We start from the raw sequence: 72089 nt of genomic DNA, 5'->3' as shown, positions 1-72089 counted from the left end.
GAATATTAATTTATTTATGATATTTCGGTTACATTGTGATCAATGATATTTAAAATATTTCTTTTGGTAATATTTTGTAGGGATTAACTGATACCTAGACAGAGAAGAAATCATCCAAGTGAAGCATAACATTGTTATACTTACTATTTCATACATTTTTAGAAATCCCTCAAAAGAATGAAATTAGCTGACTTCGCTCTTCAAATACAGTACCTAGATTATCCCCTTTAGTAACTGGGGAATTACTAGAAATGCAAGCTCCCACATTCACTCCAACTGAATAAGAAATACGGGTGGTGGTCCCAGAAGTATTTCAACAAGCCGTCCAGGTAGTGTGGAAGGACACTGAAGTAGGACAGACACCAAATTATCTAAACTCTTATGGTTGTAATAAAAGTGACTATATTAATATAATTTTTTCTTATGTCGTCAAATAGATTGTGTCATGACTTGAATTGTCTTCACTGTTGACCTTGTTTCTCTGAATTTATGAGCTGAATTCCATAAAATCCCAGAAATTAACCACGAGCGAATGAAGTCACATCACCATTATAATCTCATTGTTGTAAATCATTGTTGAGTTAAGGCATTTTTAGGGACACAAAGAAAATCACTTTTTTCTACAGCGAGATTATTATGCAGATGGATAATGATAATTCATGCTCTAGTGCTGAATATTCTACTGATGTCATTCCAGTATATTTTGGCAGTTTAGAGAGAAAAGTCTTTTTTTAGAGGTGATAGTTCTGAAAATCCATCCAGCACGTTGTGTTAAGAACAGTGGCCATTTTGTCTTTTACTGGAATACATCCTCACTACGGTTTATTGTATTTCTTCACACACGCCTAATGGGTATTTTCAAGTTTAGGAAACTGCTTCCTTCTTCATAAGAAAATGAGTGCTCAGCCATCTTAAATATTTTTTTTTTACTAATTCTAAGTGAGTCTACTAAAACAACAGAATGAATCATGGGAGAAATGTGCCTACGCAGAAAAGAAAACGCTTACAATTCTTGTCAGTCAGATTTCTGTTTTAGAGGAAGCCCCTAATATATTAGTCTGGAGAGGATTTCTAATGTTTTCTGGAGGACTATTAGTAAATAAAATGCACAAGGAAATTTATTTAAAAAACCTCTTTCAGTACCTCTTAATGTCTAGAAAATACTCTCTCCTGTATATACTTGCCATTTATTGGTATAAATTACACTCGTTTGATTAATGATTTCTTTTATTTTTTTTCTCTATAGGCATACATAAATTTTTATCTATAAATACACAGAAGCACTAGAAACCACACTTTCTACACAGAGATTTACAGTAACATAATAAAACAAAAAGATTTTTTTTTTTTGCTGCAGAGGGGTTTCCCCAATGAAATCTTAAAATAAATATTCTATTTATTTCCAAGAAAAAGTTGTGTTGCCATTTTAGTACTACCTTATTTTTCTTTGCTACCACAGATATGGCTTTTCACAGATTTTGACTTTGTGGTTTTGTGGGAAGTAAATTTTTAACCACATATGTAAAGACAATTTCCTGTAAGTACATGCCTCTAGGCAACTATACACATGAATATTGACTAGTAACTCTATTTGAGAAGCCACAGCTCCTGTCGTCTCTAGTTCACCCATTTCCTCTTTGCAAAACTCTCTGAATAGTTCCAGCAAAATAATCCCAAGAATACATCAAATTCATGTGCTGAGCTCATATGTGGAGCATTAAGTCTGTGGGTTGCCAAAAGTTCATTCTAAGCAACGCTGATACACAACTTGCCAACATTTGCCATTTAATGCTTCAGTTAAGAAGTTATTTAGTTTTGAAAATGTTTCCAGATGTTCCGATTCACCTTAAAAAAAATTTAAAAAAAATCACATTTCAAAAAGTGAGTGACCTTGACTTGCACTTACCCAACCAAGTTATATTTTTATGTAACATGTTAAAAGGTCCCCTTTCATTTTGCTTCTCCGTCTTCTGAACTCGGGGTCCCCCCATTTTAAAGGTGCTGTGAGTAGGAAAAGGGGTCTTGCAGGCGCCTTGTGGGGAAGCTGCCACATCTGCTTTCAGTCTGTTGAGCTCCAGAGAGGATTCTGTGCTTCTGCTGTTCGTGAGAACGCTGCCTCATGCTGCCTCCCACCACCAGAGAAAGCAAAAGGCCACGGTGCTGAGCGACCTTTATCATTCCATATCATTCTCTTTGTAAACATATTTTTGGAATATATATTGTAGTCAGTGACATTACCTCTAGTGATTTTGCCAAGAGCTTATCCATCACACACTTTTGCATCATGACTTTTGCTTACTGCATGCAGTGGCTAGAAGGGTGGATTTTTTTTTTTACCAGTTTTTTATTTGATGTACTTAGGAAAAAAAAAAAAAAACACTATCCCTGCAGAATTTGAAAAGTGTATTTAGCTTATTTACACTTACTAGAAAAAAATTTACCCTCCCACTAAATTAGAGATTTTGTAAACCCATCACTAAGAAATCATTTATAAATAATCTGACATTATGGACTCCTAGAAAAAAGTTATGAATGTACGCAAAAGTAAACCTTAACATGTGACTCTTTTCTGTCACAAGCTGCCATATATGCTTACTGGAAAGAGTACTATAACTTATTAACATGGAGTGCACATTACTTCTGGAGTTACACCCCTCTAGAAACTGTTTTCCCTGGGTGGTCCTCCTCTGTGCTCTGTGGTGCCTGCGTTACTGGCTGTTGGAACTTTCTTAAGAATTCCGGGTTTGTCTGGGGTTATTCCTATTGTACCTTCCATGAAACCAGTCTAGATGCTTGACTGAACTAAAAAAAATTCCTTTCCCCTGAATTAAAAATTCTTAAGCAATTTGCCATGATGACTAATACTATGACAGGCCATAGATTTAAAATCACCATATTATTCACTGGTTCTCTTTCTACATTGTTGTGACCAATGAGGCAACAATCGTAAAGCCCTTGATAAAGAAACTGGCACAGAAATCATGTAAGCCTCTTATTATCACCAGCTATAGCACATTTTAATGGTCTGTTGTGGGCTGGTCAAAGTGAGTTGCCTGAGTGAGATTTATTTACATAGAAAAAGTAAAGTCAGTTATTTTAAAACAAGCTTTATTGAGACCAAAGAGACAGCACAGTGGTAGGTGTTTGCCTTGCACCTAGACGATCTGGGTTGGAACCAGGTTCAATCCCTAGCATCCCAGATGGTCCTCTGAGCCTGTCAGGAGTGATTTCTGAGTGCAGAGCCAGGAGTAACCTGTCAGGGCCACAGAGTGTGGCCCCAAACAACCACCCCCCCCAAAATAAACCAGAAAAACAAGCTTTATGTCTGTGTCAGTCATTTTATTAACATTTTTAAATAATGTTATTAATTTTATTTTTGTTTTTGGACCACATCCATCTGTATTCATGATTTACTTCCTGCTCAACACTCAGGGATCATTCCTTGTAGGCTCAGGGGAGTCAGAGATTGAGCCAGGTCACTCAAGAATAAGGCAAATACCCTACCCACTGTACTGTTTCTCCAACTGGTTTCAATCATTTCTGAAATATTATCTTCGCCTTAGTCACGGTAATTCCATATTTTGTGTTGCTAATGGACTATTTTCATTAGATATTTGCAGTGTGATTTCTTTTCTTCTCAGTGGACAGAAGTGAGAGTGAGTACAGAGCTTCAGGGGGCAGTAAAAAGGCTCCCCAGCTGGATGAGCCTTGTAGATGAACTTTGGTCTTTGTCCCCGTGTTCATGACCCTAAATCTCACCTAACTCAGTTCTTTTGTACAGAATTTTGACTATTGGATGAAAAGCTTTGTCAAAGAAATTGTAGCTGTGCCTGAAGGTAGCTTAAGAATGAAGATCTAGGGGCTGGGAGTGATAGCACAGTGGTAGGGCATTTGCCTTGCACACGGCTGACCATGGACCTACCTGGAAAGACCAAGATTCGATCCTGGTATCCCACATGGTCCCTTGAGCTTGCCAGGAGCGATTTCTGAGCACAGAGTCAGGAATAACCCTTGAGCACCCTACTATTATTCTGGCCTCAACAGTTTTTCTTTTTCTAAGTACTATGCATTTTTATTAATAAATTTCAATTGAATCATTGTGAAACACAGTTATGAATTAGTTCATAATTGAGTTTCAGTCATAAAATATTCCAGCACCCATCTCTTCACCAGTGGATATTTCTTGCCAGTTTTGCTTGGTTTCCTCAGCCCCTCCCTGCACCCCCAGCCTATCTCTATGGCAGACATTCTTCTCTCCCTTTTCCTTTTAAGCACTGTGATGTGCAATATTGTTACTAAAGGGGTGCCATGCTTATCATTTTATCTTCTTTCATTACCAAGTTCTTGTCTAGAGTGATCATTTCCAACTATCATTGTCATAGCGGTTTCTTCTCTGCCTAACTTGCACTGTGGCTAGTTTCCTACCATGTACTAGCTAGTCCTTCTGACATTTATCTCTATTGTCTTTGAATATTATTACCATACTATCTTTTTTAATAATATCCCACATCTGAATGAATCATTCTATGTCTATTCCTCTCCCTCTGACTCATTTCACTCAGCATAATACATATTCTCCCATTTCCATCCATGTTTAACTTTCTTTTCTTTTTTTTCCTGCCATACCCGGTGACGCTCAGGGGTTACTCCTGGCTATGCTCTCAGAAGTCACTCCTGGCTTGAGGGACCATAAGGAACACCAGGGGATCGAATCATGGTTTGTCCTAGGCTAGCTTGCAAGGCAGGCACCTTACCACTTGTGCCACCACTCCGGCCCCATGTTTAACTTTCTTTTTTTTTTTAATGCATAATTTTTTTTTATTTAAACACCTTGATTACATACATGATTGTGTTTGGGTTTCAGTCATAAAAGGAACACCACCCATCACCAGTGCAACATTCCCATCACCCAAGTCCCAAATCTCCCTCCTCCCCACCCAACCCCCGCCTGTACCCTAAACAGGCTCTACATTTCCCTCATACATTCTCAATATTAGGACAGTTCAAAATGTAGTTATTTCTCTAACTAAACTCATCACTCTTTGTGGTGAGCTTCCTGAGGTGAGCTGGAACTTCCAGCTCTTTTCTCTTTTGTGTCTGAAAATTATTATTACAAGGGTGTCTTTCATTTTTCTTAAAACCCATAGATGAGTGAGACCATTCTGCGTTTTTTCTCTCTCTCTCTGACTTATTTCACTCAGCATAATAGATTCCATGTACATCCATGTATAGGAAAATTTCATGACTTCATCTCTCCTGACAGCTGCATAATATTCCATTGTGTATATGTACCACAGTTTCTTTAGCCATTCGTCTGTTGAAGGGCATCTTGGTTGTTTCCAGAGTCTTGCTATGGTGAATAGAGCTGCAATGAATATAGGTGTAAGGAAGGGGTTTTTGTATTGTATTTTTGTGTTCCTAGGGTATATTCCTAGGAGTGGTATAGCTGGATCGTATGGGAGCTCGATTTCCAGTTTTTGGAGGAATCTCCATATCGCTTTCCATAAAGGTTGAACTAGACGGCATTCCCACCAGCAGTGGATAAGAGTTCCTTTCTCTCCACATCCCCGCCAACACTGTTTATTCTCATTCTTTGTGATGTGTGCCATTCTCTGGGGTGTGAGGTGGTATCTCATCGTTGTTTTGATTTGCATCTCCCTGATGATTAGTGATGTGGAACATTTTTTCATGTGTCTTTTGGCCATGCGTATTTCTTCTTTGTCAAAGTGTCTGTTCATTTCTTCTCCCCATTTTTTGATGGGGTTAGATGTTTTTTTCTTGTAAAGTTCTGTCAGTGCCTTGTATATTTTGGAGATTAGCCCCTTATCTGATGGGTATTGGGTGAATAGTTTCTCCCACTCAGTGGGTGGCTCTTGTATCCTGGGCACTATTTCCTTTGAGGTGCAGAAGCTTCTCAGCTTAATATATTCCCATCTGTTAATCTCTGCTTTCACTTGCTTGGAGAGTGCAGTTTCCTCCTTGAAGATGCCTGTAATGTCCTGGAGTGTTTTGCCTATGTGCTGTTCTATATATCTTATGGTTTTGGGGCTGATATCGAGGTCTTTAATCCATTTGGATTTTACCTTTGTACATGATGTTAGCTGGGGGTCTAAGTTTAATTTTTTGCAAGTGGCTATCCAATTGTGCAACACCAATTGTTGAAGAGGCTTTCCCTGCTCCATTTAGGATTTCCTGCTCCTTTATCAAAAATTAGATGGTTGTATCTCTGGGGAACATTTTCTGAGTATTCAAGCCTATTCCACTGATCTGAGGACCTATCCTTATTCCAATACCATGCTGTTTTGATAACTGTTGCTTTGTAGTACAGTTTAAAGTTGGGAAAAGTAATTCCTCCCATATTCTTTTTCCCAATGATTGCTTTAGCTATTCGAGGGTGTTTATTGTTCCAAATGAATTTCAAAAGTGTCTGATCCACTTCTTTGAAGAATGTCATGGGTATCTTTAGAGGGATGGCATTAAATCTGTATAATGCCTTGGGGAGTATTGACATTTTGATGATGTTAATCCTGCCAATCCATGAGCAGGGTATGTGTTTCCATTTCCGTGTGTCCTCTCTTATTTCTTGGAGCAGAGTTTTATAGTTTTCTTTGTATAGGTCCTTCACATATTTAGTCAAGTTGATTCCAAGATATTTGAGTTTGTGTGGTACTATTGTGAATGGGGTTGTTTTCTTAATGTCCATTTCATCCTTATTACTATTGGTATATAGAAAGGCCATTGATTTTTGTGTGTTAATTTTGTAGCCTGCCACCTTGCTATATGAGTCTATTGTTTCTAGAAGCTTTTTGATAGAGTCTTTAGGGTTTTCTAAGTAGAGTATCATGTCATCTGCAAACAGTGAGAGCTTGACTTCTTCCTTTCCTATCTGGATTCCCTTGATATCCTTTTCTTGCCTAATCGCTATAGCAAGTACTTCCAGTGCTATGTTGAATAGGAGTGGTGAGAGAGGACAGCCTTGTCTTGTGCCAGAATTTAGAGGGAAGGCTTTCAGTTTTTCTCCATTGAGGATAATATTTGCCACTGGCTTGTGGTAGATGGCCTTCACTATATTGAGGAAGGTTCCCTCCATTCCCATCTTGCTGAGAGTTTTGATCAAGAATGGGTGTTGGACCTTATCAAATGCTTTCTCTGCATCTATTGATATGATCATGTGGTTTTTATTTTTCTTGTTATTGATGTTGTGTATTATGTTGATAGATTTACGGATGTTAAACCAGCCTTGCATTCCTGGGATGAAACCTACTTGATCGTAGTGGATGATCTTCTTAACGAGGCATTGAATCCTATTTGCCAGGATTTTGTTGAGGATCTTTGCATCCGCATTCATCAGTGATATTGGTCTGTAATTTTCTTTTTTGGTAGCGTCTCTGTCTGGTTTAGGTATCAAGGTGATGTTGGCTTCATAAAAGCTATTTGGAAGTGTTTCTGTTTGTTCAATTTCATGAAAGAGTCTTGCCAAGATTGGCAGTAGTTCCTCTTGGAAAGTTTGATAGAATTCATTAGTGAATCCATCTGGACCTGGGCTTTTGTTTTTCGGCAGACATTTGATTACTGTTTTAATTTCATCAATGGTGATGGGGGTGTTTAGATATGCTACATCCTCTTCCTTCAACCGTGGAAGATTATAAGAGTCCAAGAATTTATCCATTTCTTCCAGGTTCTCATTTTTAGTGGCGTAGAGTTTTTCAAAGTAGTTTCTGATTACCCTTTGAATCTCTGTCATATCAGTAGTGATCTCTCCTTTTTCATTCCTGATACGAGTTATCAAGTTTCTCTCTCTCTCTTTCTTTGTTAGGTTTGCCAGTGGTCTATCAATCTTGTTTATTTTTTCAAAGAACCAACTTCTGCTTTGTTGATCTTTCGGATTGTTTTTTGAGTTTCCACTTCGTTGATTTCTGCTCTCAGCTTTGTTATTTCCTTCTGTCTTCCTATTCTTGGGTCCTTTTGTTGAGCATTTTCTAGTTCTATTAGCTGTGTCATTAAGCTACTCAGGTAAGCTCCTTCTTCCTTCCTGATGTGTGCTTGCAAAGCTATACATTTTCCTCTCAGTACTGATTTTGCTGTGTCCCATAGGTTCTGAGAGTTTGTGTCTTTATTGTCATTTGTTTCCAGGAACCTTTTTATTTCCTCCTTGATTTCATCTCGGACCCACTGGTTATTGAGCATGAGGCTGTTTAACTTCCAGGTGTTAAAGTGTTTCTTCTGAGTCCCTTTGGAGTTCACAAATAATTTCAGAGCCTTGTGGTCAGCGAAGGTAGTCTGCAAAATTTCTATTCTCTTGATCTTATGGAGGTATGTTTTATGTGCCAGCATGTAGTCTATCCTGGAGAATGTCCCATGTACATTGGAAAAGAATGTGTATCCAGGTTTCTGGGGATGGAGTGTCCTATATATATCCACTAGGCCTCTTTCTTCCATTTCTCTCCTCAGGTCTAGTATATTCTTGTTGGGTTTCAGTCTGGTTGACCTGTCCAGTGTTGACAAAGCCGTGTTAAGGTCCCCCACAATTATTGTGTTGTTGTTGATATTATTTTTCAGATTTGTCAACAGTTGTATTAAATATTTTGCTGGCCCCTCATTCGGTGCATATATGTTTAGGAAAGTGAATTCTTCCTGCTCTACGTACCCCTTGATTAATATAAAATGTCCGTCTTTGTCCCTTACAACCTTCCTGAGTATAAAGTTCGCATTATCTGATATTAGTATGGCCACTCCAGCTTTTTTATGGGTGTTGTTTGCTTGGATAACTTTTCTCCAGCCTTTTATTTTGAGTCTATGTTTGTTCTGACTATTCAGGTGCGTTTCTTGTAGGCAGCAGAAGGTTGGATTGAGTTTTTTGATCCATTTAGCCACTCTGTGTCTCTTAACTGGTGCATTTAGTCCATTGACGTTGAGAGAAAGAATTGTCCTGGGATTTAACGCCATCTTTATTTCAAAATTTGGTGTGTCTTTTGGGTAGTCTTGTCTTAGATTAGGTCTTTCAGTTTTTCTCTTAAGACTGGTTTTGTGTCTGTGAAGTTTCTGAGCTGTTTTTTGTCTGTGAAACCATGTATTCTTCCATCAAACCGGAAATTGAGTTTTGCTGGGTATAGTATTCTGGGTGAAGCATTCATTTCATTCAGTCTTGTCACAATATCCCACCACTGCTTTCTGGCATTGAGTGTTTCTGGTGACAGGTCTGCTGTAAATCTCAGGGAAGCTTGCTTGAACATGATTTCCCCTTTTGATCTTGCTGTTTTCAGAATTCTGTCTCTATCTGTGGGATTTGTCATTGTGACTAGGATGTGTCTTGGGGTGGTTTTTCTGGGGTCTCTTTTGGTTGGTACTCTTCGGGCATGCAGGATTTGATCACATATATTCTTTAGCTCTGGGAGTTTCTCTTTAATGATGTTCTTGACCATTGATTCTTCCTGGAAATTTTCTTCCTGGGTCTCTGGGACTCCAATGATTCTTAAGTTGTTTCTTTTGATCTTATCATAGACTTCTATTTTCGTCTGTTCCCATTCTTTGACTAATTTTTTCATTGTCTGCTCATTTGCTTTAAGTTTTTTGTCCAATCTCTCCTGCTGTATGGAATTGTTATGTATCTCATCTTCCACAGCACCAAGTCTATTCTCAGCTTCTGATACCCTGTCCCAGAGCTTATCCATTTTGTCATTCACTTCGTTTACTGACTTTTTCAGTCCTGTTAGTTGACATGTTATTTCAGTTTGGAGTTTTGTCATTTCTGCCTTCATATTTTCTTGGTTCTTATTAGTGTTCTGTTCAACTCGATCCATGGTTTCTTGGAGTCTGTTGAGCACCTTCCATATTGCTAGTCTAAAGTCCTTATCTGAGAGGTTGATTAGTTGTTCAGTCATTATCTGGTCCTCAGAATTGTCATCTTCATTCTCTATGTCTGATGCTGGCCTGCGTTGTTTCCCCATTGTCACACTTGTGGGTTTTTCTACGTGTTGTGGTGGTATTCATTGTCTATATGATGTAGGCAGTACACTCCTCTGGCTCCTCCCTTTCTGGATGGGCTGACTTGCCTCTAAGGGAGGGGAGTCCTCCGTGGATGAAGCCTCACACTGGATCAAATCTTAGGCCCGAGCATGCAACAGAGAAGACAGTCCAGAGAGAAATGTTTGCTTCTGTGATATAGCGCTGTTCTTAGTGTGATTTTTCCTTCTTGTTGCAATGGAGTTCTTTCCTTAGAAAGAGTGCACGGCCGCGTAGCGAAGCGGAGCAGCCGTGCTCCTCTGAGCCTCTTTTTGCCCCACTCGCAAGAGTTTCACGCAAGAGGACAGTAGACAGACATAGACAGATCACACTCACAGTCTTTCACAGCTGAGCCCCACTGGGCCGGTGTACTTTCGCGGATTTTCCCCGCCTGGTGTCACACACAGGGAGCCAGCTTTTGCAAAGGTTAGCCGGTTTTTATGCTCTGAAGTCCCTCCCTGAAAATGGCGTCTGGGCGAGCGAGGTTTCTGGAGGCTCTTTTTGCCTCACTCGCAAGAGTTTCACGCAAGAGGACAGTAGACAGACATAGACAGGTCACACTCACAGTCTTTCACAGCTGAGCCCCACTGGGCCGGTGTACTTTCGCGGATTTTCCCCGCCTGGTGTCACACACAGGGAGCCAGCTTTTGCAAAGGTTAGCCGGTTTTTATGCTCTCCATGTTTAACTTTCATAAGTTTAACTCCTCTCTTGGCTTCTCTTATGAATTCTGAGATATAGGGCAGGAGCGATAAAACAGCAGAGGGCATTTGCCTTGCATGCAGCTGACCCCTTCGCGGACCCGGGTTCAATTCCTGGCATCCCATATGGTCTCCTGAGCTTGCCAGGAACCATTTCTGAGTGCAGAGCCAGGAGTAACCCCCTGAGAATTCTGAGGTAGGCTTAGAAGAGTGATCACTGTTCCTGGTGGACAGGATTACACCCTATACCCATGGTCTCCATTTAACAACAATTTTACCTAATAAAACTCTCCAGAATTGAGAGTGAGTCACAGTCATTTAAACCTCAGTCATCAGATTGGGTAGTTTTGGAGAGTAACACCCTGTAACATTTAAGATGTTGATGGTTTACAGCTTCTTATCTTCTTAGCAAGACCCCCATGGAATCCAATGACTCATATATCCCTGGCTCTGTCGTGTTGATCTTTGTGGTTGTCTCCCTAGCTGGAGTTGTTATCTTGCAGTAGAGTCTACACTCATCTACTCTGCCAGGTTTCTGGCTCTACTATCCTGCAGTCATCTGGCTGGTCTTATTTGTCAGACTGTCCTGCCCAACACCAAGCTCTGCCAGGGGTCTCAAACTCGTGGCCCGCTGGCAGCAAATGGGCTCTCCGTACAACATTTTGTGGCTCTGCCCTAAAGGAATCTTGTTTTGTTTTGTTTTGTTTTAGTTGTTTGGGTCACTTCCCCCAATGTTCAAGGCTTACTACTGACTTTGCACTCAAGGATCACCCCGACTTTGCCTCCTGCGGCCCGCAGGTAAATTGAGTTTGAGACCCCCACTCCTGAATTGAGTAATCCTAGAACTATACACTCAGGTTGCTCTGGCAACCATCTTCCTAAACGCTGGGAATTATGTTGTCTGAAATGAATGTGGGCTTGAATGGACAAAATGCAATCACAACCTCTTATAAGGGTGGTAACCAGAACAGCAGTGTTGCATTTCATTCTTTCATGTTTTTATTTATTTTTTAAAACTTTATTGAATAATTGATTGGTTTTTGGGCTACACCCGGCAGTGTCAGGCATTACTCCTGGCTCTGCACTCAAGAATCATCCCTGGCAGGCTGGGGCCCATGTGGAATGCCGGAAATCGAACCAGGGCCCTCCCAGGTAGACCACATGCAAAACAAATGCCTACTACTGTGCTACCTCTCCAGCCCCTTTTTTATTTTTTTAAATTAATTTTTTTTAATTTTGACACTATGGTTTATAAAGCTGCTCATAATATAGTTTTTTCTGGCATTCAATATTTCAACACCAATCCCACCGCCAATATAACATTTCTTCCACAATTCCCCCACCCCATTCACAAGTATAAATAATTTACTTAATATTTCTTGGTACAACTAAAGGGTAATAGAATTATTGAAAAAATAATCATCAAAAGAAAATTTGTGAAGACCGTCATACCTTGCAATGGGATGGTATGTCTTTCTCTAAAGGTTTACTAAGTTATTCATTGCTAGTTGAGCATTCTGTTGTTGATTCTGTTTGTTGAGCTTATGTAGCTTCAATGAGAATTTCACATTTAGAGCATTTCTACCGGGAAATCAGTATTAAAATTATAGGGTGTTAAAATATGGTGTATAAAAATACAGCAGCTTGTGCAACTGCTCAGTCCAGGGCTTTGAGAATCGGTGGAACTGGGCTGGTGAGTTCAAATGTCAGCAGCAGTGGGTCATTGGCATGGCTGCTTGGCCTTCTGGAAATCCATAGATGCAGATGGAAGTGGTCCAACCTGTCTCCAAAGTGTCCCTGGAAAAATCAACCATAAAACCAGTATTCTTGAAGTTTGGGGCATCTAGGGGGTCTCTGCAAATATTAGTGGAAAAGTGATGAAGTTGGGCCATTGTTGAGGAGACAGTTGTAGGGTGGGTTTGAGTTGTGCAGCTGCCAGGGCTTCATCATGGTGGGGACTTAACCCTGAGCCTCTCAGGGTGCAGCTCCAGTGTAGCCAACTGCCAGGCTGGTATATCCATGAGTTTTGTTCCTTGTTATAACACTGAAGTTATATGAGTTATATGAGAGTATCTGCTTTACTTTCTTTTCAGTGATGAGGATATATAGTAAAATGAGCCTGTGTGACATAATGACCTCTAGGCCTTTCCTGTTAAAATTCTCGGAGACAGCCTTATACCCTTCTTGCCATCCTACACATTTTATTATCTTAGAGTATTGAATCCTAAAGCCTTATTTTTTCCAGGTATTAGTAATGTATTAGTAACTAGTGATGTGATTACTATGAGTTTTCTTTTTTGATACACAGTACCTTCAGTTTTCTAGTAAAGCTGCTGACTTTTCTATACATCCAAGGACACATATCTTTCCATGGGACTTTATAAGAGTAAAATTCAGACACCATTAAACTGACAACAAATTTATCACCACAGAAGAAGAAAAGCTGGTACTCAAGCAAATATTTTCGCACCAGTGCTTATAACAGCATTATTTACAAAAATCAAAAGGTGGAACAACATACAATTCCATTCATGTATGAATGAGTAAATAAAATGTGACACATTGCACCACTTTGGTCCCTTAAAAAACCTCACTAACTCACCTTAAATTTTCTTTTTAATTTTTTTATTTTTTTTTAATTAATTTATTTTTTAAATGTTTGTCCTACATATACATTTGTGAGCGCATACATTTTTATTTCCTTTTTTTTTTTTTCTTTTCCTCGCTTTTGGGTATGTGACCTGTTTCTGTTATCCCCTCTGTCCACCCACAAATACACAGACATTATAATGTAGCACCACTTCCCCCTGCAAAGGCACACCAAATAAAGGGGAAATCTTACATATAAAAAAAAAAGAGCTCTTGTCTACTAGAGATGGGAACTCATAGTTGTTTACAAAACAGGGATATCTCCTACCTTGAAAATATGTCATGTGGAATCAACTTAGACCTCAGGTGATCAAATACCATTCATCCAGCCTTAAACCCTGGATCCCAGACATAGAAACGGCACAGTTCCTCACAACAGTGGCAAGAAACAAATCCCAGCCGGGACTGCCTTAATACTGCGGGGTCAACAACAAGGGCCAACTCTAACATGATTTCCTGACAATGAGGAAAATCTGAACATCCTGACCTCAGAGCAGATTAACCTACCTTACCAGCTAACGACAAGACACAACCAGAAGTCTCGGCACCCTTTGGTAGGTCCAAAAGCCAAGATCGTGATTTATAGTTGACTGGCTGCTAGAACTACGACCAGACGGTATACATCTTGGGACCAAAAAAAAAAAAAAGCCCTAGTTCAGGGTTTGAACTATGACCTGCACAATAACCAGGATCCCCAGTCCCAAAGGTCCGGCAGAGAAAATTGTAACGGAACAGGGCTTTTGGAAGCACAAAGAAAGATGCTATCCTAGGTGCCACCCTAGGATCAGGGCAAAGACCAAGATCACCAACCACAGAAGATGGTTTAAAATGATACGGAGGTAACAGAACCTCTAGAACCACAAAGACTGACTTCATCATAAGTCCCACCTCAGGAGCTGTGCAGATACTGAGACCTCTAAACACAGAACAGAAGTCTTCCACACACCAAAAAAAAAAAAAAAAAAAACCACCACCGGGAGAGTAAAGGCTCCTGAGCAAAGTCTAGTGTTGATCCCATGACAGTATGCTCCAAGGACGGAGAAACCCCATATCTCTTAGGCCAAGTGAATTCCTTTTCGAATGACCCCAATATTTACTGTGCCAGGGCAGGAGGGAAAAAATAAAAATACAAAAAGCACAAAACCTTGGTTATTATCTATATATTTTTTACCTCCATTTATTATTGTTGTTATTATTTTTATTCACCTATCTATTTTGGTCGATTTCTCTGTTTGGGAGTGATTATTGAAACTGTCCCCAACCATACTTATATTTTCTCTTCCTTTCTTTTCTTTCGTTATGTGCTATGCCATGTTTCTCATTTCAAGACCATGGTGTGTTTTTTTTGTTTGTTTGTTTTTGCTTGTTTTGCTTTTTGTTGTTTGTTTGCCTGTTTTTTTTTTTTTTTTTTTTTTTTTTTTTTTTTTTTTTTTTGTGGTGCTTATCGATACAGCTCAAGCCCTCACTAGATATTTGACACTTCTTTTGGTACTGGTGGAGTGTTTCACCTTCTTTTTCTCCATCTCTCAAAACGATGATGAGAGCCTCTAGAAGGATTCCGCCCAGTTTCGGAGTATTAGATCCTTACCCCAGTTTATTACTTTTCTCTTTTTCAAACAAAACCACGCAATTTGAACTAGCTAGTCCTGCCTCCAGTTAGAGGGGGAACTAAGGGAGGCATCAAGACCAAACAGGTGCAAGACTACTAAGTTGTGGGTTAGATAAAGAGGGGACCACATATTCAAGCCGACCTGGGATGAGGGAAGAGGAAATGGGAGGTAGGACAGAAATGGAGGTGTAGGGAGGACAATTTGGTGATGGGAATCCCCCCTGATTTTATGTAAATATGTACCTAAAATATTATTGTCAACACTATGTAAACCATTATGATCAAAATAAAAATTAAAAAAAAAATTAAATTTAAAAAAAAATGTGACACATAATGGAATTTTAATCAACCATAAAAAGGCAGGGCAATTTGATATTGTGTATAGTGCAACATGGGTGAAATGTGAAGACATTATGAAATAAACCTGTCACAAAAGTATAGATACTGATATTAAATTATTACATAAAACATTTTATAGATAGAGAGAATAGGATGGTGGTTTCAAAGGACTGGGAAGGAAAAGACAGGATGGGAAGTGTTCATGTGGCAAGTAAATTTCAAGTTTTGCAATATGAATCAAGTTAATTTTGACTGGAGATAGATGAGGTGACATGAACATGCAAATAGATTTAGAGTCATCAAATTATGCATGAAAACTAAAAAGAAAAGTGAGGAGCCTAGAGGAAATCGTTTTATAACACTGAAGTGTATTTTGACCGAAAGTAAGTTCTTTGTTCTATATGTTGAGGGACTATTGTTGAGGGACATTATGGTTGAGGGACACAGAAGTCACAGATAACTCAGAAAATGAAGTATAGTAAGCATAATAAATTATCAGGATAGAAGAGAAGAGGAAGTTGGAATAAAAGAAAGTTCTTTTTCATTTGGAGAAAAAACAGCTTCAAACATTTTAGCTTATTACACCAGATGAGCAAACAATCCAAGATGAAAAAAACTGATTATATGAACTGTATTATTAAAAATATCCACTCCCCATTCATCAATATATATGACACAATTACTAGAGATTAAAAAAATAAAATGGGGGCGCCGGGCGGTGGCGCTGGAGGTAAGGTGCCTGCCTTGCCTGCGCTAGCCTAGGACGGACCGCGGTTCGATCCCCCGGCGACCCATATGGTCCCCCAAGAAGCCAGGAGCAACTTCTGAGTGCATAGCCAGGAGTAAACCCTGAGCGTCACAGGGTGTGGCCCAAAAACCAAAAAAAAAAAAAAATAAAATGATATAGAGGGGCCAGAGCAGTGGTACAAGTGGTAAGGTGTCTGCCTTGCCTGCGCTAGCCTAGGATGGACCACAGTTCGATCCCCCGGTGTCCTATGTGATTCCCCAAGTCAGGAGCAATTTCTGAGCACATAGCCAGGAGTAACCCTGAGAGTCACCAGGTGTGGCCCAAATACCAAAAAAAAATGATATATAGGGGAAAAATGTCAGGTTATAATAGTATATCTTTATATCCAACCCACAGACTCAACAACAATGAAAGCGGGAATTCAAACAATAGCATGAATATTGTGACAAAAATTTTTTTTTAGTTTTTTATTTTTAATTATGAGAGCAAAGATGCACGGAAAGACGACAAGGTAAAGTTACAGTGGAAGGAAAATCACCCATAAACAGAATTCTCAGAAGAAGTCCCCTTGCTGATATCTTAACTTTGAACTTTCAGCCAAAGAACTTTAAGATAAATAAAACAGAACCCATGTACAATTACTTTATCCCTCAGGTCCCCAGATTGTAATACATTACAACATTTCTTAGCAGCACACAAAGCAATCTAAAGCCATAAAATGTATGTAACTCCTTAAACATTAAAGGCATAGTAGTTTTTTACATTTCCATGAACCTGCATATTAATTTAACCTTAAAAATTTAAATGGATTTTTTTCTTTAGGATTAAAGTCAAAGGAGTACAGTAAAAACGGTGTTAGAGTGGCAATTATTGTTTGCATAGACCCACCAAAATATGAGGGACATGGAAAGGAAAAACCTTGGCCTAAATATAAGGAGACCCTACCCCTGAAGTTTCCTGGCATAAGACGAACTCTAGGCTCCAGGAAAGCTAGTTTTTCCAATCCAAGACATTGTCTGTAGTGCCAACACACTTTTATTTTTTCATACAGTCTCTTTTGTTGGTATCATGTTTCTGTATTAAAGATCCTGGAATCTGCATATTCTACATTAAAGCCAGGATGTGGAGCGTCCTCTAGTTTCACCTCACAATTAAAGGGCAATGCAGAGAGCCCTGTCCTGTAAGCAGGTCATTGTTGTTGTTAAGTCTTCTCAGTGCTAAGGGAAGTCTCTTTTGAGAAGGTCGATGTCAGAGCAGCGGTAGGGTCTTCCATGGTAGAGGATTGCTTCCAGGTGATGTTATAGACAAATGTGGATGTTCGTGGATGGCTTCCCTGGTTCAGGGGTGAACGGAGAATGCCCATTCTTCTGAGGCCTGTGCCAGGTCATTATGTCAATGTTCAGGGTGTAAGGACAAAATATTTTTATATTATCTTTATTTAAGCACCATGATTATAAACATGCTTGTAATTGGGTTTTAGTTATAAAAAAGAACACCCTCCTTTACCAGTCAGTGCAACCTTCCCACCACCAATCCTCCTATCTTCTTCCTCCCCCACCCTGGCCTGTATTCGAGACAGGCATTCTATTTCTCTCACTCACTACCATTGTCATGGGAGTTATCAGTGTAGTTATTTCTCTAACTGCACTCACCACTCTTTGTGGTAAGCTCATCTCATGGGCCTGTCCTTCCGACTCTCATCTCTATTGTCTTTGGGTATTATTACAATAAGCGACAAAACATTTTTATAAGGTTATTGCAAACAAAAATCATATATAGCAAGTAAATACAATGAAAAATATCATTATTGTTTTTTAAGTACCCATTCTTTCTGTATTTAGCTTATCTTTTATGTTTTTTGTATGTATAAGTACATAAGTATTTGTATTCGCCTTTATATACACTTATCTGCAACAAGATATCAAAATGGGCCGAAGAGATAGCATGGAGGTAAGGTGTTTGCCTTGCATGCAGAAGGACGGTGGTTCAAATCCCGGCATCTCATATGGTCCACTGAGCCTGCCAGGAGTGATTTCTGAGCATAGAGCCAGGAGTAACCCCTGAGCGCTGCAGGGTGTGACCCCCCCCCAAAAAAAAGATATCAAAATTATCTTCAGGAGTTGAGAGAACAGAAATTATGCAACTTTTCACCCTCACATATACTTTTGTATTGTACAGGATTTTAGAAATTATACTGTATTGCCCATTATTAGAAATCTCTTTCCAACAAAATAGAGAAAGTTTCCCCTCTAGAGCACATTTTTAGAGAAGGGAAGCAATAGAGAAAAATTGTTATCAAGATGGTCCTCTGTGAGGTCTAAGGACTCTGTCTTTGCCTAAATTCAAGAGGCATTGGGAGACACAGTGATCTTGAGCCTTTTCTTTTAAAGCTCTTAAGAAGGGAAGAATGGGTAAATGGGGAGTTTGGAACTTTGATGCTAAGTGTTGAATCCTACTGGGCAGTGAGTTTGTTCTGTGCTCTACCAGTATGTGCAGGGAGCTTACTACTGACCCAAAGCTTACCTAATGAAGTAGCTCTCCTGGTTGCTTTTAGAAAGTCCAGATTGGTGATGCTGATTAGTCCTACAAGTGGCTTTCTCTGATGAGACAAAGCTCTTGATGAACCCAATTGCAGCCAGTGAAGAATCCGTATTGAGGCCTGGGCTCAAGGAATTCAATCAGCAAGTCTTTCTAGGATATGGCTTCCAAACTCCCAACTCACTCATGGATCCTCCAGAAAGAGTTTATTGGGATTGATCTGGCCCTGACTGACCAGCGGATCTGGCCTAGAATGAAAATAGTACTGTGGATCCCAGACCCAGAGTCTGGCTCAGGCTATGGGTAGTAAAACACTGTGATTTTTTTAAAGTGTCCTATGATGCTCAAACAAAGCAGGCTGAAACCTTACCTTAACACCGGCCACACTCATCCAATCCTATCCCTCCTTGCAGTTAGCAGAATCAGGTTAAAAAACTGAGGATCCAAAGACCAACAGTAAGGCTGCTTCCCTAGAGGTTGTAAAATGAAGGTCACATCAACAATTTGGAGTCAGAGTCTCAGAATAAAAAGTTCATCCAACCATCACAGAAAATCCCTTTGCCTTCTTCCTGTATACCAGGTACCATACTCATGTCCCCTAGAACCTAAAAGGACCTATTGGAAAGAGAGACATTGATTTTTTCATACTGCACAAAAAGAACATGAAAAAGTGAAATTATATGTATCTGAAATAATATAATTTGGAACGATGTACTTGACTGACTTTGCCTAACTTACTTGTATATGTAGTTGATTTGCCAATTTCAATTTTTTTTGTCAATTTAAATCCCTAATCTGATTATTATTTTACTCACCCAATTTCTGACCCCCCACAGATGAATAAACTCAGAACTCCTCTGGGCCATTCATCTCTGTCTCATGTGTACAGTGGCAAGGTATCAGAGGAGCTTCTACAATCAGGGGATCAGAAAGAGAAATAAACATACATTTGAGGAAAGAACCCCTGCTTAGGGAGCTCAAATTTGCAATCTTGCTCAATTCTTTTCATTATATGGTGCATATTAAGATTTCAACCTGTGTGTGTTGGTAAGAACAGCATTATCGGGTCTGACTTACTTTTTTTTTTTTTTACATTTTTAGAATTCTAAAGAAATTAAATTATCCAGATATTTTGAGATGTTTCAGTTGAGCAAATAAAAGCAAACCTTGACATTAATTTACTTTTTGAACAGCTAATGATGAGCTTGTCTTTCCCATTACTTAAAAGGTTTACATTATCCTCCTTCTAAAAGTGGAATTTATAGTTCCTGAGTGATGAAATGGTCACCCAATCTAAGTTGAAATTAATGTTTCCAACAATAAAACAGATAGCTGGCATCAAGAACTGAAAGGAAAATAGAGGGATTTTAAGGAATATAGAGGGAATATAGTCTTGGATTCTCCCTCCTTCTTCATTATATTTTTATTGTTAGACACTGAGAAATCTCTACAGAACTTGATTTGGACAAGACTGAAGGAATTGCCAGAAGAAAGCAGCAATTCTCAAATCACTTTAGCTATTCTTAGCTAACACTGACATTCCAAGGGGGCCTCCACAGGTTTCTACCTTACAGGTTAAAGCTTCAGAATCCATTTTAAATTACTCCCTAACATTCAGAGTGTTCCTCTCATAAACATGACCAATACAAAGCCAGTCAATAATAGGAAGTTTTCTCCAAAACAAAAACAACTTGAAGATTCAATTCTGACTAATTCACAAATGAACAAAAATCATTGCACATATGCCATTGGATAAAGTAAGGTAAAAAACTGCATTGTGTACAGGATTACTGTCAGCAGAACTAGAGTTTCAAGTCATTAAAAACTACATGTCATTCTTTTATTCAACAACATATCGCTTTCCACATGCCAAGAAGCATCTGGGCCAAGAACAGTGTGTAGAAGAGACAAGACACCTAATCTTTCATTCATGTTTTCCAATGAAGGGACAGAAAATAAAGAAGATAGCCAAGAAAAGTAAATGCTACATTATATAGTAAATTTGAAGAGAGAAAAAATAAAGCAGGAGAGAAGGGTCGATAGTACTAGAAGTAGGATTTTTAGAAAAGGAGTAGGGAAACTGAAAGAAGTGAAAAACATATTTTCCCCTACACATTCCTGATGGGAGTTGTCTGTCTCTTTCTCATGCAATGCAATGTTCCCCCCTCAACCTCCCCTCTGTGTTAACTACCTGCTTGTCTTTTATCTACTGAGTTACAGGTGCTGATCCATTTGCTGGCTCCCCATGGTTTTACAGACCCTGCATTAATTGTGCTGAAGACATCTTGGAGACTTAATGTCTGAATCCCGCTCACTTGGAGACTTGAAGTCTGGACCCTACTCACACCTACCCCCAAAACCTCCGGATTCCCCCATATCAAAGCCCATTCCTGTTTCCTCTGTAAAAATAACACAGCCCACCTGAAAACTGTATAAAAACCCCCTGATTTCAAACCTTGGGGTTCGCAACCTCTGCTCTGCTCTGAGCACGTTTCGAACCTCTGATCGATCAGATTAAAACTGGAACTTGCCTGCAATTTGCTGAGCACGTGCCTTTTTCACTATTCTGTGCTGGGCAACTGGGGGGGGTCGGGTCGTCCGGACTTTTCATTTTGGCGAGCCACCAGGAGACCCTTACACACCCCGCCCGAGCCGGACGAGTGAACAAGGTCTGCTTGGTGAGTTCCCTGGGATCCCTTCTCCCTCCTCCTCCCCTTAGCTCACTCTCTAGTTCCCCGTGTGCTTTGCTCTGGGTTTATCTGTGGGAAGCGCTATTGCAAACAGACCTGGTAATTCGACTAAGGGGCTTAGTCGTGGAAGTGTGTGACTTTGGAATCCCAGACTGAGGTTCCCACTCGACACGTATACCGAGTGGCAAAGGAGTTGACGAACTCCAACGCAAAGTCACATCCCTGGCCGCGCGCACCAGGGAGCCTAGGAGGCGATTTAAAGCAACGGGGAAGACGTTCCCTGGTTGCAGGAAGGAGGTCTGTCTGTGTAAAGGTTTGTCTGCGTCGTAGGTTTGCTTTCTGTCGCTATTATTGGATTTGAAACTGTTGTTGGAATATTGGCTTGCGATTTGAGTTGAATATCTGGCAATTCTGATATCGTCATTGTGTTTCTCTATTGTGAGTCCCTTGGGGCTCGTCCTTTGACTGTCGAGCCGAAAAACTTTCTGTTTAAGATCTCTCACTAACTGTATCTAAACTAACGCTACTGAGTCCGACCGCAAAAGTCCCCCGGAGCCAGGTACCCTGTCTTCTCCATAAAAGACGTGGTCCGATAGATAAATCCTGGTGAAGAATAAAGGGTCTCAGACAAGTCTCTCCAGATAGACTTGCCCTCCAGCAAGACAAACTGAGCACCGTTTAGGAACACATTGGTTTAAGCAATACACTACCCCCTCAAGTGGTCGGACATTTTTTCTCTATGTCTCTCTGCGACCTAATTCTCTCTGTCCTTCTACCTGTAACTGGACTGATCCAGCCTCGTATTCTGGTACACTCATCCCAGTTTGTTGTTTTTCTCTCTACGGAACCCCTACCTTTGTTTTCGTGTTCCAAATCGGACTCTGTATTGTTGTTTTTTTTAATTTCTTAGTTGGTTGTTTATACTGTTCGGTCGTGGAAAGAGGGCTTTGATATTTTGCTGTCAAGTATTCTGTGTGAAAGAGAGGCTTGGTAACAGCTGTTTGTGCATAAGGCTGGTGAGACCAGGCAGCAATGGGACAAGTACAATCCACACCACTTGCTCTTACACTAGAGCACTGGAAAGAAGTTAACAAAAGGGCAAAGAAACAGTCTTGGGTTATAAAGAAGAGAAAATGGCAGGCATTTTGCTCTTTTGAATGGCCCTCCTTTGGTGTAGGGTGGCCTAAGGGAGGCTCTTCATTTGCCATCGGTACGGAAAGTAAAAAGCGTTATCTACCGCGCCAAACCCGAGGGACACCCAGAACAGGAGTCCTATATTCTTGTTTGGGAAGATTTGTGTGAAAGCCCCCCAGAATGGATGCGCCCCTTTCTGTTTCCAACAGCTCCCGACAGCCTGGTCGCCTTGCCGCCTGACCCTGAGCGCTCTTCCTTACCCCCACCTAATAACCATAGCATTCTTCCTGTAAGAACCCAAGAAGGAGGCGCCCCGGAGGAAATAACGAAGCCAGCCCCTCCCGGCTCACCTCTATGCCCACCACAGTTCCCCAACATTTATCCAGATACAACTGATCTTCTTCTTTTCGAGCCCCCCCCTACAGGCCCACAGAACGGAGATTCGCCCTGCCCGCATCCACACAGCAGGGAGCGTCTGCCCCCCCTGCGTCTCCCTCAACTTGCGAAAGTTCGGAGAAGCAGGGGGCGGGTCAGGGGGCGTGGCTGCTTCCCGGGTCTGCAGAGCCAGGAGCTGTCTGCCCCCGCGCGTCTCCCTCAACTTGCGAAATTGCAGAGAAGCAGGGAGCAGGTCAGGGGGCGTGGCTGCTTCCCGGGCCTGCAGATCGCGGAGCTGTCTGCCCCCCTGCGTCTCCCTCAACTTGCGAAAGTTCGGAGAAGGGAAGGGCGGGTCAGGGGGCGTGGCTGCTTCCCGGGTCTGCAGAGCCAGGAGCTGTCTGCCCCCGCGCGTCTCCCTCAACTTGCGAAAGTGCGGAGAAGGGAAGGGCAGACCAGGGGGTGTGGTGGGTCAACCCAGCACCTGCATTGGGGAGGGGGGAACCGTCCACACTGTCAGCTCCCACTGCCCCTCCCCAGCCACCACCACCACCACTATTAACCAAGGGGCATGACCGGGCCCCTTGCCTGCCGTCTGTTTTAACAACAGACGGACAGGAATCATACTATCCACCCTCCCCCCCTGACTCAGAGGGAGGGGATGAACGCACAGGACCAGCTGCAGGGACCTGGAGCCAGCTAAGAGGACAAAGCTCTGCCCCTCTTGCAGCATCTATCATGCCACTAAGACCAGTGGTCCCCAACGTTCCTTTGCCCGATGGGCATGGTGGAAATATGCCTACCTTACAGTATGGCCTTTTCCCTCCTCTGATTTGTACAATTGGAAGCTAAATCATCCTTTCTTTTTCAGAGGACCCTACTAAATTAATCAACCTTTTTGACTACTCCCTAATGAACACTCATCAACCAACCTGGGATGATTGCCAACAAACTGATAAAAAACCCTCTTAACTACTGAGGAACAAAATAGAATCCTGGCCGCAGCACGGAAAAATGTGATTGGAAATGGTTGTCCTAATCACCCGACAGGCCTGATGAATAGATGACATCTTTCCTTTGCGCAGCACCTGACTGGGACACCAACGCTCCTGGAGGTAGGGAACATCTGTCCACTTATCCGCCCAGACACTCATGAGAGGTCTCCGGGAAGCTGCTAGAAAGCCCCACAAATTTAGCCAAGGTAAAAGAAATAATACAAGGGCCAGAGGAGCCACCAGCTGTTTTCCTAGAAAGACTAATGGAGGCATATAGGCGATATACCCATTTGACCCTGCTTCTGAGGTCCATCAGGCATCAGTAATCATGGCTTTTGTATAGGACCAGTCAGCAACAGATATTAGAAGGAAGTTACAGCGGCCTAGAAAATCATACAAGGGCAAAAATTTGCAGGATGTGTTAAAAGAGGCAGAAAGATATATGAGAAAAGAGAAACAAAAGAAGAAAGAGAAGAAAGGTTAGAAAAGGAACGTAGAGAGTGGGAAGAAGAGAGAGAGAAAGCGTAAAGAAGGAAGAGGCAGAGAAAGAAAGATTAGAGAGAGAGCGGAAGGAAGATCGGAGAGATTACAGGAGAACTAAGGAAATAGCAAGAGCCCTGGCCCGTAGCAGTCAGTGCAGAAAGGGCAGACAGGGACCTGGGCCCACGTAAGAACCCGGGATGGAGCTCCAGGCCCGGCGTCGCGATTTAGGATCACGACGGAAGCCGCGCTAAGCTCGAGAAGGACCAGTGTGTTCGATGTGGACAGATAGGGGCACTGGGCACGGGAGTGCTCCAAACCCCCGAAACCCTCGCTCAACAAAGACCCTAGCAATAGACTCGAATGAGGGGGTCGGGGCTCCAATCCCCATCCCGGAGCCTCAGGGCTAAGTTTAAAGTGAAGGGGACTCCCGTGGATTTGGAGTTCAGTTAGCATTCAGGAGAGCAGTATATTCAGTCCTGAAGAAACCACTAGGGCCATTGGCAAACAAACTAACTTTAGTACAGGGAGCAAATGGAAGCAAGTACAAGACCCTGAACTACTAGTCGTACAATGGATCTGGGGAGAGGAGAAATAAAGCACTCCCTTCCTGGTCATTCCAAACTGTCCTTCCACCTTTAATGGGTTCGAGACCTATTAACTAAATTAAGGCACAAATTACTTTTGAGGAAACAGGCCCTGAGGTAATTTTTTAGGAATCCAAAAGTCCAACCCTATTGGAACATCCATTCTAACCTATGAGAGCTGAAGACGAGTATAGAATATTTGAGGAAGAAATCCATACCTCCAAAACAGATCTGGACTGGTGGTTAGAAATAGCACCAGCAGCATGGGCCGAGACTGCTGGACTAGGGCTGGCAAAACTACAGGCACCAGTAGTGGTGGAATTAAAGGCAACCGCAACCCCTGTAAGAATCAGGCAATACCCCATGAGTCAAGAAGCAAAGCAGGGAATAACTCCCCACATCAGAAAGCTCTATAAGCAAGGAATTCTGGTAAAATGCCAGTCCCAATGGAATACTCCACTCCTCCCTGTCAAGAAACCTAGCTCCGGGGACTATAGACCAGTACAGAACTTGAGGGCAGTCAATGCCCGGGTGGAAGACATTCACCCTACGGTGCCCAACCCCTACAATCTGCTTAGTACCCTCAGTCCAGACAGAATTTGGTACACTGTGTTGGATTTGAAAGATGCCTTCTTCTGCTTACCCTTGCACCCAGCTAGCCAGCCATTGTTTGCTTTCGAGTGGACAGACACAGAGGCCGGCATCTCAGGCCAGCTGACATGGACACGACTCCCGCAAGGATTTAAAAACTCCCCCACCCATTTTTGATGAAGCTTTGCATCAGGGACCTAAGTGCTTTTCGCGAACAACACCCACAGGTAACTCTGTTACAGTATGTCGATGACCTGTTGATCGCTGCCGAAACCGAGGGCAGTTGCCAGGCAAGCCACTCTAGATTTGCTACAAGAGCTAGCCCAGCTGGGGATCCCGGGCCTCTGCCAAGAAGGCCCAATAATGCAGACAGGAGGTAACGTTCCTAGGATACACCCTACGTGATGGCACAACGATGGCTGACCGGAGGCTCGGAAAAAAGTAGTTGCCAAATCCCGCCCACCCAACAACACGGCGTCAGCTGCGTGAGTTCTAGGAACGACAGGTTTTTTGCCGTTTATGGATTCCGGGTTTTGCCAACCTGGCAGCTACCTCTATACCATCTCACAAAGGGAGATGCAGCATTTGAATGGACTCCTGATTGCCAACAAGCCTTCAATGCAATCAAGACGGCCCTGCTGTCCGCCCCAGCGCTGGCTCTACCTGATGTGAGTAAGCCATTCACTTTATTTCTGGAAGAAAGAGGCGGGGTGGCCCAGAGGTCGTCTTAACCCCAAACACTCGGGCCGTGGAAAAGACCAGTTGCCTACTTATCAAAGAAATTGGACACAGTAGCCAGTGGCTGGCCCAAGTGCCTTAGGGCAATTGCAGCCGCGGCCCTTTTGGTAAAAGATGCTGACAAGATCTCCCTTGGGCAAAAGCTAACTATAGTAGCCCCACATGCACTGGAAAGCATCATCCGCCAGCCTCCGGACCGGTGGCTCTCAAATGCAAGAATTACACACTATCAAAGTATTCTGCTAGACAAAGACAGAATTCATATCGGAGTACCCGCCACCTTAAACCCGGCCACTCTGCTGCCTGAAGAAGAAGCAGAGCCGATACTGCACAAATGCCAAGACATACTGGCTGAGGAAAGCAGTACCAGAAAAGATCTCCAGGACCAGCTGTTAAAGCAGTCAGATGTGATATGGTTTACAGACGGAAGCAGTTTTGTAAAAGGAGGAGAAAGAAGAGCCGGAGCAGCAGTAGTAAGCAATCATAAAGTGGTTTGGGCCCAACGGCTGCCAGATGGAACTTCTGCCTCAGCGGGCAGAACTAATTGCATTAACAAAAGCTTTTAAAATAGCAAAGGGAAGAAAGCCACCATCTACACAGATAGTCGGTATGCTTTTGGAACCGCCCACGTCCATGGCATAATTTATCAAAGACGAGGGCTGCTGTGACTTCAGCGGGAAAGGACATTAAAAATAAAAAGGAAATACTGGAATTATTATCTGCCCTTCAACTCCCCAAAGACTGGCCATCGTTCACTGCCCCGGGACATCAAAAGGAAATGGAGCAGTAGCAGCAGGGAACCGAAAAGCAGGATGCAGAGGCAAAGGCTGCAGCTGAGGGACTACTGCCCTGCCCCGTTTGCAGGACCAAGGCCACTTCAGGAGGAGGCATTAGTATGGGTCAGAGGAGACATCCCTATACCTCCACTCAAGCCGGAGTGGAAAACTACAAAAATTGCTGAACTAAATCCGGAAGAAATAGAAGAGCCTGACCCAGAGGCAAGAAGGTTGTTGCCACTCAAGGAAGTACCTAGACAAGAGAAAACTTCAAGAATTCAAGGAGTACCTAAAAACACTCCATCGCCTCACCCACCTAGGGCCCAGGAAAATGTTAGAAATTGCAAGAGACTGGCTGGGGGACACGCGCCCCGAGAAATAAAAAAACTTGCAGAACCAAGTTGTTAAGTCGTGCCAGCCATGTCAGCTGGTAAATGCCTACCCTGGAGAATCAAAATGGGAAAACGGATTAAGAGGAATACGACCTGGGACAGCACTGGGAGATTGACTTCACCGAGATCAAGCCCACCAAATATGGACTGAAATACCTATTAGTTTTTGTGGACACTTTTTCCGGCTGGGTAGAAGCCTACCCCTGTAAAAATGAAACTGCGCAAATGGTATCTAAGAAAATTCTGGGATGATATTTTCCCCAGGTTCGGACTTCCCCAGGTAATCGGGGTCCGATAACGGACCTGCTTTCGTGGCCCAGGTAAGTCAGGGATTGGCCAGGGCTCTGGGAATCAATTGGAAGCTTACATTGTGCCTATCATCCCCACAGCTCAGGACAGGTAAGAGCGTATGAATAGAACTATTAAGGAGACTTTAACTAAATTATCTCTAGAGACATGGCGTAAGTGACTGGATTTCCCTCCTCCCTTCAGCCCTTTTCCGGGCTCGAAACACCCCTCTCCCTCCCAGTGTAGTTTAACCCCTTTTGAAATCCTATATGGGGCTCCTCCCCCAGTAAAAGTTATAACTGATACTTACGAACCTTCTCTTGCTTCCTCTTCCCCCTTGACTGCCCGACTGGCTGCTGTCACCACGCTGCAAAAGTGCATCTGGAAAAATCTTCAGCAAGCATACGAGCCCGGGGGACCTGACAGTACCACACAACTACAAGCCCAGGAGACTCAGTCCCTCGTGCGGCGACATCGTGCTCTAACACTAGAACCCAGGTGGAAGGGACCCGTATGTTGTCCCTCCTCACGACCCCTACTGCAGTTAAGGTAGACGGTTATTGCGGCGTGGATACCAGGCGCCTCACATTTAAAGCCAGCACCAATAGAATTTAATCAGAATGAGTGGGCAGTGGAGCGAGCAGAAAACCCGCTCAAAAATCGGCTTAAACGCCAGCAAACTGCTCCTCCTGCCTCAACTCCTGTGGTTACTTCTAATGCCCCCAGTCTTATGGGGGGGTTTGATCGGCCAGTGGAACACCAAAAGCTGTTAAGGACTCCTCTACGGTAACCCCTGTGACTGCCCCAGAGGTCATCAGTTTCAAACCTGAGTACCGAGCTACACAGGCAGTCGACTGTGGCACTAAAAGGCCTATCTCCAGCTCAAGCCATCAGCTTCCACAGGTGAAATCAAGGCTCTGTGGGTATGTAAAGCAAAAACCCCAACCCCTTCCCCCGAGCGACGAAAGGAACCTGCCCCCCAGGATGTGTAGAGCTAACTCAGGTACACTCACGGTGCTATAAAACCTATCAGCAGTGCGTTAAAAATGGCCAACTCTACCTGGTGGCGAGACTAACTGATACCTACAAGGGGAGCACGGGAGGTGAATGGGGTCCTGAAACTTTTAAAACTCCATACGGGGCAGCACATTGTCTAGCAAATATTGGAGATGTGGTCTGCTGGCCTCTAAAAGCCCCTTTACATATATCAGATGGGGGAGGGCCCACAGATCAAGAAAAAGAAAAGGAAGCTATAGAATGGGCCGAAAAGGAAGTTTATAACCTAATGCCAAACTGGCCCAAGCACCCCTCCCTTCAAGCTAGGGTGCTAAATGAGGATCTGGATTCAAATATACACGACATTCTAAAGTACACTCACAAGCTCTTAAATCAAACCAACCCAAGCTTAGCGGCTGACTGCTGGCTATGCATGAAAATGAGTAACGATTGGCCATTAGCAATACCTGTGCCTAAACCAAATATAAGTAGCTTTTCAAACTGCACTATACCAAGCCCTTTAAAGTAATTCCTCAGGAATTTGGACTCCTCCACTTGCTATGTTAGAAATTACTCACTAACCATAGATTTAGGCAAGTACCAACAACAAGGTGCTCTAACATCTCCGAAGTCTCGTTGGACTTGGATGCCTCCCCCCAGGACAGGTCTTGGGTCTGTGGAGGAAATTTGGCTTATCCAATGTTACCCAGAAATAGCACAGGCATTTGTGCAACCTGCCTTCCTGCTACCCAACATTGATGTTCTCCCCAGGAACTGAACCAGTCCCTCTTCCAGCATAGACCTCCTGGGAGGACACCGAACTCTTAGGGCTGTAGTATTACTAACCCCTGCTGGCTGCGTTAGGGGTGGTCGGAGGATTAGGAATGGGGCTGCAGGTTAGGAGTTTCATTGGACCGGTATAATAAGTTATCTGATCGACTGGCCTCAGACATCCGGCAGGTTTACAAGTCTATCCAGGACCTACAAGACCAGCATGACTCACTCGCCCGGGTGGTCCTGCAAAATCGGAGGGGACTGGACTTAATCCTAGCCGAGAAAGGAGGATTGTGTGTAGCTTTACAAGAAGAATGTTGCTTTTATGTTAATAAATCCGGAATAGTACGAGACAGAATAAAGATACACCAGGAGAATTAGCAAAGCGAAGGGAGGAACTCTATGATCAACCGTTATGGTCTCTATGGGGAGGAATCCTCCCCTACCTCCTGCCTCTACTTGGTCCACTGCTAAGTGTACTCTTAATAGTTGCAGTAGGACCCTGTATCGTAAACAGAGTTGTAACTTTTATCCGCACTCAAGTGGGGGAAGTTAAGCTAATGGTGCTAAGACAGCAATATCAGGAAGTACCCACAAAACTCTGAGTAACCACTTGCTGCACCTTGAACTTAACCCCTGAAACCAACTCCGCCCCACCTCAGCAGGAAGTAGTTACAGAAGAGAAACCGTCTGCCCAAAATCCCTTCAATGTTCTTGGCTAAGCAGTGGTTACTTCGGTTATTCTGTGTTAATTCTAAGATTAGAATTATTAACAAGAAGGAGTGGGAAATGAAAGAAGTGAAAAACATATTTTCCCCTACACATTCCTGATGGGAGTTGTCTGTCTCTTTCTCATGCAATGCAATGTTCCCCCCTCAACCTCCCCTCTGTGTTAACTACCTGCTTGTCTTTTATCTACTGAGTTACAGGTGCTGATCCATTTGCTGGCTCCCCATGGTTTTACAGACCCTGCATTAATTGTGCTGAAGACATCTTGGAGACTTAATGTCTGAATCCCGCTCACTTGGAGACTTGAAGTCTGGACCCTACTCACACCTACCCCCAAAACCTCTGGATTCCCCCATATCAAAGCCCATTCCTGTTTCCTCTGTAAAAATAACACAGCCCACCTGAAAACTGTATAAAAACCCCCTGATTTCAAACCTTGGGGTTCGCAACCTCTGCTCTGCTCTGAGCACGTTTCAAACCTCTGATCGATCAGATTAAAACTGGAACTTGCCTGCAATTTGCTGAGCACGTGCCTTTTTCACTATTTTGTGCTGGGCAACTGGGGGGGTCGGGTCGTCCGGACTTTTCAGAAACTTTCTTAAAATGATGATATTTCATTGAAGATGTCAAGTTGAAGATCAGCCCCAAGTGAGGAGTGGAGCAGAAAGGAAGTAGGTGTACAAAAGCCAGCTGAAGCTATGTCCAGCCTTGGTGAAAATTACCAGGATTTGAGCTTTTGTTACTTTTTTCTTTTTCTTTTTTGGTTACATCTGGCTGTGCTCAACACTTACTCCTGAAAAGCTCAAGGAATCATATAGGATGCCAAGTATCAAAACAAGATAAGCTGTTTGCAAGACAAACAGCCTACACATTGTACTATTGCTTTAGCCCCTTGGTGGTGTTTATTCTGTTTGAATGGGGACCATTGAGACTGACACAAATTTTACTTCATCCCATAGCTTTTCTAAGACTCTCCTTGGCCTCCTTTGTCTTGTTGTAAAGAGAATGCCAGATTTTATTTCATTTGCCTGCAGGGGCAGAGCTCCAGCATATACCCTATTCCACTAATCCTAGTTATAGATCTCATAGGCTGAAGGCTGACATAACTAGTAATTAGCCCACTAGCCCATGTTTGTTAAAGAGACATGTTGCTAAGTAAATACCCTAACTTGATCCAATTTATTATATTCCAAAGACCAGGAAGTCTCTAATAATCATATGCCTTTCACCAAAGAATGGTTTCTTTGAAGAACTAGTCCACGCTAGTCACCAACGCTCTGATACAAATAACTGATGACATTTTTACAACATGTACCCCTACTTCCCATCCATTATGCCATTTGGCAAGTCAGCATTAATCAGAGTGGCTGGGAAGCCTGTATCTTCCTTCTTTCAGGAAGTCTGGCAGCTCTGACTATACCCACAAACGTAGTCACCGTGTTCAAACTGGGCCAGCTCCACAGACTCACTCTTTCCTTAAAAGAGATGTAAACCAAGATAAACCAAGCCCCCACTCTGCCTAAGCCACGCCTGCTGCCCCCGTCACCCAGAATCACCATTTTCCTGATGGGCCTGTCTCCTCACCCCTCGATGATTCTCTTGTGGAACACCAATCTGATCAAACTTCAGGTAGCCAGACTTTGGGTGATATCACCAGGGCTTTTGGGAGTCAAGTATGGGCAACTCACCCCCATCTTTCTTCTTCTAAGAGGCCACACAGCTAAGTGCATGCTCCTAAAAGGTGCAGTCTCAGTAATAGTGCACTGAATTTCTGGACAATTTCATTTGTTTAATTCTGGCATTCCTATAGAAGCTCACCAATGTAACAGAATGGACAGCTGACAATAAAAGCTTACTAAACTTTCTGAGTGACTTCATTGGACATACAATATTTTTCACAAATGTGCTTGCAACTGTACTTTTATTTTTTATTTTTTAAAATCTTTTTATTTCTTTTTCTTTTTTTTCTATTTTTCCCAATAAATGTGCTTTCATTTATCTGAAAACAAACGCATTATGGTCAACTATATGAACAATATGATGTATTTTTCTTCATAATATAGTAAAATAAAGTGTACGGGGAGGTAGTTTAGAAGGCTGGAAAGCAGGCTTGAAGGCTGAGTTTCATTGCCAGCACTGTCCCCAATATTGCCAGGTTGGTTACTCCTCTCATTAACAAAATTGTAGTGACTTGAAAAAAATTACTTGTTAAGACAGATCATTGCTATTATTGGAAATCTTTATTCTAAGCCAATGGACAATTCATAGTGCTTAAAAATAGTTCCTTAAGTTAAGGAACTATTAAAGGACTGAATGATAGAAAAGAAGACAAAACTTCACAAACTTTTCTTTGGTATTAACTATGAATGAAATAACTGAAATTGTAAATCTTCTCTATTGTTGGGCTTACATGGCTGATAACATGATCCCAGAAGGGAAAATAAGACTTGAGTCCTAAGTGTATCCTTCTTTTATTGCCATACTTTACATAATTAATTACATCAACATTAATTTGTTTCTTCTTCAAGCCACATTCTCTATTCAGTCCTCACCCTAGGAAACATCTCCCCTTAGTGAACTGCCTCTGCTCTTGACCTACAAGTCCTATATCAGAGCTTGTGGGTGTTCCCTCTTCTGCAGGGCTGTCTCAGCTCTGCTGCCCTTTGCTTCCCTCTGCTGGGCACAGTGGATCATCTTTGGCAGCTTCCTGGGTGAGGTCAACAGCTAATCTTTTATATATATATATATATATATATATATATATATATATATATATATATATATATATATATATATATATATATATATATATATATAGTATATATATATATATATAGAATATATATATATATATTTTATTGGAACCAATGTGAATTGCAAGTCTTTCACAGTTATATTTAAGGTGCATAGTGACAGTGAATTAGGGCCATTCCCACCATAAATATTGACCTTCCTTTGACACTGTTCCCAGCATGCATTTTATACTTCCACCCGTGGACTGCCAGTTTAACAGTCCCCTTTTGTGCATAGCTTGTTGTAGTTTGGGTCTCTTCATTCTATTGTCATTGACTTTGGGTTGGGTATCTAGGTCTGATCATTTTTATTTCCACTCAATGCTCCTGAGACTGCTTTGCCCCTGGCACTCATTCTTTAATGAGACCATTCAGGACATAATCAGGTGAGAATCACTTGAGGGCACTGGAAAAATGTAGGCCTCCCAGCCCAGAGCTTCTCAGTTATTCTAGGTAGGGGCTGCCTAAATTTCTGCTCTTTCAACATATTCCCAGTGAGATGAATACTCTGGAAGTGGGCCCTGAAAACACTGTTCTAGAACAGCTCTTTCAGGCAAAGGAACTGTTCCGTGTCAAGTTTAACAGCTATTACAGCAGAGCCTCTGTTTCTCAAAAGTTTAGTAAGAAGCAGGATTCTCTAAAAGTGACACTAAATGTAAATATTAATTGTGTACCTAAAGCCAAGTAGCAAATGCCCGAGTCTAGCCCCAGGTGAAAGGATCTGAAACTGGGGCGCCCTGTGGATTAAGAAAGCAAGACAGACATGAGAGAGCAAAACAAAGGGTCAAGGGGCTGCCAGCCCCCTGGAGTGAGCGCCCTGACTATCCTTCATATACAATATTTATTGTTGGGGACAATCAGCATAGGAGGAAGGACAGATGCTTATCTAATGCAATCAAGCTTAAATGGGTTTTTACATTTCAAAGGGGGTGTGTGATGGGAAGAGAAAGCTAAAACAAAGTCTTTGTGGATTGTCTTCCTTCAGGAGAGATGGTAGACAAGAGTGATTACTAGCCATCAGCAAAGCCTTCTTTGCTGAAGCCTGTGTTCAGGTAATTCAAATTAAGAGTCCTTAAATCATCACTTCTCTGACTTTCTAGCTAAACTTATTTCTTTTTTGGATGTCTTCATATTTGACAGCTAATAGGGAGCAAGTGCCATCTCGGACCTCATAGTGTGCTTTGGGGTTTACTGAAGTTTATTACAATGAATAGAGTTGTGCTCACTTGGGAAATCAAAAGAGCCATTGGGAAGGGCCCATTACCAAACTTCGGGACTTTGGGTGTTGGGAGTAATTTGTAATTTAGATTTGAACTAAGGGGGTGGGAGAGACAGATTGAAGAATAGAGAACATGCCTTACATGTCGCTGTCCTGAATTCACCACTGATTGTTATAGTCTCCAGAGTATTGCTGCAAATAGAGTAGTCCTGCAAATTCAGCAACATTTCTGGGCCCCAAAACCTTTGAGAGATTCTCCACTCTGCGATCGAAGAATTTCCCAAGAGTTCCATACTTAAGATCATGGTAACTATAAATTTTGACAGTTGTTTTTAATAAGCACTATTATAATATAGAGTAGCTGGTTAAAGAATTTTATCTTAAAACAAAACATAAGTAGAATTAGAAAACATCCAGCCCCAGCAGATCATTTCTGAAAGATAAGACCTCTCCAGGATTAAATAGTATTTACCCTGGGAGATTTCTCCTAATAGAATGTGCTTCCAAATCCATCATGAAAACACTTTGATGATTTAAACTAATTATCATTGTCATAGCAAAAATTCTCAGAATACTGACCATGTTTCAGATAATTCTAACATACTGATTCATTTATCCTATACACCCACCTATTGAAGCAGACTATTATTTGCCCTTATTTTTACAGATGTTAAAATAGATGCAGAAGGTAATTTGCCCAAATTCAGAACAAGGGGAGAGGAAGAAGTTAGAAGCTCTAGCAACTAAAGTTACTTGAATAAATTTTTTAAAATGTCATTTCAGGGGGCCGGGAAGGTGGTGATAGAGGTAAGGTGTCTGCCTTGCAAGCGCTAGAGTAAGACGGATCGCGGTTCGATCCCCTGGCGTCCCATATGGTCCCCCCCCCCAAGCCAGGGGTGATTTCTGAGCCCATAGCCAGGAGTAACCCCTGAGCGTCAAATGGGTGTGGCCCAAAAACAAAAAAAAATCATTTCAGACAATAATGGCAGGGTTTCATTCATAAAAAAAATATCAGCACTACAACCTCCAACAGAGATTCTGCTTCTTTTTTTTATTTAATTTTTTTGGGGGGGCACCCTTGGTGACGCTCAGGTGTTACTCCTGGTTATGCACTCAGAAATCACTCCTGGCTTGGGAGACCATATGGGATGCAGGGGATCGAACCGCTGTCCCTCCTGGGTCAGTCCCATGCAAAGCAAACACCCTATCCCTGTACCATTGCTCTGGCCCCGAGTTTCTGCTTCTTCTCACCATTGTCTCAATGTACCGTATTTTCCAGCATATACGCTGAGTATATCCCGAAAAATGTTTCAATATGCCGCTAAACGAAACAAAAATAGTCAGGCCACAGAGTTTCCGAATCTCTTTCTTGGGGCTCCCAAACAGTACTCAGGAGATCTGGGGGCCACTTCTGGCAAAACCCAGCTAACCGTGTTGGTGGCTCAGTGCTAGGGTCCGAGGACGGGGTGTTGTTTGGTTCATGTAGTGGGGGAGATTAACTGACACCACCTGGGAATTGCCAGAAAAGGTGCCTATGAGAAGGGACCAAACAGGCTTTTGATTCATGCAAAGTAGACAATGTTCTGCACCCATCACTTCAAGGCTGCTCGGACCCTCCACCTCTCTCACTCAGCCAATCCAAGCAGGCTTTTTATGCATACAAATGAGACAATGTTCTGCACCAATCACTGCCAGGCTGCTTGCACCGCCTCTCAAACTCAGCCAATCCAAGCAGGCTTTGGATACATGGAAATGAGACAATGTTCTGTACCCGAATCCACACTGTCAAAAGTTGCTCAGATGGGCCAGAGTCAGAGAGGAAGTCTATGACAGTAGAAACTTTGAACCTTTGCTTGTTGTGATTGGCTCACTGTGGCACATACAGTTGCAGCACAGGAACCTTCTGTCTGATACAGCGAATAGAGGCCTAAAGCTATGTTTTAACTGCAAAATGAGGGGGTCGTCTTATACGCTGGAACATACGGTGTCTGTTCCCTGTTCCCTGTCCTACCATCATCTCATGCTTACTCCATGGCAAACTTCCTACCCAAAAATAATTCTCAGTTTCTGTTGTCTATCAGAATTTATTTTCTTACTATGTTATTTTAATCACATATATTTAATAATTCTCTGTCTATTTCTTCTTCTGACTAACTTCAGTTAGCATGATACTTTGCAGATTCATCTACATGCAGTCAATTGCATGGTGTCATCTTTTCTTAGCTGAGTAGATTGTATATGGTGCATATATATCTATCTCTCTCTATATATAAACATTTTTTATCCAGTTATCTTTTCTTAGTGTTTACATGAGTTGTTTACAAATTTTGGTGATTGGGTTGCAATAATCATAGAGGTGCAAGTGTCTTTCCTGAACAGGATTTTGGGTCCTTGAGGTTGATGCCACTGGGTGGAATTGCTGAGGCATTTAGAAGCTCGATTCTTAGTTTTTCGAGAACTGTCCATAATGTTTTCCACAGATTGTACTAGTGAACATTCCCACCAGCAAAGAATGAGTATCTCTCCCTGGCACCTTGCCCTACATGCACACCAACACGAGTTGCTCTTTTCTTTGTGATATATGCCAGTTTTACTGGTGTGAGGTGATATCTGATTGTTGTTTGGACTTACTGTTCCCTGATGATAGGTGATGTGGAGCATTTTTTCATATATCTTGCCTAATTGCTATGGCAATAACTTCCAATACTATATTGAATTAATGATGACAGTGGACAACCTTGGTTAATGATTTCATTATATGAAAGTTCATTTGTCACCATTGAGTATAATGTTTACTGTGGATTTTAAAAGTGTTTAGACACGTTCAACCTCAGTTTTATTGAAATTTTTTTATAATAAATGGGTGTTTGGTGTTGCCATATGCTTTTTCTCTGTATCTATTGATACGATCATATGGTTTTTATTTTACTTGTGTCAGTTTGATATATAATGATTGACTGGCAGATTGTAAACTATTTTTGCAATCCGTATGATTCCTACTTCATCATGATATAGGATCATCTAATGTATTGTTGGGTTTTGTTTGCTAATATTTCAGCAAAAAAATGAGAATCTTTGCATCTATATATAGTTAGGTCTATAGTTGTCTTCCTTTGTTCTTTTCTTTCTTTTTAACAATGTCTGTTTACTTATGGTATCAGGATGATGATTGCCTCATAGAATCAGTTTGGGAGGATTCTTGTTTCTTCAATTTTCTGAAATAGCTTGAAGAGGTAAGGGAATAGTTGCTTTTTCTAGTATTGGAAGAACTCAATAGTAAATCCATCTAAGCTTGGGCTTTTGTTTTGGTGGGGTGACTTGATTACTGTTGTGATTTAATTGATGGTAATTGGCCTGGTCAGGTGTTCTGTTTCCTCTTGATTCAGACTTGGAAGTTTATAGTATTTGTGATAGGGCATTCGCCTTGCTCACAACTGACCCAGGATGGATGCGGATTCTATCCCCGGAGTCCCATAGGGTCCCCAAGCCAGGAGCAATTTTTGAGAGCAGAGCAAGGAGTAACCCCTAAGCAGCACATCTAAATAGATGACACTAATTAAGATATGAAATGTAATAATTTTGCATAACAATACTTATAAATGCAATCTACTTATGATACTACGAAAATACATGCTTTTAAAAAATTTTTTTTAAATAAAGAAAAAAAAAACAAGTTAAAGCTATAGCTTTTAATACCTTTAGATTTTAAAGACATGCTCCAAAGGAGTAGAAGAGTTACATTTAAGGACTCCTCTATAGATACAAGATAAAGGAAAAATATATTTTGTCCTTTTTTTATTCTAAATTCATTTATTCACACTGATAAATATTTTAATAATAAATTTTAACTAAAACATTGTGAGGTACATTTACAAACTCATGGTTGAGTTTCAGTTATATAATGTCAAACACCCATCCCTTTACCAGAGCACATTACCAGAGTCCCTAGTTTCATGTCCTCTTCCCTGCCCTTATGGCAGATATAATTCTTCTTCTTCTTCTTCTTCTTCTTCTTCTTCTTCTTCTTCTTCTTCTTCTTCTTCTTCTTCTTCTTCTTCTTCTTCTTCTTCTTCTTCTTCTTTCTTCTTTCTTCTTTCTTCTTCTTTCTTCTTTCTTCTTCTTCTTTCTTCTTTCTTCTTCTTTCTTCTTTCTTCTTCTTCTTCTTCTTCTTCTTTCTTCTTCTTCTTCTTCTTCTTCTTCTTCTTCTTCTTCTTCTTCTTCCTTCTTCTTCTTCTTCATCTTCTTCGTCTTCTTCTTCATCTTCTTCTCCTCCTCCTCCTCCTTCTTCTTCCTCTCTCTCTCCTTGAGCTCCCTCTCTCTTTTTCTCTCTTCTCTCCCCTCTCTTCCTTTTAGAAACTAAAATATCGTCACTGAATGGAGCAAAATGCATATTATTTTATCTCCTTTTCTCACCCAGTTCTTGTCCAAAGTGATCCTTTACAATACATCTATTATTGTCTTAATGATCTATTCTCTACCAGAACTGTACTCCTCTGCTCTTTGTGGCAAGCTTTCTATCATGGACCGGTCTTCCTGGCCCTTGTCTCTGAATAATCAAGGAATATGCACATCAGGAAGAATTACCCTCCTAAACATATATGCACCCAGCAAAATATTAAAACATCTGCTAATAGACTTGAAGAAAGACATTAATAATACCACAATAGTAGTTGGAGATTTCAACATAACTCTGTCACCTCTTGATAAAAATCAACAAGGATATAGTGGCCTTGAAGGAAGAAATGGAAGAAAACAGGTTCATCTATATTATATATGACATATAAGACTTTTTCCAAAACAGACCATATGCTGGAATACAAAACATACCTCCATAAAATCAAAAGGATAGAAATTCTCAGACCATGATATATACTGAAAATACAAGTGAGTTACAAACAGAAATGGAAAAATGACTCTAACACATGGAAAGTAAACAGCTTACTACTGAATAAGTAGTGGGTCAGAGAGGAAACCAAGAGAAAATCAAAAGATTTCTGGAAACAAATGAGACTAAGGGTACTAACATTCAGAATTTGTGGGACATTAACAAAAAGAAAATTAAAAAATCATATGATTGTAACAACAGATGCAGAGAAAACATCTTAAGTGGCTGCCTGTATCAGAGTCGCTGACCCTGAGCATGGCTTCTACCTGTGCAGGCCAGCAGAAGTCTGTTCTTTCCCATGGCTCCTGGTGCACGACCTCATCAGGCTTGAGTGAATCATGCATACTATCACACTTGTAATTTTGTATTATATTTTAATTTTTTGTGTTTAAGTTTTTATAATTAAAATTTTTTATTTTGTGACAAACCTGGCAGTGCTGGGGGGCTACTCCAGGCTCTGCACTCAGAAATCACTCCTGGCAGTGCTTGGGGAACCATATGGAATGCCAGAGATTGGCCATGTCCAAGACAAATGCTCTCTACCTGCTGGACTCTTGTTACAACCCCACATTTTTTAAATTTTTTATTCACATTGTTGGTTGGCCTGGTGGTACACATTAGATAATCCAGCACTCATACCAGGCCAGTAGTGCTGTGGTGAATACCACCAAAACCTCCCAGTGCTGCTTGGTGCCATAACTGGTGGCTCTTGGGAGATGGAGCTCTGTCCTTTATGGTGTGTATTTATATTATTATTATTGAAGATGAGCCTTCATATATTTTACTTAGTATTTTAGTGCATTGAGTAGAGAGATACTCAATCCTCCCATACTCCAGTAGTATTTTTTATTTTTTATCTGAACTCAAGAAAAAATAATACAAAGAGGTTATAATAGTTGAAGGTTAGTCTCAAGTTTGGAAATAGATAATGAATAACTTCCTGGAACTCAACAGAAATAAAAATATCTTAGATGAGTTTTTACATTTATCCCAATGTTTTTTTGCATATCTTGACTTAATTATTATGCATGTAGAGTTATGCTAATTTCTTGAAAGAATTACTTATTCTAATCATGAAAGGTTAATATGTTTTTTATTGGTTTTCATTTGTATTTGTGTACAATCTGATAGCAGTGCCCCCCAAAATTCCTCAGATACCAGTTTTTTCTGATAAAAGATGACCTTGGCTTTGGAAAAATATCACAAAATTTTTTCTACATAGTTCTAATGTCTGAGAATTTCTACAGAGGAAAAATATAAAGTTTTTCTTTTGTGATTCATTATTTTTTTATATTGGGGTCATAACTGGTGTGTTTAGATACTCCTGGCTCTGTGCTCAAGCATCATTCCTAGTAGAGCTAGGGTTACCAGATGGGGTGCTATGGATTGAACTCAGTTGGCTATGCATAACACAAGCACTTTGTCCCAGTTCTTTTGTAGAATATTATTATTATTATTATTATTATTATTATTATCATTATTATTAGGTTTTGTGTCACACCCGGCTGCGCTCAGGAGTTACTCCTGACTCTAAGCTCAGAAATTGCTCTGGCAGGCTCGAGGGACCATATGGGATGATAAGATTCAAACCACTGTCCTTCTGCATGCAAGGCAAACACCCTACCTCCGTGCTACCTCTCTCGCCCCATAGAATATTAAATTCTGACCATTTTGAATCTTTATTGGTTTTTACATTGCATAAGTTTTTTTTAACGTCATTTGCATGCCACAGGCTTGGGAGCCTTTTGGTTGTGTTGTAAATCTTTTTGGTTATTTTGTAAATCTCTCATTAAATTAGACATTAGATTAAGATCTGTGTCCTGCCCACTGGAACTCACTATTGGACTAAATCTGGTGAGTCACCGCTTTAACAGAAATAATTAAATTTCTGGGGCCGGGCGGTGGCGCTCGAGGTAAGGTGCCTGCCTTACCTGCGCTAGCCTAGGAGACGGACCGCGGTTCGATCCCCCGGCGTCCCATATGGTCCCCCAAGCCAGGAGCGACTTCTGAGCGCATAGTCAGGAGTAACCCCTGAGCGTCACCGGGTGTGGCCCAAAAACCAAAAAAAAAAAAAAAAAAAAAAAAAAGAAATAATTAAATTTCTCTATCCCATTTCTGAAGGGTATTGTGGACCCAGCACAAAGTAGAATGTCTGCCAAAACTTAAAGGAAACCAAGAGTCGTTAAAAACTCCAGTTTTCCTTGCAAGGAAAGACCGACTTTTTCAAAGGAAAACCACCCAGGCAAAAGAAAATACTGTCTAAACTTTCCCATATCAGGTTACTTGTCTTTCACAAAAAAAAGTTTGAGTGTGACTAAAAAAACAAGGAACAACAACTGATGAAAAGAAGCAAGCACAAAAACCTAATTGTTTCAACCAAGTTGACTTAGCTTTTACTGTGTTTTAAAACTCAAATCCATTTGGTAAAGGGCTCCAATCATCTAAGAGAAAACAATTCCGTGAGGTAACAGGATACTGTCTCAGATGGATTTGTGAAGCTTTGGGTTACTGGACATTTTAGTGCATAGGAAAATACTCTTCATTTTACTCTTTATTTCTTTCATGTCAGTATAAAATCATTCCCACACTACAAAATATGCCTTCAAAATCTCATACCAAGCATGATTCAGAATTATTTGGCTTTTAAAGGCTTGCTTCAGAGCCTAAAATTGATTCCCATCCGCAGTTCCTCTGTGAATTTCTTCAAAATTAGAATCTTTTGGCTCAGAGCACGGACAGTAATTGAAAGAAGATATCGATCGTGATGGTCTGTATTAGCAGACTCCTCAAGATGGATGGGTTTTCTGCCCTGATCGTTACTTTATTATACGGCAGTTTTCTTTGACTCCATACAAGTGTGTTAGTCATTCAAAATCTTCATATTTTTTGCTTATTTTGTTAGCTACTTTATCTTTTTATTTTAAGAATGAATATCAATAATATTGCTATGCTCATAATGGGATATTCAACATGGAAATACATGCATATGAGTAAGTTTATGTCTCATTTAGAGCAGAAACACAGAGCTACAAATATATTCTTAGGAAGTTGCAGAAAATTAGATGGCTTTAACATGAAAATATGTGTTCATTTTTGTTGGTGGTGATGGTGATGGTGGTGGTGAGAGGGGCTTCTCACTTGTGATTCTTGATTAATGGTGCAAAGATTCAATTCTAAGACCAGAGGAATGTGATGTTGCCCAGGTCTTGACTACCTGCAATTAACGTGGTCATTTCTGGTGTTTGGGACTCTTCAAGGCCATGTCAGCAATGCTTGGAGGACAATGCAGTGCTGGAAATGAAACCATTTTAGGAAAATGTTAGGTGTCCCTAACCACTGCACTATACTTGGCCCTAACTCTGTGGTATTAGCAAGAATTTTCACTGTTTTGGTGAATAATAGTTATGTAACCATAAAAAGTTTAATTACAACTAATTATCATATAAAGGACATTTTTGCTTTATAAAAATGCATTGTCATTGGTAGTATTTTTCTGATCAGATAAGTGTTTAAAAGAAGTCATTTTATAGTAAAGGCAAATATGGAACCAGCTAGAAAAGAATGGTAGTAAATTATATGGCCTCCTGAAGTTTGGCAATACATTTTCTTATTAACTAAGATCCATAAAGGGTTTTTCCTCTTTTCAGAAAAATATTTGCCTTTATTCATTGCAGTTATGACTGGAGTTAGTATTTTTTTAACATATGTGTGAAATAGGTAACAAATAGGTATCAGATATCAAAAATAAGGAATCAAATGGTTTTATCTTGCCTTATAAAAAATACTGCTGGGTTGCTTAGCTACAATTCATTTGACCTAAGCACATAGTATTATTATTAATAGTTGTAGTAATATAGTAGTAGTAGCAGTAGTAGCAGCAGCAGCCATAATTTAGAATGATAGTAACAGCAGTAGAAATATCATGTACCTCAAAAGAGGAAATCCGTGCAAAAATTAATTTGCTAATGGTAAGAATGGTGCTAAGATTCAAACACCAGTGATTTAACTCCTGGAATCCTAACATTCCTTAAACAATATGGATCCTCTTTTAGAGTGAAATGCATGTTAGATTATTCCAAATATATACTGAGTTTTATATAAAAGATTTAAATCAAAGAAAATTAAATCATCACTTTCTCTTGACACTGACCAATAAATAAACTTGTCTCCAGAGAGGGTTAACAGTTGTACTTGGGTTTGAGTAGATGCAACAACTGCTGACAAGTCAGTTTAGGATCCTTGGGAAAAGGACTTTATGAAATTGAACTGTTACCTAAATTATTTGGCAATCACATGCATGCAGTCATTTAGTCATTGACCATTTGATCCAATTGTCCTAAGCCACATGTTCATTTGAATTCATGAGTAATTTAGTGATTACTCATTAAGAGTTATCTACCAGATGCCATCATTTTCTTTTTAATTTTGCTCTGGGGGGGGGGGCACACTCACTGGAGCTCAAGGGTTACTCCTGGCTCTGTACTCAGGAATTACTCCTGGTAGTGCTTGTTGGACCACCTAAGATGCTGGGGATTGAACCCAGGCGTGCCGTGTGCAAGGCAAATACAGCAGAATCAACAACAATGAAATCATGAGACCCAAACTTTAACTATCAAAATTAAAAATAGGCCTGTTACTAAAACAGTAAACTGTGAACCACAGACTTATATTACAGGACCTACTCATCAGTTTGGAAGAATTAACATTTCCTTTCTCTTTCTCTCTTCTTCCTACTTCTTTCCTTCTCCCCTTTCTTCTTCCTCTTCTTTCTCATCAATTCAATCTATGTCAAATAAAATCCACACTGATAGTTTCTTTTAAGGAAAGGAACTTCTATACAGAAGATGCAGAGTAACAATATTATATAGGGTAGCCTCCCTCATAAATAGGCCTCATTAACACATTATTAAGTACTCGAGATTCAAAACCTCTGTGTATCCTAAACTGCTCTAGCCATTATCTAACCCTAAAACCTTCATTTTGCAAGGCCCAATCCCATCACTGGCAAAATGCCTAGAAACTGGGAAAACCTCCCAACTCCGATGCACTCTTGATTTATTCAAATTTTTTTAAATTTATGTTTACTATATTTATCTACTTTTCTTTCTTTTTTTTTTTTTTTTTTTTTTTTTTTTTTTGGTTTTTGGGCCACACCCGGCGATGCTCAGGGGTGACTCCTGGCTGTCTGCTCAGAAATAGCTCCTGGCAGGCACAGGGGGACCATAAGGGACACTAGGATTCGAACCAACCACCTTTGGTCCTGGATCGGCTGCTTGCAAGGCAAACGCCGCTGTGCTATCTCTCCGGGCCCTATATTTACCTACTTTTTTGTTCTCCTCTCTCTTATTCTCTGTTCTCCCTCTCTTTCTTAAGCTATACCCAAGATAATTAGTTATCTTTTTTTTTTTTTTTTGAAATTGTAAGTGATAATTAGTTATCTTAATTCAACCAGTCCTTAAGATCTCAGACCCGGGGCCGGAAAGGTGGAGCTAGAGATAAGGTGTCTGCCTTGTAAGTGCTAGCCAAGGAACGGACCGTGGTTTCGATCCCCCGGCGTCCTATATGGTCCCCCATGCCAGGGGCAATTTCTGAGCACTTAGCCAGGAGTAACCCCTGAGCGTCAAATGGGTGTGGCCCAAAAACCAAAAAAAAAGATCTCAGACCCATCCTATCAGGGTCAAACCTCTAACAACATCTTAAGAATAGATCACTAATGTAAGTCTTTATGTGGGTATGTGTACATAGAGAGAGGACTCCTCTATGAGAGTCAAACCTAAATTGCAAATAATCCATGCCTATAATGTATATAGCCCCTCCTAATACTATCCCTCCTCCCCCATTCAGAAGCCCTACTATCCCTTCACCCCCAAATCCCAACCTGATATCCCACCTTATTAATGATATTTACCCTCAGTTATTAACCCATTAGGCATCAAGACTGCTCTCCTGCCCCAATAAACCATCACCCAGCCCCCAAGCTAAGGGACACCCACTCAGCCCTGGAAAGAAACGACAACTGACACTCCTGCTGACTCATGCTCTGTGGCCCTCCTCACCCCCCCACCAAATGTGGACTGTTGCTTGATACCAGATTCACCTCCAGAAGGACCCCCAGTGCAAGAACACTACCCGAGCCCTTTCTGCTGCAAACCATTGCTGAAACTCAACAAGACCAGGGTGTTTGATGAAAATGTGCCCTGGATTCCATCCCCCGCAAGAATATCTCAAAATACAATGGGGAAGCCTATATTTCCTTTATAAATTTGAGACCTCTATAACACTACTTCTTAATCTTTTTATCCCCAAATGTAAGGTAGTCTCCTGCATCACTTTGTTCCCTTAATTACTTTTTTAAAACTCATTTTATTTATTTTTCATATATATATATACACACACACACATAGGCTTTTCCCTAGGATCGGTACAAAAACCAAGGCCACCAACTACAGAAAACTGATTAAAACAATAATGATGGAACAAAACTTCTAGAACCATAAAGAAAGACTCTACCCTAGGCTCCATCGATCTCTAGTTACAGAGGCCTAATTTTATCATCTACAACTGAGTGGAAAGTTCCCAGACATTATAAAAGAACCTAGAGGAGAGAATAAGATATACAGATCCTGTGGTTATTTCCATGACAGTATACTTCAAGGGTGTAGAAACCCTGTATCTCTTAGGCCAAGGAAATTCCCTTTCTAATCTCTCCAATATTTACTGTGCCTGTGAAAAAAAAAGCAGAAATTAAATTTTTTGTTATTGTTGTTGCTTGTTTTTTTTTGGGTTTTTTTTATGTTGTTTGTTTTTATCAGGATCATAGTTATTGTTTGGTTGTTGTCTTTATTGCTGTGGTGCTTATTGCTGTGGTTTTTTCGGTTTTTTTTTTTTTTTTGCATTGTTATGTTTTTCTTCCTTTTCCCCCCTTTATTCTCTTAAATTAATATTTATAGCCTCTAGAAGAACTCCTCACATTTTTTGCTTGTTTGATTTTTGTCCCCCCCATCTTTTATTTTTTCCTACTTTTCTTCTAACAAAACCACATAACTTGAACCACTTTGTTCTACCTGACAAATTGGAGGAGAAATAAGGGAGAGGATCAAGACCAAATAGTCATATGAACATCAAGTAGAAATAAAAAAGTGATCAGACATAAACACCAAATACAAAGCCAACGATAATAGAATATATACCCAATCTACAACAAGCTAGACACAGAGGGGACACTTCTACTAGTAGCCTGGGGGTGATATGGGATGCATGCTGGGAACAGGGGTGGAGGGAACATTAGTGGTGGGAATACCCATGATTCAATGTCACTATGTACCTAAAATATTACTGTGAAAGATTTTTAATCCACTGTGGTAAAAATAAAAATAAAAATTTCTCAAAAAACAATGGGCCTGTTATGCTGGTAGGCTGGGGCAGGAAGTTGTGGCATGAAATGCACTCTGGGAGCCTTGCTGGGTGGGAGGTTGACACTGGTGGTAGTATTGGTCCTAAAATATTGTATGTCTAAAGTCCAACTATGAATAACTTTGTAAATCACAATGGTTTAAATAAAAAATTAGAAAAAAATAGAATTTATACTTAATATAAAGTCACTGTCCAATCAACAATAAGTACCAGTAGTAATACTTAATGATTTTAATATGCAAGTCTTAAAATGTAAAAAACTGAAATAAGTATTTTAAAACTATATGTATTTTCAAGTTTTCTTTTATTTAAAATTTTTATTGACACCTAAATTTACATACTAGTTTACAATGGGTTTTCAGGTATACAATTTCCCCTTCACCACTACATCCAGATTCCCTTCCATTTCACAGTCTGGCTCCTTGAGAATACATTTCAAAGTTAATCATTCCAGCTTGACTCCATGCTTACGAGTGTTGATTTAGCTCTAGAGATTCTTCAGCAGGACACCAAATGGGATCAAATGTCTCTGATCCTTGTCCTCTAACAAGGATCATCTTGTCTCTTTAACAACAAATCAGTGAGAAGTGTTTCACAATTTTGAAATGTTTTTTTTTTTTTGTAATAGAATACAGCTGTATTCTTTTATCTGTTTTTGTATTAATCTGTTGGGATATCTCACACAATGTACAGACCTTCAAAAACTCCACAGTACATTCTTGAGAGAATGATCATGAAAAAGACAGACATGTTAGTGCTATTATGAGGTAATCTTAACACTATGAACTTTCTTAACTGTTTTTAGAGGATACTCCTCTCAGTTCCCTAGAGCACACTTTGAGAATCACTAGATGAAATGATGATTCTTTCTTAAGTTCCAATAAAAATAGAAAATTGGATACTTTTATTTCAAGTATATTTTCTGTTGTTTTGACAATCAGTTGAGAGAAAAACATAAAAGACAAGATCAGGCCTTTTCACTCTTAACTTGTGGACATTCAGAGTCCACGAGAAAGATCGGGTTTCCTAATATTGTCAGCAGACAACAATGTGCAGGATGTTAACCCTTACCTTCATAGAGTTTATAATTATATAAAACACTGAGACTACTTTGAGCAACATAATTGGAAAGCTAATTCAAAGTAGTACTTTTTTATAGTTGTCACTAAACATGTTATAAAGAGCAGAAGTTAAATGTATTACCCAATTACCATTAAAACACCCATAAAAACAAAGAGGAAAATATTTGTACCAGCACTGGATGTTAGTGCATCCCAGGGTAGGGCCCTTGCTTTGTGTTCTGGTGACCCAAGCTCATTACCTGGCATCCCATATGGTCCCCTGAGCACTGCCAGGAGTGATTCCTGAGTGTAGAGCCAGTAATAACCCCTGTGGCCCCCAAACCAAACAAATTCTCCAATTGAATAGTCAATACACTACAAAAATGGAGGCCATATTTACCAATAAAAAAAGCCCTAGTCTAGGGTTTGATCTACGACCTGCACAACAACCATGATCTCTAATTCCAGAGGTCTGACTGAGATAATTGCAACTGAATGGGTCTTTTGGAAACAATAACGAAACACGCTATCCCAACTCCAACCTAGGATCAGCGCAAGGACCAAAACCACCAACCACAGAAGACGGATTAAAACGACACTGAGGGAACAGAACCTCTAGAACCGCAAAGAAAGACTTAATCATAAGTTCCATCCTTGGCCTGTGCAGAGACCGAGATCTCTAGATACAGAGACCTGATTTTACCACCCAGGACGGAGCAGAAGTCTTCCATACACCACAAAAAGCACCAAGGAGAGAGTAAATGAACCTGAAAGGAGTCTATAGTTAATCCCATGACAATATACTCCAAGGGTGGAGAAACCCTGTATCTCTTAGGCCAAGGGAATTCCTTTTCGAATGACCCCAATGTTTACTGTGCCTATGCAGGAGCAGGAAAAAAAAAGACAAAAAGCACAAAATATATATATTTTTTAATCTATCTAGTTTTTGTCGATTTCTTTGATTTGGTGTGGATATTGAACTTGTTGTCTCCATTTTTTTTTCTTCTTTTCTCTTCTTCTGTTTTGTACTTTATCATGTTTTTTATTCCAAGACCATGGCTATTATGTGGTGCCTATCTTTATTGCTGTAGTGCTCAATGGATATTTTATTCGATACTTCTTTTTATACTGTTGTGGTGTTTCACCTTCTTTTTCCCCTTAGTCTCTCAAACCGGGGAGGATGAGAGCCTCTAGAAGGATTCCATCTATTTTCAGCGTATTTGATTTTTACCCCATTTTATTACTTTTCTCTTCTTCAAACAAAACCACATAACTTGAACTATTTGTCCCGCCACCCAATTAGAGGGGGATATAATGGAGGTACCATGACCAAACAGTTGTAAGACCACTAAGTAGTAAGCTAGGCACAGAGGGGACCACTCATTCTAGCAGCCGGGGGTGAGGGTGGAGGATATGGGAGGCAGGATGGGAACAGAGGTGGAGGGAGGACAAATTCGGTGATGGGAATTCCCCTGATTCAATGTTAATATGTACCTAAAATATTACTGTGAACGATATGTAAGCCACTAGGATTAAAATAAAAATTATAAAAAAAAGTTATAGATGGAGGGAAGTGGCACTGTTTTGGCATGGATGGCCCTGGAATGATATATGCCTGAAATGTGTAATTAACAGTATTGTAACTTCTGGAACTTCAATAAAAATGGTAAATATATTTTAAAAAAAGGAGGCCATATTTACTAAATTAATCACCATTTGAACAGATTTAAAAACATAGTGGGCAACTTGATTTTTTGTTTGAGACAGGATCATGCAGAAATGAGAGGCATATTGACTAACCCCACAGTTCTTGACAGGACAAGGGACCTAAGGAAGTATCAACCACCTAAGAACCTGGTGCTTGTTTTCATTTTTTTGTTTTGTTTTTTGTTTTCTTTGGTGAGGGGATTCTCGAGTTGAGTTGGGGTCCTGTGACTTCTTCTGGTCATTCTCTGCCACTCTGGCTTCATGGTTGCATGCTCCAGAGACAGTGAAAGCCACCAAAGTGGCTACCCTGGAGTGACTGGTGATACTTCTGTAGCCCTGATATTTCTTTCTATCTCTACAAACTAGACCACACAGACTAGACGACCTAGTATAAATAGACCAAGAAAAGCATAATATTTTTTGGAGAGTAGAGGCACCCTTCTCCCAAGTGGTGTTCAGGAAGTCCTGGAATATTGGGCAGATATTGGCCAATAAGGCCACCATTTCAGAGAGAATCTAAGGATGCCATGCTGTTTAGGCTTTGGAGTGCCAGGGTGCTACAATTTCAGTTGTGTGGAAAATCTTACACAGAAATTCTGGGGATTCCTTGGTGTGGGTAGATGGAAGTGCATCAGCTACCTACTAGAATTGTATTATCTTTAGCCTCCCCCATCCCAAGTGCCTGTACTTTTACTTTTTGTTAAAAAGAAAATGCTGAAGCAATCTTGGAATTTAGTAGCAGATCTAAAGACACCCAAGGGATCAGAGAGATAGTACAGTAAGGCACTTGCCTTGCATATGCCTGGTCTTGTCTCAATTCCACACCCCAGGCATGGTCCCTTGAGCAGAAGCAGGAGCACAGAATTAGGAGTAATCCCTGAGAACAGAATGAGGAGTAAGCCCTGAGCATTGCAGTGTGTGGGCCCTAAAGCAAAATCAATTAAAACTTTTTTAAAAGACCTATGTTGAAATTATTAGAGCTACAGTAATATAGGAGTTGTAAGGGTGGACGAAGTCAGAAGGGATATAATCCATGGAAATTCTGTAAATTTCGCTTTTGCCTTTGTACCTTAATTGAGAATGCATGGCTCGGCTCATGTTATTCAGTTCTGTAACTGGGATGTGGCCTAGATAGCACATTTTCTATCTCTTTCTCTCTGAATCCCAACTCAACTCTAGTGAACTATCTCTCCTCTCTGCTTAGACCTGAGAAAATCTTTCTGTATGCCTTAAAGAAAGTTAGACATATTGGTAATAATTACCAGGTTCTGACCACTCCTGAGTAGCCTATAAAGGAACTAAGAAGACAGTGCATATTAAATGTTGAAAAGAAAAATGGTCCACACTTAAGTCAGAAGAATGGTGGTGTTGACAGTACAAGGTTAAGACATTTGTCTGCATTTCACTGCTGACCCTCCTAACTACACCTAAATACTGGATGTGTATGGTACATATTTGGACTAAATTACTATTCTTCGTTGTCTTCTTCCATGTCAAGGCTGCATGTCACTGTGGAAAATACGGCTCTGCTCCTCATAATTTGATTTCTCTGGTTTCTGTCGCATTGATCTATATTCTGATGCTTTTCCATATTCATCTGGGTATAAATTGTCCATTTTATTACCTGACTTCTCACATGCCTCTTCCCAGATAGCTTCATTTGTTTACTCTGATTTAAACACTGGTATTTTGGGGCCTTGAATGTTCCAACACCATTTCTACCACCAGTGTGACCTTCTTTCCACCATCGTCCCCAATTTCCCATACTCACCCAAGTCTGCCCCCTTTCAAGCACTTAAATTTTATTTTATATTGCCTGTTACAACAAAATGGCTAATGGAATTCTTGAAAAATATTTAAGGAAAACTTGTGGAAATTGTTATATCTAACAATGGAGCCATTAAAGTCACTGATTGAGGGTTTACTAAGTTGTTTGTTGTTAGTTGAGCTTTCTGAGTTATCGTTGTTGTTTTTAGTTGATTATTAATTGGCTCCTATGCTACTTTCATATATGACTTGGTATATTCCTATTGTGCCAGAAATATTGTGTAATTTCATGCAGCCATAGACTCTAGGATCTGGAGAACTGAGTCAATACCACTCAGTGCCCTGCATCTCTTCTTCCAAGATTAGTTGTGTAGCTGTCACGTTGAGCAGTTGTTTACATGGTGGCAGCACTGGTATGTGGGTGTGGCTGCTGGGACTTCTAGTGGTACTGGTGGGGAAAGTGGCCCACTCCAAATTCTAGAAGATCCCAAATCCTAGAAGATTTCTCAAGCTGAAAACTGGTGTACTGGAACTTTTCTTGACTAGTCATCTAGGCAGAATAGTCATGAAACTGTGAAGTTGAGTTGTTTGTATGGAAGCAGCTATGGGATCAGAATGTGGCTACCAGAGCTTTCTTGGGGGAGAACTTTTCCCATCCCTTCCCAAGGGTGTCCCAGAGTTGTCAGCTTGAAGTGCACCCATGATGTGGGATTGAATCTTTCCAAGATTAGGGGTAAAGCAATGAAACTGGACCATTGCTTACATGGTGGAGGTTGTGGGATGTGGGTGTAGCTACTGGGGCTTCTGGCATTTGGAGGTTGATGGGCAGGGCTGCTGTTCCACTCTAAGAAGACCCCAGAGTTTTCACTTGAAAAACAGTGTAACTGAAATATTTTGTCAGCTTGGTTCCCCTTCTAGCATCTTTTGCCTTCATGCAGAAACTCTATGAAGAGTGTTTTTATGCTAAGGATTATCAAACACATGTTTATATTTATCCCAGGTTCAGGTTTCTTAGGATATAGAAGGCATGTGATGCAGATACAGAAATATATAAAGGTGTACAACAAAAGAAAAGAGGGCAATGCTTAAGAACTTTTGAGAAAAAAAAATTCTCTGAAATAGGCTTGCTTCAAAAACCAATAAAAATTTAAGATATTTCTTCTATTCCCTTATAAAAGGTCAAAATTGAATTGTAGCATGAAGATACTGCTTGTAAATCAATACCACAACAACCAAATTAAAATGTTTACATCGAAGGGGAAATCTGAAATGAAGTACCAGAAAATGAAGTAATGAATCAAAATGATGAGAAGCAAAGATATTAGAGAAGAATAAAGATCATCTTCCCATGGGTTAAAGAGGAATAAAAGGAAGATAATAAATCAATCAAAAGAAAATAATGAAAAAATGTCAATGTGTACAAGAGAAATTTCTCCCAGATATTAAAACCAAATCTTAGACTTAAGAATTCAAATTAAATTTGCCATGCATAGACTAAAGAAGACATTAATTTGAGAAATTTTTTACCATTATTTATAGTTCCCTCTCTTTCCATGTTTAATGTTCCACCAACCAAAAGCATCAATATACCCTTACTACAAATACTGATTTAAATCCACCTAAGAGGGGGACATTTTCTGGTTTTCCTTTTTCCATTGTTAGATCTCTCTCTCTCTCTCTCTCTCTCTCTCTCTCTCTCTCTCTCTCTCTCTCTCTCTCTCTCTCATATATTTGCAAAGATGTTTTATCCTATTCTGTTAGATTCTGTTTGCATCTATTATAATAATGAAAGTTTATTACATCAGATGCTAAGAAAGAATGACAGAAGAATTTTAGGAAAAGAATTTTTGGGAAATGTATATGAAACATTGAGAAAGGTAAAGAGACTTGGAGTATAGGAAAAACATAATAGAAATTTACTCCAACTGAAGGAGAGAAGTCAAGAAGAGTTTAAATACTAGGTGGTACTCAGAAGATTTTCCAACACTGTTGGGAGTTTCAAGAATCAAGGTTGGCCAGTAAAGGAATATCATTTCTAGGGACTCAATCTGCCTTGTAATTGTCTTAGCTGTGTTAAGTCTTCATGGGTGGGAGCAGGAAGGAACAGTAAGCATCTGGGAGTGGGACTTCAGGAAATTTCTCCCCATACGGTAATACCCACTGGTTCTTGGAAAAATCTGTGTGGAGTTCAGTCATTTTAACAGCTCAAATTTAGAGTGCTTAATCTTTTCCATCTTTCAATGTGGCTTCTGTCAGTAAGTTTGGCCAATAAAAAATAAAAAGGGCAGGGGAAATTAGAAATTGGAATACATAATTTGGCCCAGGTTTCTTCCTTAGTGTAGTAATGAGGGAATTTGCACAAATTTATCCTACGCTCATCAACCTCATTAATGAACTTTTCATACATTCTTGGTTCTTAGCACATGGCTTGGTTTTAGTCCACATAACCATCATTCATCTTTAAAAGTTCTCTTTTATTTGTGTTTAATCTCCACCCTCCGCTGCTATTTCCAGTTTCCCTTAGTCAACATTCTCATTCAATGAGTGTGCTTTTGTTTGTAAATATTCTTATAATATGTGTATATGAATATGGGGGTCACTTATAATTTCTATTTTAGATAAACAGTGGTCATGATTATATTTATGATTATATTTATGATTATATTTATGATGTTCAGTTCTTTCTGATGCCTATGTTCTTGTCAGTGATACTGCTTAAAAGAAATTAGATTTCTCACCAGCACAACTGTGCTTGATCAAACATCTTCACAAATTTTTCTTGTAAACTTTTAAATATTTGAATGTATACAGAACCATAATAAATATAAGATATACATTCTTCACATGATTTAACATATAGCTCATAATGACTACAGCAGCATACGCTCCATATTTGTATCTATGAATGTTTCTAAGGTGCATATCTTTAACAATATTTGACACTATTCAGCTTTTTAATTTTTACAATCAGTGATTTCTCATTTATACATTTTAATTATACTAATGAGCTTGAGAATTTCTTCATGTGCCTAGTGGGCTTCATGGTTTTCATTGTTTTCAGTTGTTGGAATTTAATCTGGAAAATAGGTCACTCTTAAAATTATCATTCTCACTAATCTTATTTGTATTATAAATGGCAATTTTGTTTTACTTTTGTACATTTTGTAATTGTCCCACTGTTCTTGAGTAGCTTATTCTTTTTCCCCTTTGCCTTTAATATGGGACATTTTGATCCACACATTTTATGGAAGTTGTTTTTTGTGTTTTTTTTGCGTAGTCAACATTTTTCCTTATTTGATGGCAGGAATTATGACTTCTAACTTCTTTCTTTATTCCATGAAATCAAAAAGTTGAGTGTGATTTTAAAAAATATTGTTTTTTTTCTTATTCTGGTTAAGATTACCCATAGTAACTTATCAAGGCACAGAAATCTTTGTCACACATAACCATTATATTACTTCTGAATTTATTTTTCTTGTTTTATTTAAGCTTTATGATTACAAAATTGTTCATTGTTGGGTTTTATTCATTCGATGTGCACCTTCCTTCACCAGTGCACCCTTCCTATCACCAATGTCTCCTGTTTTCCCCTCGCCCCTGCCTTGCTAGAGTAGGCAGATTGCTTTTCTCTCTAACTTTCTTCCTTTTGACATTGAGGTTTGCACTACTGTTAATGGAGGGGTACCTTGCCTGTTTCTTCACTTTCAGTGTCTAGTTCTTGTCCAGAGTGATCAGTTCCATCTATCATTGTCCTAGGAGACCCTTCTCTACTCTAGCTACACTCATTGCTCTTTTTAGTGAGCTTGCTATCCTAGGCTGGACCTCCTGACCTTTGTCTCTATTGTCTCTGCATATTATTACCATGCTATTTCTTATTTTTCTTATATCCCACAAATAAGTAAGAGTGTTCTATGTCTATCCCTTTCACTCTGGCTCATTTCACTCAGCATAAAAGTCTCCATATTTATGATTTATAAGCAAATTTCATGACTTCATTTTTCCTAACAGCTGCATAGTATTCCATTATGTATACATACCACAGTTTCTTTAGCCACTCAACTGGTGTCAGGCACCTGGTCTATTTCCAATTTCTGGCTATTGTAAATAGCTCTGTGCTGCACAGAGAAGTGCAGAGTTACCGCTGAATTTCAGCTTTCATCGTTGTTCAGGAAGACGTTTCCTCTGTCTACTTGAAAATACAATCTCTGGGGCTGGAGAGATAGCATGGAGGTAGTGCGTTTGCCTTGCATGCAGAAGGACAGTGGTTCAAATCCCGGCATCCCATATGGTCCCCTGAGCCTGCCAGGAGCGATTTCTGAGTGTAGAACCAGGAGTAACCCCTGAGGGCTGCCGGCGTGACCCAAAAGAAACAAACAAACAAACAAACAAAATACAATCTCTGCTTGCTCTTCAAGCCCACGGTCTCCCTTGAATGCCTGTCTTTCTTGCTTATTTCTGTTTCTTTGATAGTCTTTTAAATAAATTTTCTTCCTTTCATCTTTCTCAGTAAGTTTCTTTTTTGTTTTGTTTTGTTTTTGGACCACACATGGTACACTCAGGGGTTACTTCTGCATATGAGCTCAGAAATCTTTCTGGCTTGGGGGACCATATGGGACGCCAGGGGATCACGTGCAAGGCAAATAAATGTCCTACCGTTTGCGCCACCGCTCCAGCCTCACTCAGTTAAGTTTCCATTAAAAAAAAATTACTTGGCTTCACTATTTTTTTCCTAAAATTTTTTTCTGTAAGGGAAAAGCGAACTATCTGGAACACCTGTGCTGAAGTTAGGACAGTCTTTGTGAGCACTGACCTCAGCCAGGCATTTACCTTAGGGCTGGTGACCTTGGTGGGTCGAGTAGAAAGGTGTAAGCATTCCTCTCAAGTCGGCCTCCTCGGCCCCACAGTTTCCTGAGACACATCAGCAATGACTTGGTCATGATTATGGGGCAGAGCCAGGGTCATCCATCTGATGAGGCACCTCCTGGTCACATCCTTGTGCCATTCCAACAATTCCTTCTTTTTGGGACATCTCCCTGCTCTGCTTTACTGCTTTGTGTCCCTCTCAGAGGGGTGTGGGGAGAGCATCACTTAGACTTGCCCTCAGCCCCCAGCTGTGTCCACAGCATCTCTCGCTTGCACAAGCCTGCTGTCATATCTGGAATGATGAGGAAAGGGAAGGAGGTGCTAGAAGTTACTCTGAGCCACATCTCAGTTCTTCTCATCGGCAGAATTGGAAACTTGACTGGGATCAATTTTGAGTCCTCCAAGTTTACTTTGTAATATGGCTCAGTTGGGAAAATTAAGTCCTTAAGATGTTGACTTTGCCTTCTTGTTGTTAACCTAATCAATGACCCAGGAACTTGCTCCTATCTGGGAAACTGACTGACTGCTCCTGGGTGTGTCTCAAAGTGAGAAGACAACTGGAGGCAATAAATGATAAGGTGAAGTTCCTAGGTGGCTTCTTGTTAGTCAGTCCCTTATAGGCCAATCATGGAGGTGAGACCAGCCTTCCGTGTTGCCCCTATTCTTGGACCTGCCAAGAGCCTTCAGTGGAGACCTGACACAGCCTAAGCACAGAAGCAGCTTTGATAAACACTTGACTACTAGCTTTATTATTCCACACCGCAATAGTCCGGAGCATTCTCTGCCCCAACGTTTTTTGCCCTTCACTCATCTGAGAACAAAGTCACTCACAATGTAGTTCTACTGGTGAGAGCTGCCTGTTCTCAAAGATCAATCAGAAGCCAATAGGCATGAACGACTTGCACCGGAAGCAGCAGAGCTGTCTTTGCAGTCATCCTGTGTGGGAGGAGAGGTGCTATAAGACCACTGCCACTGGAAATGGGGCCCAGCAAGTACTGAGTGAGGCCACATTTAAACGGAAGGTATACACCGGTGTGAAGTTGTGCAGAGAAAAAGGAAGACTTAATGAGAAATTTTGATATAAAGTATAACAAATCATCATGGAAAAAAGAAAAGACCACTTTTATTTGTTTTATAACTTTACTTCTTAAATCCTAAGTCTTTACAATTTATCTGGAATTTATCATTTCATATGCCTAAGTAATGATATTGTTTTTTTCGGCATATAATAAATTGTGTTTTCCAGTGAATATGCAGAATCATCCTTTCTTTTCTATTTGAGCTGTGTTATTATGTTCACTTTATATATATATTTATTTATTTATTTAAATACCTTGATTACATACATGATTGTGTTTGGGTTTCAGTCATGTAAAGAACACCACCCATCACCAGTGCAACATTCCCATCACCAATGTCCCAAATCTCCCTCCTCCCCACCCGACCCCCACCTATACTCTAGACAGGCTTTCCATTTCCCTCATACATTCTCATTATTAGGACAGTTCAAAATGTAGTTATTTCTCTAACTAAAGTCATCATTCTTTGTGGTGAGCTTCCTGAGGTGAGCTGTAACTTCCAGCTCTTTTCTCTTTTGTGTCTGAAAATTATTATTGCAAGAATGTCTTTCATTTTTCTTAAAACCCATAGATGAGTGAGACCATTCTGCGTTTTTCTCTCTCTCTCTGACTTATTTCACTCAGCATAATAGATTCCGTGTACATCCATGTATAGGAAAATTTTATGACTTCATCTCTCCTGACAGCTGCATAATATTCCATTGTGTATATGTACCACAGTTTCTTTAGCCATTCGTCTGTTGAAGGGTATCTTGGTTGTTTCCAGAGTCTTGCTATTGTAAATAGTGCTGCAATGAATATAGGTGTAAGGAAGGGGTTTTTGTATTGTATTTTTGTGTTCCTAGGGTATATTCCTAGGAGTGGTATAGCTGGATCATATGGGAGCTCGATTTCTAGTTTTTGGAGGAATCTCCATATTGCTTTCCATAAAGGTTGAACTAGACGGCATTCCCACCAGCAGTGGATAAGAGTTCCTTTCTCTCCACATCCCCGCCAACACTGTTTATTCTCATTCTTTGTGATGTGTGCCATTCTCTGGGGTGTGAGGTGGTATCTCATCATTGTTTTGATTTGCATCTCCCTGATAATTAGTGATGTGGAGCATTTTTTCATGTGTCTTTTGGCCATTTGTATTTCTTCTTTGTCAAAGTGTCTGTTCATTTCTTCTCCCCATTTTTGATGGGATTAGATGTTTTTTTTTTTTTCTTGTAAAGTTCTGTCAGTGCCTTGTATATTTTGGAGATTAGCCCCTTATCTGATGGGTATTGGGTGAATAGTTTCTCCCACTCAGTGGGTGGCTTTTTTATCCTGGGCACTATTTCCTTTGAGGTGCAGAAGCTTCTCAGCTTAATATATTCCCATCTGTTAATCTCTGCTTTCACTTGCTTGGAGAGTGCAGTTTCCTCCTTGAAGATGCCTGTAGTCTCAATGTCCTGGAGTGTTTTGCCTATGTGTTGTTCTATATATCTTATGGTTTTGGGTCTGATATCGAGGTCTTTAATCCATTTGGATTTTACCTTCGTACATGATGTTAGCTGGGGGTCTAAGTTCAATTTTTTGCAAGTGGCTATCCAGTTGTGCCAACACCACTTGTTGAAGAGGCTTTCCTTGCTCCATTTAGGATTTCCTGCTCTTTTATCAAAAATTAGGTGATTGTATGTCTGGGGAACATTTTCTGAGTATTCAAGCCTATTCCACTGATCTGAGGGCCTGTCCTTATTCCAATACCATGCTGTTTTGATAACTATTGCTTTGTAGTAAAGTTTAAAGTTGGGGAAAGTAATTTCTCCCATATTCTTTTTCCCAATGATTGCTTTAGCTATTCTAGGGTGTTTATTTTTCCAAACGAATTTCAAAAGTGCCTGATCTACTTCTTTGAAGAATGTCATGGGTATCTTTAGAGGAATAGCATTAAATCTGTATAATGCCTTGGGGAGTATTGCCATTTTGATGATGTTAATCCTGCCAATCCATGAGCAGGGTATGTGTTTCCATTTCCGCGTGTCCTCTCTTATTTCTTGGAGCAGAGTTTTATAGTTTGCATTTCTATGTTCACTTTTATATAACTTTCTTCTTTTTCTAAGTGTCTATTTAAGTCCATTTGTCTACTTGTACATTCTGTGCCAATGCTTCAGTGTTTTAATATCATGCCATGCCAATACCTAATATGATATCTTACTTCTTTTAATTTATTTTTATGTTTTTTGAGGGGTGCATACCAGGTAGTTCTCAGGGTTAACTCATGGTTCTGCACTCAAGGATTATACCTAATATTTCTCAGGGGACTATATGGGGTGCTGGGGATTGAACCAGGATTGACCATGTGCAAGGCAAGCATCCTACCTGCTTTACTATAACTCTGCCCCCTATCTTTTTAGAAGTATTTGTTATTTACAATGCACTCTTTTTGTTGTCGTTTTGGGACCACATCTGGCAATATTCAGTGGTTACTCCTATTTCTGCACTCAGGAATTATTCCTGGAAATACTGAAGGGACTATATGAGATGCCATATAGCCCCTGGATTGGCCCCAGGTGAAACAAGTATCTTATCTGTTATACTGTTGCTCCAGTCCTCAAAATGTACTATTAAAGGGAATTTTTTGGGGGCTTTTGGGCCATACCCAGCAGTGCTCAGGGGTTACTTCTGGCTCTATGCTCAGAAATTGCTCCTGGAGAAAGGAACTCTTATTCACTGCTGGTGGGAATGCTGTCTAGTCCAACCTCTATGGAAAGCGATATGGAGATTCATCCAAAATCTGGAAATTGAGCTCCCATTCGACCCAGCTATTCCACTCCTAGAGATATATCCTAAGAACACAAGAATACAACACAAAACCCCCTTCCTCACACCTATATTTATTGTAGCACTATTCACAATAGCCAGGCTCTGGAAACAACCAAGATGCCCTTCAATAGACAAATAGCTAAAGAAACTGTGGTACATATACACAATGGAATATTATGCAGCCATCAGGAGAGATGAAGTCATAAAATTTTCCTATACATGGATATACATGGAATCTATCATGTTGAGTGAAATAAGTCAGAGGGAGAGAGAGACGCAGAATAGTCTCACTCATCTATGGGTTTTAAGAAAAATAAAAGTCATTTTTGCAACAAACCTCAGAGACAATGAGAGGAGGTCTGAAACTTCCAGCTCACTTCATGAAGCTCACCACAAAGAGTGGTGAGTGCAGTTATAGAAAGAACTACACAGAGAAATACCATAATAATGAGAATGTATGAGGGAACTGGAAAGCCTGTCTGGAGTACAGGTGGGGGTGGGGTGAGATGGAGGAAGATTTGGGACATTGGTGGTGGGAATGTTGCACTGGTGAAGGGGGGTGTTTTTTTACATGACTGAAACCTGATCACAATCATATTTGTAATCAAGATGTTTAAGTAAAGAGAAAAAAAAAGAGAAATAGCTCATGATAGGCTTAGGGGATCATATGGAATGCCAGGATTCCAACCACGGTCCTTCTGCATGCAAGGCAAATGCCCTACCTTCATGCTATCTCTTCGGTCCTTAAAGGGAATTTTTTAGGGTTTAACTTTGTGTCTGACTCTCTTCTAAAAGAGAATTAGACAGGATTTCATGAAGACAAATATCTCCTTTATACATGAGGTTTAGCCAGTGTCTTTAGTACATAACTATTAATCCACTTGTTTTTGCACAAAAGCCATGAAGTGTGTGTCACTCTTCTGACTTATTAAGGAAGTGTGTAATTGACAGTTGAGTGAGGCAACTGAAGGTGAGAATGATCTTCTTTTAAAAAAACTTTATTTAGGGGCCGGAAAGTTGGCGCTAGAAGTAAGGTGTCTGCCTTGCAAGTGCTAGCCAAGGAAGGACAGCGGTTAGATCCCCCGGCATCCCATATGGTCCCCCCAAGCCAGGGGCAATTTCTGAGTGCTTATCCAGGAGTACCCCTGAGCATCAAACAGGTGTGGCCAAAAAAAATTCTTTATTTAAAGAAAATGCATCATATAGTTGACATAGTTGACCATATGCATTTGTTTTCAGATAAGGAAAATTAAACTTACTGGGGGAAAAAAGAAGAGACAAGAATTTTAAAAATAAAGAAATAAAAAAAAATAAAAAGTACAGTAGCAAGTATATTGGTGAAAAATATTGTTATCTCCAATGAAGTCATTAATATAATGTCAGAAGATTGAGTACTGTAAGTTCTTTTAGTTGTTCATTGTGTTAAATTGGTGTGTCTCTATAACATTGACAGTATCAGACAATGAATTTGTCCAGAAATTCTAAGCATATTGATACTATGACTTTTAAGAATGTTTATTCAGCTGTCAGGTCTCCTAGAAGGAGGAAAATGCAAGGAAGGGGTACCCACACTTGCTCCAAAAAGAGCTTGTGATATTAGCCCAAAAGCCAGAGTGCCTGTAGTTTGGTCAGATTGATGTATCCAAAGGGAATCTTAGAGGAGTGATGAGGGAGGGCCATCAGGAACAGAAAGATTCGAGGTGATGTAGGCAGCAAGAATAACCAGGCTGATGGGGGATTGGCCAATGCTCTCCACCACTAGAGATGACCAGCTCTCTGCGACATGGGTTAGTGTTCCCATGATCTTTCATGGTTTGGTTTGCAACTTGTTTGAGAAAAAAGAGAGTCTATGGGATTGGCCTGGTTAGAACATGATGACTGCATTTCTGGTCTTCTCATAAGAACCATAGATTGGATTCACTGCTGTAATTCTTGATCTTAGATCTAAGTTTTTTGCTTTGGCCTTTTGCTTCACCACATAGCAAAGATTCAGGGTCAGTTATGAGAATACCAAAAATAAGTTCATTGTTCATTTTGTACACCTAAGGGAAGGATAGGGAATACAACACACTCTTAAATGTGTTATCAAGTAAAATCCAGCACTTTTTCCAGACATGATCGGGCATCATTAGCTCTTAATATCTAAGTAAAATCTAGTATATGTCTAACTCTACTCAAATATTTCAGGGCAGCAAACCTCTGACTTCAGAAAGGGAACTGAATTAAAAGCTACAGTAGCCTAATCGCCCTACCATGGACAAATGACTGATTGTATATACACAGCTGCTAGAACTGAAGTGCTGAGAAAAACCAACCAGTATTATTAATATAAACTATGTATTATTAAAAGCTAATATATGGTTTTCTTTAAACTAAGAGGCTTGTTAGATGACAGAGATATTCATCAACTAGTAGAAGCAAAGGAAAATAAAAAATATTATATTGCTTTCCACTAAGAGAGAAAATTAACACATGTGTTCCCTGGGTCCTTGTAGAGCTGCTGTACATATGTGTAGCCTAAACAGATGTTCCTTACATCTTTTCTCTTGAGATGTAAACTTTCATACTTTAAAACGTTCATATTTTAAAACATTAAAACTTTCGTACTTTAAAACTTTCAAACTTTAAACCCGGATGTGTACTGATGCTCTCTCTACCCTAGGAGAAGGCTAAGTTCTCTCTTTAACAAATTACTTTCTGTTCTGCTCTCCTTCCTCAGAATCTTTAAATAAAATTTTTTTCTACTTCACTTAAAAAGTGAGGAAATTAATTGGCAAAGAATGAACAGTTATCTAGATAATATACATTGCATTATCTTAAGTACTATAAGACTGTTTTTTTTTGTTTTTTGTTTTGTTTTGGGGCCACACCCTGTGACATTCAGGGGTTACTCCTGCCTATGCACTCAGAAATCACTCCTGGCTTGAGGGACTATATGGGGCACCAGGGGATCGAACCACAGTCCGTCCTGGGTTAACACGTGCAAGGCAAATGCCCTACCACCTGTTCTACTGCTCCAGCCCCTAGACATTTTTTATCATAACTCTACCTTAAGAAAGAAGATGTCATGGTGCTCATATTTATATTAAAAATGAAAAAATAAAAAAGGAGATGTCAGGGGCCAGTAGGGTGTTTGCCTTGCACAGGGCTAATCTAGGATATACATGGTTTGATCCCTAGCATTCCATATGGTCCCCAAGCCAGGAGAGATTTCTGAGCACATATCCAGGAGTAACCCCTAAATGTCACAGGATATGGCCCAAAATCTAAAAAACAAAAAGAAAGGAGATGTCTGTATTTTGTATTTATTCCTTGTTTATATAAATGTTTATTACATACCATAGCAAATGTTATTGTTAGTAAACATTGTTCTATAATTTTATTTTATAATTATATTGTGCTATTTAATATTAATTGTAATTTGGTAAGAACATTTTTTGGATTCTATTAGAAATAACAATGTGGTGCATATTTTTAGTGCTGCAGTGCTCACTGGATATCTTATTTGATTCCTCTTTTTGAACTGTTGTGGTGTCTCACCTTCTTCTTTTCCCCATTATCCCTCAAACCAAGGATGAGAGCCTCTAGAATGACTCTGCTCATAGTCGGCGTAGTCGATTTTTACCCCATTATATTACCTTTCTCTTCCTCAAACAAAACCACATAACTTGAACTTTCTAGTCCTGCCTCCAATTGGAGGGGGCAGTAATGGAGGCACCAAGACCAAACAGTTATAAGACCACCAAGTAATAAACTAGACACAGAAGGGACCACACATTCTAGCAGCCCCTGGGGGGGACAGTGGAGGATATGGGAAGCAGGATGGGAGCAGTTGTGGGAAGACAATTCAGTGGTGGGAATTCCCCTGATTCAATGTAAATATGTACCTGGAATATCACTGTGAATGATATGTAAGCCACTATAATTAAAATAAAAATTATATTTAAAAAATAAATGAACTTGTGATTGTCCAAGTCAAATAACATTAAAATCTTAGTAAAATATTGAAAGAAAGAAAGAAAGAAAGAAAGAAAGAAAGAAAGAAAGAAAGAAAGAAAGAAAGAAAGAAAGAAAGAAAGAAAGAAAGAAAGAAAGAAAGAAAGAAAGAAAGAAAGAGAAAGAAAGGGAGGGAGGGAGGGAGAAAGAGAGAAAGAGGAAAGAAAGAAAGAAAGAAAGAAAGAAAGAAAGAAAGAAAGAAAGAAAGAAAGAAAGAAAGAAAGAAAGAAAGAAAGAAAGAAAGAAAGAAAGAAAGAAAGAAAGAAAGAAACAAAGAAATAAATAAAGAAACAAAGAAAGAAGAAAGAAAGAAAGAAAGAAAGAAGAAAGAAAGAAAGAAAGAAAGAAAGAAGAAAGAAAGAAAGAAAGAAAGAGAAAGAAAGAAAGAAAGAAAGAAAAAGAAAGAAAAAAGAAAGAAAGAAAGAAAGAAAGAAAGAAAGAAAGAAAGAAAGAAAGAAAGAAAGAAAGAAAGAAAGAAAGAAAGAAAGAAAGAAAGGGAGGGAGGGAGGGAGAAAGAGAGAAAGAGAGAAAGAGAGAAAGAGGAAAGAAAGAAAGAAAGAAAGAAAGAAAGAAAGAAAGAAAGAAAGAAAGAAAGAAAGAAAGAAAGAAAGAAAGAAAGAAAGAAAGAAAGAAAGAAAGAAAGAAAGAAAGAAAGAAAGAAAGAAAGAAAGAGAAAGAAAGAAGAAAGAAAGAGAAAGAAAGAAAGAAAGAAAGAAAGAAAGAAAGAAAGAAAGAAAGAAAGAAAGAAAGAAAGAGAAAGAAAGAAAGAAGAAAGAAAGAAAGATTTGTCAACAGTTGTATTAAATATTTTGCTGGCCCCTCATTCGGTGCATATATGTTTAGGAGGGTGATTTCTTCCTGCTGTACATATCCCTTGATTAATACAAAATGTCCATCTTTGTCCCTTACAACTTTCCTAAGTATAAAGTTTGCATCATCTGATATTAATATGGCCACTCCTGCTTTTTTTTGGGTGTTGTTTGCTTGGATGATTTTCCTCCAGCCTTTTATTTTGAGTCTATGTTTGTTCTGACTATTCAGGTGCGTTTCTTGTAGGCAGCAGAAGGTTGGATTGAGTTTTTTGATCCATTTAGCCACTCTGTGTCTCTTAACTGGTGCATTTAGTCCATTGACATTGAGAGAAAGAATTGTCCTGGGAGTTAGTGCCATCTTTATATTAAAGTTTGGTGTGTCTGTTGGTAAGCCTTGTCTTAAAGTATGCCGTTCAGTTTTTCTTTTAAGAATGGTTTTGAGTCTGTGAAGTTTTTGAGCTGTTGTTTGTCTGTGAAACTATGTATTGTTCCTTCAAACCTGAAAGTGAGTTTTGCTGGGTGCAGTATTCTAGGCGAAGCATTTATTTCATTGAGTTTTGTCACTATGTCCCACCACTGCCTTCTGGCCTTGAGTGTTTCTGGTGACAGGTCTGCAGTAAATCTCAAGGATGTTCCCTTAAATGTAATTTCTCTTTTCGATCTTGCTGCTTTCAGAATTCTGTCTCTATCTATGGGATTCGTCATTGTGACTAGGATGTGTCTTGGGGTGTTTTTTCTGGGGTCTCTTTTAGTTGGCACTCTTCGGGCATGCAGGATTTGATCACATGTATTCATTATCTCTGGTAGTTTCTCTTTAATGATGTTCTTGACTGTTGATTCTTCCCGAAGATTTTCTTCCTGAGTCTCTGGGACTCCAATGATTCTTAAGTTGTTTCTGTTGAGCTTATCATAGACTTCTATTTTCATCTGTTCCCATTCTTTGAGTAATTTTTCCATTGTTTGATCATTTGCTTTGAGGCTTTTTTCCAATTTCTTCTGCTGTATGTAATTGTTATGTATCTCATCTTCCAGTGTACTGATTCTATCCTCAGCTGCTGTTAACCTGTGGGAAATCTCAAACATGTTTTTCTTCAATTCATCTACTGAGTTTCTCAGACCTGTTATTTGATCTGAAATTTCCGTTTGGAGTTTTCTCATTTCTATCTTCATATTCTCCTGATTCTTTTTAGTTTTCTCTTCTATACTTTGTTTGAGTTCTTTGAACATGTTCCATATTGCAACTCTAAACTCCTTATCTGAGAGACTGACTAGGTGGTTGATCATGTTCAAGTCATCAGAGTTGCCATCTTCATTCTCTATGTCTGGCACTGGCCCGTGTTGTTTCCCCATTGTCACACTAGTACTGCGTGTTTTTCTACGTGTTGTGATTGTATTCATTGGCTAAATGCTGTGCACCATCGCGAAGGGGAGCGGAGCAACCGTGCTCCTCTGGCTTCTCCCTTTCTGGGCGTGTGGACTCACCTCCACGGAAGGCTCACAGGAAGGCAGGCTGGCAGATGGGCCGCACCCAGGATGAACTCAGGCCAAAAATGCAGGACAGCAGAGTAGAGAGGCAGAAGGGTGCTGGCATCTAAGATCCAGCGAAGTTCAGTGGCTCCTCCCTTTCTGGGCGTGTCGACTCACCTCCACGGAAGGCTCACGGGAAGGCAGACTCCCCGGAAAGTTCACAGGAAGGCAGGCTGGCTGATGAGCCGCACCAAGGGTGAAATCAGGTCGAAAATGCAGGACAGCAGAGTAGAGAGGCAGAAGGGTGCTGGCATCTGAGATCCAGCAGAGTTCGGTGGCTCCTCCCTTTCTGGGTGTGTCGGCTCACCTCCATGAAAGGCTCACGGGAAGGCAGACTCCCCGGAAAGCTCACAGGAAAGCAGGCTGGCTGATGAGCCGCACCAAGGGTGAAATCAGGCCGAAAATGCAGGACAGCAGAGTAGAGAGGCAGAAGGATGCTGGCATCTGAGATCCAGCGAAGTTCAGTGGCTCCTCCCTTTCTGGGCGTGTCGACTCACCTCCACGGAATACAACTGTTGACAAATCTGAAAAATAATATCAATAACAACACAATAATTGTGGGAGACCTCAACACAGCATTGTCAACACTAGACAGGTCAACAAGACTGAAACCCAACAAGAATATACTAGACCTGAGGAGAGAAATGGAAGTAAGAGGCCTAGTAGATATATACAGGACACTCCACCCCCAGAAGCCTGGATACACATTTTTCTCTAATGTACATGGGACATTCTCTAGGATAGACTACATGTTAGCACACAAAACATATCTCCATAATATCAAGAGGATAGAAATTTTGCAGGCTGCCTTTGCTGACCACAAAGCCCTGAAATTATATATAAACTACAACGGGACACAGAAGAAAAAATTTAACACCTGGAAGTTAAATAGCCTCATACTGAATAATCAGTGGGTCCGAGATGAAATCAAAGAGGAAATCAAAACCTTCCTGAAAACAAATGACAATGGAGACACAAATTATCAGAACCTATGGGACACAGCAAAAGCAGTACTGAGAGGAAAATTTATAGCTTTGCGAGCACACATCAGGAAAGAAGAAGGGGCATACCTGAATAGCTTAATGACGCAGCTCATAGAATTAGAAAGTGCTCAACAAAAGGATCCAAAAATAGGGAGGCAGAAGGAAATAACAAAGCTGAGAGCAGAAAATCAATCAAGTGGAAACCAGAAAAACCATCCAAAAGATCAACGAAAACAGAAGTTGGTTCTTTGAAAAAATAAACAAGATTGATAGACCACTGGCAAAACTAATAAAGAAAGAAAGAGAGAGAAATTTGATAACTCGTATTAGGAATGAAAAAGGAGAGATCACTACTGATATGGTAGAGATTCAAAGGATAATCAGAAACTACTTTGAGAAACTCTATGCCACTAAAAATGAAAACCTGGAAGAAATGGATAAATTTTTGGAATCTTATAATCTTCCACGATTGAATGAAGAGGATGTAGCATATCTAAACACACCCATTACTATTGAGGAAATTAAGAAAGTAATCAAATGTCTGCCCAAAAACAAAAGCCCAGGCCCAGATGGATTTACTAATGAATTCTTTCAAACCTTTCAAGAGGAACTACTACCAATCCTGGCAAGACTCTTTCATGAAATTGAAAAAACAGGAAAACTTCCAAATAGCTTTTATGAAGCCAACATTACCTTGATACCTAAACCAGACAGAGATGCTACGAAAAAAGAAAATTACAGACCAATATCGCTGATGAATGCAGATGCAAAGATCTTCAACAAAATCCTGGCAAATAGGATTCAATGCCTCATTAAGAAGATCATCCACTACGATCAAGTAGGTTTCATTCCAGGAATGCAAGACTGGTTTAACATCCATAAATCTATCAATATAATTCACAACATCAATAGCAAGAAAAATAAAAAAATAAAAAATAAAATAAAATAAAAATCACATGATCATATCAATCGACGCAGAGAAAGCATTTGACAAGGTCCAACACCCATTCTTGATCAAAACTCTCAGCAAGATGGGAATGGAAGGAACCTTTCTCAATATAGTTAAGGCCATCTACTACAAACCAGAGGCAAATATTGTCCTCAATGGAGAAAAACTGAAAGCCTTTCCTCTAAATTCTGGCACAAGACAAGGCTGTCCTCTCTCACCACTCCTATTCAACATAGCACTGGAAGTACTCGCTATAGCGATTAGGCAAGAAAAGGATATCAAGGGAATCCAGATAGGAAAGGAAGAAGTCAAGCTCTCACTGTTTGCAGATGACATGATACTCTACTTAGAAAACCCCAAAGACTCTACCAAAAAGCTTCTAGAAACAATAGACTCATATAGCAAGGTGGCAGGCTACAAAATTAACACACAAAAATCAATGGCCTTTCTATACACCAATACTAATAAGGAAGAAATGGACATTAAGAAAACAACTCCATTCACTATAGTGTCACACAAACTCAAATATCTTGGAATCAACTTGACTAAAAATGTGAAGGACCTATACAAGGAAAACTATAAAACTCTGCTCCAAGAAATAAGAGAGGACACGCGGAAATGGAAGCATATACCCTGCTCATGGATTGGCAGGATTAACATCATTAAAATGGCAATACTCCCCAAAGCACTGTACAGATTTAATGCGATCCCCCTAAAGATACCCATGACATTCTTCAAAGAAGTGGACCAGGTACTTTTGAAATTTATTTGGAACAATAAACACCCTCGAATAGCTAAAGCAATCATTGGGAAAAAGAATATGGGAGGAATTACTTTCCCCAACTTTAAACTGTACTACAAAGCAATAGTTATCAAAACAGCATGGTATTGGAATAAAGACAGGCCCTCAGATCAGTGGAATAAGCTTGAATACTCAGAGAATGTTCCCCAGACATACAATCATCTAATTTTTGATAAAGGAGCAAAAAATCCTAAATGGAACAAAGAAAGCCTCTTCAACAAGTGGTGTTGGCAAAACTGGGTAGCCACTTGCAAAAAATTGAACTTAGACCCCCAGCTAACATCATGTACGAAGGTAAAATCCAAATGGATTAAAGACCTCGATATCAGCCCCAAAACCATAAGATATATAGAACAATACGTAGGTAAAACACTCCAGGACATTGAGGCTAAAGGCATCTTCAAGGAAGAAACTGCACTCTCCAAGCAAGTGAAAGCAGAAATTAACAGATGGGAATATATTAAGCTGAGAAGCTTCTGCACCTCAAAGGAAATAGTGCCCAAGATACAAGAGCCACCCACTGAGTGGGAGAAACTATTCACCCAATATCCATCAGATAAGGGGCTAATCTCCAAAATATACAAGGCACTGACAGAAATTTACAAGAAAAAAACATCTAATCCCATCAAAAAATGGGGAGAAGAAATGAACAGACACTTTGACAAAGAAGAAATACAGATGGCCAAAAGACACATGAAAAAGTGCTCCACATCACTAATCATCAGGGAGATGCAAATTAAAACAACTATGAGATACCACCTCACACCACAGAGAATGGCACACATCACAAAGAATGAGAATAAACAGTGTTGGCGGGGATGTGGGGAGAAAGGAACTCTTATCCACTGCTGGTGGGAATGCCGTCTAGTTCAACCTTTATGGAAAGCGATATGGAGATTTCTCCAAAAACTGGAAATTGAGCTCCCATACGATCCAGCTATACCACTCCTAGGAATATACCCTAGGAACACAAAAATACAATACAAAAACCCCTTCCATACACCTATATTCATTGCAGCACTATTTACCATAGCAAGACTCTGGAAACAACCAAGATGCCCTTCAACAGACGAATGGCTAAAGAAACTGTGGTACATATACACAATGGAATATTATGCAGCTGTCAGGAGAGATGAAGTCATGAAATTTTCCTATACATGGATGTACACGGAATCTATTATGCTGAGTGAAATAAGTCAGAGAGAGAGAGAGAAAAACGCAGAATGGTCTCACACATTTATGGGTTTTAAGAAAAATGAAAGACATTCTTGCAATAATAACTTTCAGACACAAAAGAGAAAAGAGCTGGAAGTTCCAGCTCACCTCAGGAAGCTCATCACAAAGAGTGATGAGTTTAGTTGGATAAATAACTACATTTTGAACTGTCCTAATAATGAGAATGTATGAGGGAAATTGAGAACCTGTTTAGAGTACAGGCGGGGGTCGGGTGGGGAGGAGGGAGACTTGGGACATTGGTGATGGGAATGTTGCACTGGTGATGGGTGGTGTTAAAAAAAATTTATAAAAGGTAATATTTAAAAGTATATGTATAAACTTAATAAAAAAAGAAAGAAAGAAAGAAAGAAAGAGAAAGAAAGAAAGAAGAAAGAAAGAAAGAAAGAAAGAAAGAAAGAAAGAAAGAAAGAAAGAAAGAAAGAAAGAAAGAAAGAAAGAAAGAAAGAAAGAAAGAAAGAAAGAAAGAAAGAAAGAAAGAGAGAGAGGGAGGGAGGGAGGGAGGGAGAAAGAGAGAAAGAGAGAAAGAGGAAAGAAAGAAAGAAAGAAAGAAAGAAAGAAAGAAAGAAAGAAAGAAAGAAAGAAAGAAAGAAAGAAAGAAAGAAAGAAAGAAAGAAAGAAAGAAAGAAAGAAAGAAAGAAAGAAAGAAAGAAAGAAAGAAAGAAAGAAAGAAAGAAAGAAGAAAGAGAAAGAAAGAAAGAAGAAAGAAAGAAAGAAAAGAAAGAAAGAAAGAAAGAAAGAAAGAAAAAGAAAGAAAAAGAAAGAAAAAGCCAGTGTTATTGACTTTTGCATGGACAAAAAAAAAACCCTCGACTTTGTATAACATTTCTTTTGAAGTCAGAAATCTTTTCAAGAAAGTCACTATGGAAATCAACACATTCTATTTTATTGATAAAATGAAACTAGCAGGGTTTGTAAGCTGTTATGCTGTTCTCTTGAACGGGTAGCTGACTTAGCTGCATATCAAACTGGTCAAGGAAAAGAACCTTCCACTCTATATCCTGATATGAGGAGGTTATAAAATATATATGCCAAGATCTTCATGACAATATTATACATAATAATAAATAATTAGAACAACAAAAATCCAGAAATATGGAGCATTTTATTATTAATAAATACATTATACATTTTATTTAAATGTATTAATTTATAATTGGTTTACTTTCTAAATAAATTTTAATAGTAAGCTTCACAAAAATTATGTAAAAACTATGTAGAACTAGATATACATGGAATGCAAAATTTTATCTAAAAATTTATAGTTGTATAGCATATTTAATATATAACACATTTTTATTGAGAAGGATGTGTTTGGGGAGTTCATTCCTATATGTGTTTATCTGTATTTCAACAAAATCATGTCTGGGCAAAATAATTTAACCTTTTATACTATCTACATTTTTAGATTATAAGCTATTTTAATTTATTTTTCTTTGTACATTTCTGAAGTGCAAGAAGAACTATTAGTGTCTATTAGTAACTATTAGATAACAGTAAAAATATATTTGAAAAAGATTCTTTTTTCCCTTTTGATACTAAGTGTAAGCTGAGGATTTTGTAGGTGGAATAAAAAACTTAATGGAAAACCCAAGAAACAGAGTAAAAGCAGCTGTGGCTAAAATTAGTAAGCTCCAAGATGAAATATAGGAAACCTCTAGAAAACTATAATGGAGATGATAAAAGTCTAAAATAGATGTACGGCATTAGAGACAACTTTGGATGAGTTCAAAGAGGAACAAATAAGAGTTATTAAATTCCCTGATGAACAGGCATGCAATTTAATGAAAAATTATTAGTCAAATAAATCTCATAGTTGAGAATTTTCCAGAATTGAAAAGTAGATTCATCCAGAATCAAGAGACCCTTTATGTACCAGCAAAAAGAGATCCAAATAAAAATACTCCAATGCACATCAGACAGTCTATTGAAATCAACAAGATCAAAGAATAAAATTACATACAAAGGACCATAAGTATAATTTGCAGCAGACATACCAAGCAAGACCCTGTAAATCAGAAAATTGTATAAAATTGTATAAAAGATTTCAATGAAAAAACACCTCACCAAGAATACTCAGATAGATAT

Source organism: Suncus etruscus, chromosome 7 (assembly GCF_024139225.1).
Source record: "Suncus etruscus isolate mSunEtr1 chromosome 7, mSunEtr1.pri.cur, whole genome shotgun sequence".
Taxonomy (NCBI): Eukaryota; Metazoa; Chordata; class Mammalia; order Eulipotyphla; family Soricidae; genus Suncus; species Suncus etruscus.
Note: the sequence above shows the minus strand (reverse complement) of the source record.